At 45.5% G+C, this 72,089-nt stretch overlaps 1 protein-coding gene across 1 annotated transcript; it reads left to right on the top strand.

Moving 5' to 3' along the window:
- Positions 1-14,905: 14,905 nt before the first annotated feature.
- Positions 14,906-47,990, top strand: GHRHR (growth hormone releasing hormone receptor). Its single transcript, XM_083704284.1, has 13 exons — positions 14,906-15,330; positions 20,163-20,265; positions 23,158-23,265; positions 25,708-25,805; positions 31,639-31,736; positions 32,420-32,552; positions 35,499-35,652; positions 36,668-36,728; positions 37,738-37,807; positions 39,072-39,163; positions 40,931-41,060; positions 43,267-43,308; positions 44,836-47,990. Exons 1-13 carry the CDS (start codon positions 15,280-15,282, stop codon positions 44,959-44,961), a joined length of 1,266 nt encoding a protein of 421 aa, XP_083560410.1. The 5' UTR covers positions 14,906-15,279; the 3' UTR covers positions 44,962-47,990.
- Positions 47,991-72,089: the final 24,099 nt, after the last annotated feature.

The following is a 72,089-nucleotide window of genomic DNA, read 5'->3' as shown; positions in this document are numbered from 1 at the left end:
CGGGTGGGTAGATCTTGTGTCTTCCAGTACTTTGCGATGAGTATTCATGCTGCTGTTGTAGCATACATAAAGAATGTTCTATCCTTCTTTGGCACCAATTGGCTGACCATGCCCAGGAGAAAGGCCTCTGGTTCCGTGTTTAATCTCACATGGACATCATATATACATTGACTTCAGTCCCCTTGAGCCAACTGCAACCTCTCCACCGAACCTACCTCACAGGGTTGTTGTAAAGAAAAAAATGTGTGAGGGAGGGGATCATTTACAATACCTTCAACAGTTATATGGAAGGGGGGGGGGAATTGAGCAGTAAGATGCCTTGAGTCCCTGTCAGGGGACAAGTGGGATACAACAACAACAACAACAGAAACTGTGAGATCAGGAACATACCAGAGCAGGCATCCCCAAACTCGGTCCTCCAGCTGTTTTGGGACTACAACTCCCATCATCCCTAGCTAACAGGATCAGTGGTCAGGGATGATGGGCATTGTAGTCTCAAAACATCTGGAGGGCCAAGTTTGGGGATGCCTGTACCAGAGAGTAAATCCTATTGAACTCAATGGGACTCAGTTCCGAGTCAAGATGTTTAGGATTGCGGTGTAAGACTGCTCAGTCTTTACCCAGTTACCTGGGAGTAAGCTCCATTGAATACAGTGGAACCTCTCGGTAGTCAGTGTAAGGCTCCATTTACAAGAAAGGAATAGACACTCCATGCGTTTCCTAAAAATGACTGGCTGTTGAAGCATTGCAATTAAAGAATAAAAAGTATATTGGTGACATTTTCCTTGAAAATTATAGGAAGGGCTTCACCATTTCCTTCATTTGGTGCAGGAATGTTATTTTTCAGGAGAAACAGGACTCCGTTTTTGCACATACACCCACTCACCACTTTGAATTGTGCTCCGAGACGTGGAAGGGAGGAAAAAGGAAAACTGGGACATCCCAGGATCAAATGAGAAACCAGAATGGCTTCTATAATTCCGGGACTATCCCTGGAAAATAGGGACAATTGAAGGGTATGAATCCAGGGGAATCCAGGGCTGGCACCAGCCCTCTAAGAATTATAATAAATAAAACTGGCTTTTATTTACTCCACAACCTTGTCTTGCGTACTTGCTCCAGATTTGAGGGGGAAAGTAGGCAGTGTCTCTTGACAGAAATGCCTGGAACTTTGATATTGTTGTTCATCTCCCAAGCTGAAAACAAGATCTGTACATTTTTGCTAAGCGCCAAGTCATCACTCCCAAGTATCATTAGGAATAACGAAATGATTCAAGCCATATTAGGATTTCCTGGAGGGAGCGTTAGCCTTTTGTTTTTCTCCTTCCTCTCTCCCCCATTTTTCTTTTCTTTTGAAAAACAGAAATGGAACTCGATGGCCAGCTGGAGATTTCATGCACCGAGTTTCCAACGTAGTTCGAGTCTGGTTAATTAAGGCTTAATAAAATAAATTGCCTGGCCACAGGCTTCTATTTTCTAGGAAGAGCAATATTCATGCTTCTCCAGTTAGGGACAAATTAGCCGGAACACCAAGCTGTACTTTCATAGCACGAACCGACAAGGAGGATATGAATGGAGTCAGTGTTCCAGAAGCTTTCAAAAGCTTGTCTTGCAGAGTTCATAAAGGTAAAAGTAAAGGAACCCCTGACCATTAGGTCCAGTCGTGACCGACTCGGGTTGCGACGCTCATTTCGCTTTATCGGCCAAGGGAGCTGGTGTACAGCTTCCGGGTCATGTGGCCATAGTGACTAAGCCACTTCTGGCAAACCAGAGCAGCACACTGAAACACCATTTACCTTCCCGCCAGAGAAGGTTTATTTATCTACTTGCACTTTGATGTGCTTTTGAACTGCTAGGTTGGCAGGAGCAGGGACTGAGTAATGGGAGCTCACCCCGTTGCGGGGATTCAAACCGCCGACCTTCTGATTGGCAAGTCCTAGGCTCTGTGGTTTAACCCACAGCGCCACCCACATCCCACACAGAGTTCATATCCGAATGCAAAAGCAGGCTTCTCTCTGACACCTTATTTACACTTGTAATTTATTGAGCAATTCTTTAACTGTACAATTAGTAGGCAATGCTGTCAGGAGCAAAGGTCCGTATAGTTAAAGCCATGGTTTTCCCAGTAGTAATGTATGGAAGTGAGAGCTGGACCATAAAGAAGGCTGATCGCCAAAGAATTGATGCTTTTGAATTATGGTGCTGGAGGAGACTCTTGAGAGTCCCATGGACTGCAAGAAGATCAAACACATCCATTCTTTAGGCCACCTCATGAGAAGAGAAGACTCCCTGGAAAAGACCCTGATGTTGGGAAAGATGGAGGGCACAAGGAGAAGGGGACGACAGAGGATAAGATGGTTGGACAGTGTTCTCGAAGCGACAAACATGAGTCTGACCAGGCTGCGGGAGGCAGTGGAAGACAGGGGTGCCTGGCGTGCTCTGGTCCATGGGGTCACGAAGAGTCGGACACGACTAAACGACTAAACTACAACAACTGTCAGGAGCTCAGCCTACACTTGAGTAGGACCCTGGCAGAGACACATGCCCGACTGGCATGTTTCCTCTCTCCTGGTCGATCGTTCGGGAGGTTCAAAAGCTTTCTTCTTCCCGAACATCACAGCGACCAATGCCAACAGACACTGGCACACTTAGGCATCCACAGAGTTTGCGCAACTTGCGTGACAGACCTCAGCAACTCAGCATTTTGGCTAATCAACTTTATTTACAGATAAACACACATGGCGCACTGCAACATGGCTCCCTCTCTCTCTAGCATCAGACAGCAAAGAGAAAAAGAACAAAGGACAATAGTCCCACTTCACGGAACACAGTAATGCAAACATCCCTTCTCCGTCACTTCCCACTCTGTGGAGTCAAAACATATACCATCATGTGAAAGACAACAATCCCATGACTGCAGTCACGGAGCATGAATTCTAACAAATGCATGCATTCACGTTTGTGTGTACAGTGGTACCTTGTAGGTCGAACAGAATCCGTTCCAGAAGTCAGAATCCGTTCCAGAAGTCAGAATCCGTTCCAGAAGTCAGAATCTGATCCAGAAGTAGGAATCCATTCCAGAATGTTTGGAAACCAAGGCACAGCTGCCAATTGGCATTCATGAACTGGAACACTCAGTTCTGGGTTTGCGGCGTTTGGGAGCCAAAACGTTCGACTTGCAAGGCATTCAGGATCCAAGGTACAACTGTATTTGTTTATATATTTTATTTACTGCATCTACATCACACCTTTTTTCTCCAAGGAGCTTTTTCTCTGCATGGAGAAGGTCCCAGGTTCCATGTCTGGCATCTCCTGAGTATGACTGAGAATCGTCCGCTTCCTGATACTCTGCCAGTCAGTGCCAGCAGTACTGAGCTAGCTAGATTAATGGCCTAATTCAGTGTAGAAAGACAGCAGCCTTTGGCCCATGAGCTAGCAGATGTTGACCCCCCACTGAAAAGCACAAAAGATGAGACTCCTAAAAGTTACTGCTAGACGACATGAGCTAAACTCTGGGGATGTGTGCTTTTGACAGAAGAAGAACCCTCTAATCATGTCAGCCAGACAAACAAATATCTGGATGAATTTGTGCCCTGCAAGCTCACGCTCCATCCGTCCCCAGAATTGATCTACTGATTCCAGCTTTGTGTGCCTGGCAAAGTAGGTTGTGGCCTACAAAAGTCTTTGTGCTAAGAGTAACAGACATTAGTCTCTCAAATGAGCAGCCAGAAACATCATAGCCAGACACTGGAGAAACCTGTCAGGAGTAAGCATGGGCCAATGGTACCAAATAGTATGGGAAACAGCCTTATTAAAAAAACAACAACTATAAACTGAAACTGACACGGGGACAAATAGAAAACACCTTCACCCTGGTATGGCTCCCTTTCACAGCCCAACAAGACAACGACAGGAATCCACTAACAGCATACAAATCAATATGGTTAACCTTTCCAAGTACAATTCAAAGTGTTGGTGCTGACCTTTAAAGCCCTAAACGGCCTCGGTCCTGTATACCTGAAGGAGCGTCTCCACCCCCATCGTTCTGCCCGGACACAGAGGTCCAGTGCCGAGGGCCTTCTACCGGTTTCCTCGCTGCGAGAAGCCAAGTTACAGGGAACCAGGCAGAGGGCCTTCTCGGTGGTGACACCCTCCCACCAGATGTCAAAGAGAAAAGCAGCTACCAGACTTTTAGAAGACATCTGAAGGCAGCCCTGTTTAGGGAAGCTTTTAATGTTTGATGGATTACTGTATTTTAATATTTTGTTGGAAACCGCCCAGAGTGGCTGGGGAAGCCCAGCCAGATGGGCGGGGTATAAATTTATTATTATTATTATTATTATTATTATTATTATTATTATTATTATTATTACCTGATTCAAAACACGCACCAGGTTGTGGATTCTCCTTCCTTGGAGGTTTTTAAACAGAGGTTGGATGGCCATCTGTCATGGATGCTTTAGCTGAGACTCCCACATTGCAGGAGGTTGGACTCAACTCTTGAGGTCCCTCCAACTCTAGAATTCCATGATTCTATGATGGTATGCAGAAACATACCTATTTCCCACCCACAAACTCTTGGAAACACAGGGCATGGGATGAAGAAGAATTCTCTCTGTCTCTCTCTGTTTCTGTCTCAATCACAGCCTCTCTCATCTTGAGTGCTTTCCTTATCATACACCTTTATGATAAGGAGACCATATAACACCGGTCTTGAAAGACCTACATTGGCTCCCAGTATGTTTCTGAGCACAATTCAAAGTGTTGGTGCTGACCTTTAAAGCCCTAAACGGCCTCGGTCCAGTATACCTGAAGGAGCATCTCCACCCCCATCATCCTGCCCGGATGCTGAGGTCCAGCGCCAAGGGCCTTCTGGCGGTTCCCTCATTGAGAGAAGCAAAGCTACAGGGAACCAGGCAGAGGGCCTTCTCGGTAGTGGCGCCCGCCCTGTGGAACGCCCTCCCATCAGATGTCAAAGCGATAAACAACTACCTGACATTCAGAAGACAACTTAAGGCAGCCCTGTTCAGGGAAGTTTTTAATGTGTGATATTTTAGTGTATTTTTGGTTTTATGGAAGCCGCCCAGAGTGGCTGGGGAGGCCCAGCCAGATGGGCGGGGTATAAATAATAAATTATTATTATTATTATTATTATTATTATTATTATTATTATTATTATTATTATTTCCATCCCGCCCGCTCCCTTGTTAATGCTCCAAACACATGAATGTACACCTTTGCTCCATTCATTTGCATGGAAAAGTGAACGTAGCTAGGAAAAGCCAAGCAGGGAGCAATGTAATCACTGCACGCATCACTCAGACGCTTTTGCCTGGGAACCTGCTTTCTCAAAGATCCAGGAGGAATAATAATAATAATAATAATAATAATAATAATAATAATAATAATAATAATAATAATTTATTTATACCTCCCGCCCATCTGGCTGAGTTTCCCCAGCTACTCTGGGCAGATCCCGATCGAGTGCTAAAAATAATACAGCATTAAATATTAAAAACTTCCCTAAACAGGGCTGTCTTCAGATGTCTTTTAAAGATAAGATAGCTGCTTATTTCCTTCACATCTGAATGGAGGGCATTCCACGGGGCAGGCGCCACTACCAAGAAGGCCCTCTGCCTGGTTCCTTGTAACCTCACTTCTCGCAATGAGGGAACCGCCAGAAGGCCCTCAGAGTTGGATCTCAGTGTCCGGGCTGAACGATGGGGGTGAAGACGTTTCTTCAGGTATACAGGACTGATTGTATATTACAACCATACCTCGGCTTACAGATGCTTCAGGTTGCATTTTTTCAAGTTACGAACGCTCCAAAACCCGGAAGTACCAGAATGGGTTACTTTCGGGTTTCGGATGTCGCGCATGCGCAGAAGCACCAAATCGCAACCCACACCTGTGCAGATGCGCTGCTGCGGCTTGCAAATACTGCAGGTTGCAAACATGCATCCCGCATGGATCACATTTGCCACCCGAGTGTCCACTGTATTATTATTATTATTATTATTTATATCCCGCTCATCTGGCTGGGTTTTCCCAGCCATTCTGGGCGGCTCCCAACAGAGAACAAAAAATAGAATAAAGCCTCAAACATTAAAAACTTCCCTAAACCTCCCCCAAACAGCCTTCAGATGTCTTCAGAAAGTCAGATAGTTGTTTATTTCCTTGACATCTGATGGGAGGGTGTTGTATAGGGCAGGAGCCACTACCAAGAAGGCCCTCTGCCTGGTTCCTTGCAACCTCATTTCTCGCAGGGAGGAAACCGCCAGAAGACCCATGGAGCTGGACCTGAATGTCCGGGCTGAACGATGGGGGTGGAGATGCTCCTTTGGGTATACAGGACTGAGGCCATTTTGGGCTTTCAAGGTCAGCACCAACACTTTGAATTGTGCTCAGAAACGTACTGGGAGCCAATGTAGGTCTTTGAGGAGCGGTGTTATATGGTCTCGGAGGCCGCTCCCACTCACCAGTCTGGCTGCCCCATTCTGGGTTTTTAACATGGTGTTCTGCCACTCTAGGAGGCTGCCTGGAGTGTCTGTGCAGGGAACCAAGGCTGAAGATCACAGGCATGTTGAGTTGTTGTTGTTTAGTCATTTAGTCGTGTCCGACTCTTCATGACCCCATGGACCAGAGCACGACAGGCACTCCTGTCTTCCACTGCCTCCTGCAGTTTGGTCGAACTCATGTTGGTAGCTTCAAGAACACTGTCCAACCATCTCGTCCTCTGTCGTCATGCCCTCCATCTTTCCCAACATCAGGGTCTTTTCCAGGGAGTCTTCTCTTCTCATGAGGTGGCCAAAGTCTTGGAGCCTCAGCTTCAGGATCTGTCCTTCCAGTGAGCACTCAGGGCTGATTTCCTTCAGAATGGATAGGTTTGATCTTCTTGCAGTCCATGGGATTCTCAAGAGTCTCCTCCAGCACCAGAATTCAAAAGCATCAATTCTTCGGCGATCAGCCTTCTTTATGGTCCAGCTCTCACTTCCATACATCACTACATACATTAACTATACGGATCTTTGTTGGCAAAGTGATGTCTCTGCTTTTTAAGATGCTGTCTAGGTGCCTGTTGAGTTAAGCTGGTCTTCTGAATCATGGAACTGTGGACTTCGAAGGGAACCCAAGGATCATTCAGCGCCCTGCGATGCACATCTATCTGTCCAAGGTTCCTTGCAAATATGTCTTGGTACACACACATCCACGTGCCCAGGCAGACACATGGGCAGCGACTGCACACAAGCAGCTCTTCCCCAAAACTCAGGAGCTTTGGTTTAATTGGATGGCAGATGAGAAAGCTCAGCCTTCGCTTTCAGAAAGATGTCGGAGCTTTTGATTGAAGTTTGCTTGTTGCAGTGAATCTTAAGGAACTGTTTTGTATGCAACAACAGAACTTGGGACGGATTTCGTCCCTGGCAGCCATGGAAATGTTTCAAATTACCTGGTTAGCTGCTATTTGCTTTTTTGCTTTTCTTTTTTAAGTCCCTTCATTCACAAACAGATTAATCTATGTACTTGGCTGGCTACACTGAGGTGCGTTGATTACGTTTGTTTTTGTTATGTCCGAAGGCCAGAGGCTAAGTTGCTACAATAGCAGTGAGCTCTTCTGGTTACTGGTTTCTATGCAAAAATGTTCCTCCTGCGTGGAAGATATAAATAGGCCAGTTTAGTGTCAGCGCTGTTAATTTCCATATTGATGGGATCCATGAGCTACGGCTCCTGTAAACAATCCCATTTTCAGAGTCCATGTTCTATGCAAGCTATGCAGCTTAGTGTCAAAATCAGTTTCTTAAAAGTTTTCTTCCTCCAGGAGAGAGGCTTCAATTTTTCTGCCTAATTCTCAGGGCACTTGCAGAAGTCATTTAGAACTTCAGCCAGTGAAGCGTCTCAAGCTTACCTTGTCATGGTGAAATATGTGTTCATATTTTATTTTTTTGCATTTATTGCATTTATATTTCACCTTTTCCTCCAAGGAGATCAGGATGGTGGTTCACCCCCTCCTCATTTAATCCCCACAACAACCCCTGTGAGGTAGACAGTGAGGCAGTGACTGTTATAATTCCTGCTCCATGATTGTAGTCATGGGATTGTTGTCTTGCACATGATGGTATACGTTTTGACTCCACAGAGTGGGAAGTGACGGAGACAGGATGCTTGTGTTACTGTGTTCTGTGAAGTGGGACTATTGTCCTTTGTCTTTTTTCTCTTTGCTGTCTGATGCTAGAGAGAGAGGGAGCCATGTTGCAGTGCTCCGTGTGTGTTTATATGTAAATAAAGTAAAGGGACCCCTGACCATTAGGTCCAGTTGCGGACGACTCTGGGGTTGCGGTGCTCATCTCGCTTTATTGGCCGAGGGAGCCGGTATACAGCTTCCAGGTTATGTGGCCAGCATGACTAAGCCGTGTCTGGCGAACCAGAGCAGCGCACGGAAACGCCGTTTACCTTCCCGCCAGAGTGGTACCTATTTATCTACTTGCACTTTGACGTGCTTTCGGATTGCTAGGTTGGCAGGAGCAGGGACCAAGCAACAGGAGCTCACCCCGTTGTTGGGATTCAAACCACTGACCTTCTGATCATCAAGTCCTAGGCTCTGTGGTTTTAACCCACAGCGCCACCCACGTCCCATTCATAAATAAAGTAGATTAGCCAAAATGCTGAGTTGCTACTTCCCGGTTGGCGCCTCCGGCAATGGCTGAGCTCCTCCGATAGGGAGGAACTTACTCCGTGAAAAACAGGGTCTGACCGCCACGGCGAAGGCGGAGACCCACTGAAATCACAGGTGGAAGAAGCCTGTGAACCTGGGATTCGGCTGGCACCTTTTGCGCCTCCCCTACTCGCGGGGAAACCCTGTTTAGGGGATCCGGAGCGACGTGGGGTGAGCGGCGCGGTGCTCTGAATCGACTGCTTTTTTCACGGAGTGAAGCCGCATTGCTGTTGCTGGAGAGCGCTGACTTTTTCCTGTGGACAATTGGATTTTAAACAACTACCCATGAGTAGAACGGAAAATTGGATTTTTAAGTACCTTAATTTGGCGCCGAAGCGGGAAGGTCATAAACAGGAAGTCCGCCTTCCGCTTTTGTAAATAGACTGAAGCAAAGACGTTACAAGCTAAAGTCTTTGAAAGCTTTTGATAAAGGATTAAATCTCCATCAGTTAAAAATACAAAACCCCCCTTGGAAGCAGGTGAAGAGGGGGGAAATTTTGAACCTAGCAAGCCTGCAGGAGTGAGGGGGAAATCAAATTACCACAGCTCTGAACCTGGGAACGGCTGCCAGATGACGCTTGGGGAAAGTTTACTGACAGAACGGATTTGACAGCTAGCTAAAATAAGAGCAAGATACTGTTTCCATTGTCCTCTTCTGCATTTAAAATGGAGAAAAAGTAACTGAAAATTGAAACTATGATTATTGCCTGAGTTGTGCTTGAAAGAACTGATACAAGTGGAGACTGTTTCCCTCTAGAGGGAGCCTTTGAAATTGTTACAGGAGTGTAACTGGGAGGTCTCCAGCTGCAAGATAAAGATTCTGAGAACCAGAGATTGACCTTGGACTATTCAAAATGTTGATAGGAGAAGTTATTTTGACTGCATTATGCAAGACAAACTATTTGCTGGAAGAGATTCATAAAAAGATGGATGGCATGACTTTTAAAATGGATAATTTGGAACAGAAAGTGACTAATATGAGACAAAAAGTGAGCACCAATACAGCAATAATCCAGGACCTGGCACAGGAACCTACCTGGGCAGAACAAATGGTGGAGGAAAAGGAGAAAGTCGTTGTTTTTGAACCTAAAATAACACAAGCGGGATCCTTAGTTCTACAGAAGCAAATTGAGGACTATAAATTGAGGCCTTTTATGATTGAATCTAGAAAAAGCCAGATTTTGAGGATTGGATCCCGGCTTGGACTGAAGAAGGAAAGTTGGAAAGATCTCTCTATCCAGGGATTAATTGACTTTTGGGACTTGGACTTCGATTTGAAGGAGATTGAAGTTTTGGGGGCCTTTGGATTTGGATCTTGAAACACGTCCTGAAACACTGTATAGACCCTAGCTTCAACTATGGAAATTTGGCTGAACTGTCCAGAAGGAATAAAAGTAATGTTAGGATGGAGTTCTCTCGAGAATTGCTCTCAAGCATTAAAGAATATGATCTGCAGAAGGGACATGGAAAAGAGTTAAGAGCCTCGGACATAAGATCTCCAGGTTGATGGACTATATGGAATTGACGGAAACGACTGGCAGAATCCGAAACCAAGGAAAGGAGTTGATGGAAGAAGATTGGAAAACTTAAAGTTTATATATAGAAATATCGCAAAATTAATGAGTGATAGAAAAATGATGGATTGATATTTTATGGATTTAGCAGAAATGTTATAAGGAGTTAAACACATACAAGCATTTTAGCTTTAATGTTAAAATAAGGTTAAAAAAAACCTGCTGAGTTGCTGAGGTCTGGCATGCGAACTGCGCAGACTCTGCGGATCCCTAAGTGTGCCAATGTCTGTTGGCATCAGTTGCTGTGATGTTCGGGCAGAAGAAAGCTTTAGAAGCTCCCAAACGATCAACAAGGAGGGAGAGAACATGCCAGTCGGGCATGTGTCTCTGCCAGGGTCCTACTCGATTGTAAGATGAGCTCCTAACAGTGACTGGCCCAAGGTCAGCCAGCAAGCTTCATGGCCGAGTGGGGGATTCGAACCCGGGTCTTTAAGATCCTGCTTTGACACCCCAATCATCACACCACCACTGGCTCTCAAAAATAGGTTCTTGCCCAGAAATGGAGTAGTGTGCAAAAGAAGACCCTCTGTTTTATATTGTTGTGGTTTATTTGGAAGGAAAAACCCCACTTGGCTGTTAAATTCAAGAAGTGTTTGTCCTAGACTGTGGAAAGCCAGCACTGGCAACTGAGAATTCAGTCATCACAAAGTCTCCCAGGGTAAGGGGGCAGAGTCCAGAGATGTCTGAGGAAGCAGGAAGAAAGGCTCACAGCTGGAGGCATAGAGACATGCTTGCTCTGGGCTGAATGAATGAAGAAGGAAGATCCTTTGGGTGTGTCGAAGCTGCGAGCCCCTCCATCTTATGCTCAGGTTGTATCTATGTGTAAATAACACCATACCGTATTGGCCTGAATATAAGCCACACTTCTACCACCCATACCCCCAAATTCTGACCATGAAAAGTTAAAGTGTGGCTTACAAAAATGGGCTTTTTGTAATATCGCTGCTGAAACAGACATACAGCAAAATGGAACAACAACAACAAAAATTATTGCCGATTTGCGAGCTTGAGACTTTTGTGGAATTAATTCTAATGTCATTCATCGCTTTCCCCATATTTTACAGTGCAATGTTGATTTTTTTAAAAAAATGCATTTACACTGCTAGGAACAGGTGTTTAACCCATTTGCGGGTCCTCTCTAGTACCCGTAAGATTTTCTTCTACATTTGCCATTTATGGGTGTGAGTGCCTGTGGAATTTTAAGGAGCGGCTTATATTTGGGTATTGCCTTTCCCCCCCTCTCCCTCCCTTGAATTTTATTTTTTTTAATAATATTTTTTATTGAGTTTATGAAATACAGAAAAAAGAATAGAAAACAGATTATAAAAATAAAATAGAAAAGTTACAGATTTCTGTGTTCTTTTTTCCATCAAATCTAATGGACTTCCCCACATCCTCCCAACCCTGCATTCTCTGTAGTACAGAACATCAGCAATTTGTTACCTTCTTTCAATACTTATTGTATCCTTCATTTTATCATGTTACCTAATTTCAAATGTGTTATAACCCAAATCATGTACATTTTCATTTAAACACAATAAAGTTATTTCGTTATTCTACCTCTGACTTCTTGTGCCTTAATTTCCGTTTCATTAAGTTATCATTGCTGAAGCTAGAGTTTCCTAAAAGGTGCATCTTTTAACATTCGTACAGCTTATAATGTTTTTTCAAATAGTCCTTATTTTTTTTCCAGTCCTCCTCGATTGTTTCTTCTCCCAAGTCTCGGATTCTGCCAGTCATTTCGGCCAGTTCCATATAGTCCATCAACTGCGTGTGCCATTCCTCCAGCGTGGGTAGATCTTGTGTCTTCCAATGCTTTGCAATCAGGATCCTTGCTGCTGTAGTGGCGTACATAAAAAAAGTTCTATCTTTCTTAAGCACTCTCTGGTCCACCATGCCCAGGAGAAAGGCCTCCGGTTTCTTAGGTAAGGTAAATCTAAGTACCTTTTTTAGTTCATTATGAATCATCTCCCAAAAGGCCTTCACTTTCGGGCAGGTCCACCAGAGGTGAAAGAATGTCCCTTCCGCCTCATTACATTTCCAACATTTATTGTCAGACAGGTGATATATCTTAGCAAGCTTGACTGGGGTCATGTACCACCGGTATATCATTTTCATAATGTTTTCCTTCAAGGCACTACATGCCGTAAATTTCATTCCGGTGTTCCATAACCTTTCCCAGTCTTCAAACATAATGTTATGCCCCAAATCCTGCGCCCATTTTATCATGGCGGATTTGACTGTCTCATCCTGAGTATTCCATTTAAGCAGCAAGTTATACATTCTCGAAAGTAGTTTACTTTTTGGCTCTAGCAGTTCTGTCTCTAGTTTCGATTTTTCCACCTGGAATCCAACCTTCTTGTCCACTTTAAAAACCTCTTGAATTTGTGCATAGTGCAACCAATCTCGCACCTTGTTTTTTAATTTTTCCAAGCTCTGCAACCTCCAATTGTCTCCAATTTTTTCTTCCTCCCTTGAATTTTAAAGGTGCGGCTTATATTCAGGTGTGGCTGATATTCAGGCCAATATGGTATATCCTAAAGACACCAACTTCTCCACTGACCTTCATTCCAAGGAAACAGAACATGAGTAAGCTGGAACCCCTATGATTTTTCACTGCTTAAAGATTGGGGTACCACATAAAAATAGCCGTTGCCCTCCATGGAGTTGCCTAAAGGTAAATGTAAAGGGACCCCTGACCATCAGGTCCAGTCGTGGCTGACTCTGGGGTTGCAGCGCTCATCTCGCTTTATTGGCCGAGGGAGCCAGCCTACAGCTTCCGAGTCATGTGGTCAGCATGACTAAGCCGCTTCTGTTGAACCAGAGCAGCGCACGGAAATGCCGTTTACTTTCCCGCCGGAGTGGTACCTATTTATCTACTTGCACTTTGATGCTTTCAAACTGCTAGGTTGGCAGGAGCAGGGACCGAGCAACGGGAGCTCATCCTGTCGTGAGGATTTGAACTGCCGACCTTCTTATCGGCAAGTCCTAGGCTCTGTGGTTTAACCCACAGTGCCAGGAGTTGCCTAGTCCTCTTTTAAAGCCCTCCAGGTTGGTGGCCATTATTGATCTCCCTCTTTATTCAGTTCAGATGCATGGATTGGGGTGTGGGAAGAGGGGAAAGGATGCAATTAGAAAAATCCCCAAGGATGGAGCCCAGTTCTCCCCGTAAAATAACATGGGGGGCGGGAGGAAAGAAAACATTTCTTTTTTTCTTTTCTTTTTTATAAGATTTTTATTAAAGTTTCAAAAATTATACAAAAACAAAACAAAACCATAATACAAGCAAACAGAAAAAGAAAAAAACAAGTATAATTTCAATCCCTTATTTTCTTATAACCTACTTCCCCGACTTCCTCATACCTCCCCTCTCTGTATTCCAATTTCTATTTATTACTTCAGCAAATCCTTTCCCTTAATTTTCATTTAATTTTTTGCCTTTCTTTTCTTTTTACTTATCCATTACAGCTGAAAACCACATAATTTCTAAACCAACGTCATTCTATCATTCATTAATTTTGCAATGTTTCTTAAGATAGTCCTTAAATTTCTTCCAAACATTTCTAACTAGGGCTCACTCACTCACCTGAACGTAGCTACCTCCTACTTAGCGCGATTTAAAGCTTCCTATTCAACATTTCCTCGAATCAACTCCACTACTCATCAAAACTCACCTGCCCATTTTATGCGTAATTAAAATTAATTCATTGCCTCCAATTACTCTTCCTGCACACTCAGAGGTGGGAGGGCGCTCCCCCGCTCACCCATTGCAACCTGTGCTTTGTGACCCAGAGAATCCATCATTGTAGGGTGTTGTCATTGCTCTAAGGGCCATTGCACTTCCTAGTGTGCAGCTGCAGGCAGTGAATTGATCTTTATCTGGCCATTTCAGCCACAATAAGCCAGGTCTTTCAGCTGACAGGTGAGTGATGAACTATGGATTCTCCCTGCCATAAAGATTCTGATGACTATATGAAACTGCCTTCAGTCCCAAGCAGCATGGCCAAAATTTAGGACTGATGGGATCTCCACCCCCATCGTTCTGCCCGGACGCTGAGGTCCAGCACTGAGGGCCTTCTGGCGGTTCCCTCACTGCGAGAAGCAAAGCTACAGGGAACCAGGCAGAGGGCCTTCTCGGTAGTGGCGCCCACCCTGTGGAACGCCCTCCCATTAGATGTCAAAGCAATAAACAACTACCTGGCATTTAGAAGACATCTTAAGGCAGCCCTGTTCAGGGAAGTTTTTAATATGTGACATTTTAGTGTATTTTTGGTCTCTGTGGAAGCAGCCCAGAGTGGCTGGGGAAACCCAGGCAGATGGGTGGGGTACAAATAATAAATTATTATTATTATTATTATTATTATTATTATTATTATTATTATCTGCAGTCCAGCAACAGAACCTGTTGAATTACAGAAGTTGTTGGACTCCAACTTCCATCAGGCCCATCCAACATAGCCAATGGTCATGGATGATGGGAGTTGTAGTCCAAAGCCCGCAGTATCAGGTTAGGGAAATTTGCTTTCCTTCTCCCTTCACCCATAGCTCCAAACAATCCAGCTCCTTGCTTGGAACACCCACCTTCCCAATTAATATGTTTCCTGCATGTGCAAGTTGCATTGATTTGCATGAAAGCAGTCAACTTGAGCAGGTCTGTGCACATCTTTTGTGTTGTCGCTGTTTGCGTTGCAGTTTTGAGGGACCTGCCAGCTCCCGTTGGCAGTAATTGGCAGAGTTCTCCGAATGCACACAGGTGGAAGGCAAATCAATCGCAGCCAGGAGAGTTGCTAATAATATTGAGTCTCTCTCTCTCTCTCTCTCTCTCTCTCTCTCTCTCTCTCTCTCTCCCACTCCCCCTCCTCACTTCCACTACACATATTCACCAGTTCTGTTGGTCATTTGTGTGCTTCAGATCAGCAGCAGGCAGTAGGGAGGAGAGAGGCGAGAGGCGAGAGGGGTGCTCAGAAGTGGGGATGCCTCTCTAACTCCTGCAACATGAACTCGGGAAATATATGGATCTTCTTCCTGCTAACTCTGCCATCTCTTGTAAGTAAACAGTCCAAAAGTCTTGTTGTCGTTGTTCCCATGCATCTGTCCACTTCTGCTCGGATCAGATCCCTGTTTGATATCGTATCAATCTTTCTTTTGGCATTGATTTGACAGAAGGTGCTCAGAGAAGGGCAGAGAAAGGTGCGCTAATGGGATTTCTTTTGACTGTCGAATTGCATCGCTTACCTGCGAATGTTTCCTGTGAACGCAAACTCTGACTTAGAGAGCTCCAGTTCTGTTTCTCAGAAGCACTAAGGTTAAGAGGAATAAATGAGGAAGTTTTAGGGCTGGTTCTGATACAATGATGGGACAGAGCTTGGGAAACTTTGCGTGGGGACGTAGTGGCAACTCTGTGTGATCTGTTGGTTTGACACCTTGAGTATTGCTTAACATGTCTTGCTGAGTGGTCCCGGCATCTACGGATAGGCATGGAGATGCCCCAATCCCTGGACAGCTGCTACCAGCCAGTGTAGACAATTCAGAAAAGGGTGGATTGATGGTTTGGCCAAATTCCAGGCTGCCCTTCCAACTACCTCACCCCTTCCGGTATTCTGCTAAAGGTCACTTGTGCATTATTTGAAATATAAATCAAGTAATCGGGGAAATGGGCAATCCTGTCTACAAAATCCACCTACTCTTTCCACTGCACCATCACCGTTTCCATCTGTGGCGAAGCAAATCTGGGAGAAAGAAATTCTCCAGTCAAGTTAGCCTGCAAAAACTCCAGATACAGGTTCTCCTAATTTCAGAGTGTTCCCAAGATTTGCAGCTGTGGATAAAATAAGGATTTAAGGGGAGGGTGTGTGTGATGGTTGTGAAAATATTCGCAGTGGCAAGTTGCCATTTAAAATCCACGGCCAAAGTTTGAGGTCTGACTTCATTCAGAGTGAGCCTCAGAGCTTTATTTCGGAAGCAAAATCTGAAAGATGCCCAAGAGAGTCCCAAAGTTTCAGTTCAGCATATAAACTAAATGCTTAATTCAGGTGATGTTTTTCTCAAGTGCTGGGACGATCCATGTTTCCCCAAAAAATTGGCTCCCAGTTTGAATCTAGTGATTTTGCCTGAAGCTAGACTGAACTGAGTCCTGATAACCCATCGCCTCCAAGCCCATCTGAAGTTGTCCCACCAACCCCATCGATGAGCAAATCCGTTAAAAGGGGTGATAGCCATTGTTACCAAACACCTCCAAATCCAGAGAGGACTTTTTGAGGGTTTACGCTCCCCACCCCCCAGTTAGTCATAGTGTTGGAACCCTCTGCTCTGGCTATACAGTGGTACCTTGGTTTAAGAACAGCTTAGTTTATGGACAACTTGGATTAAGAACGCTGCAAACCAAGAAGTTGGTATTTTGGTTTGGGAACTTTGCCTTGGAAGCAGAACATGTTCTCCTTCCAAGACAGAGTGTGTTCCATTTGTAAATTGAGTCCCCCGCTGCTACGGAAAAGCACACCTTGGTTTAAGAACGCTTTGGTTTAAGAACGGATTTCCAGAATGGATTAAGTTCGTAAACCAAGGTAAAGGTACCCCTGACCGTTAGGTCCAGTCGCGGATGACTCTGGGGTTGCGATGCTCATCTTGCTCTATAGGCCAAGGGAGCTGGTGTTTGTCCGCAGACAGCTTCCGGGTCATGTGGCCAGCATGACTAAGCCTCTTCTGGCGAACCAGAGCAGAGCACGTAAACGCTGTTTACCTTCCCGCCAGAGCGGTACCTATTTATCTACTTGCACTTTGACGTGCTTTCAAACCGCTAGGTGGGCAGGAGCTGGAACCAAACAACTGGAGCTCACCCCGTCATGGGGATTTGAACAGCCGACCTTCCGATTGGCAAGCTCTTGGCTCAGTGGTTTAGACCACAGCACCACCCACGTCCCTAAACCAAGGTACCACTGTATATTATTTAAACTTAACCATGCCAAGATTAAAGAAGGGAATGTTATTACATCTACTTTGGTCCTGTGTGGTTAAATCATTCAGTTCCCCACAGCATTTCAATTAATGTGCACATTTCAATGATTGTGTACTGGCTAGAGCTTTCGGACCAGGAAGATTTAGATTCATAAATCTCACTATCTCATCTGCACTACACTTATAAAGCACTATAATCCCACTTTAAATTTTCACAGCTTCCCCAAGGAATCCTGTAGTTTGTTAAAGGTGCTGGGAGTTGTTTAGAGACCCTTTCCCCTCTCACAGAACTACAGTTCCCAGAGTTCCCTGGGAAAAGGGATCAGTTGTGAAATTCTAGGGGCACCCAAAAGGTTTAGTATAGCACAGGCCCCCCTCTTGGGAAAGTGTGTGGAGAGGGGGAGAAGCAGACTCTTTATATGTTCTTACAAAAATGAGAGGAGCGTGGCAAATAGAAGACTTGCAGTGGGTGAAGTATTTGCCATCTCCAGTCATGCATTTGGCTGGAGGCCTCTTCATTAATCAAGAAGGCTGGGAATATGAATAGTGCATGCATTAGGGAGTCATTGCCTTCTGCACTCTTTGTGACCCGAAAAAAAAATTATGATCCAGAGATCTGGAAACTTTGCTGAATATTTATCCCGCTGGTGTGGAAATGAGCTGAGTAGCATCAGCTAGGCCACCTGTCAAGTAGGTCGATTTCACCGTGTTTTGATTGTTCTGGGTCTCATTCTCTCCCGCCCCTTAACGAGAAATCAATGGGTTGTAGCAGCGAGCCATGACTAGTCAAAATAATCAGGAGCAGAGGCCAAAAGGAAAGTTTGCAGCCATGTCCTGAATCCCAGAATGCAAGGGGAAAACAACAACAACAACAACAACAATTTATTTATACCCCGCCCATCCGGCTGGGTTTACCCAGCCACTCTGGACTGCTTCCAAAAAATGATTAAAAATACAATAAAACATCAAACATTAACAACTTCCCTATAAAGGGCTGCCTTCAGATGTCTTCTAAAAGTCAGATAGTTGTTTATTTCCTTGACATCTGACAGGAGGGTGTTCCACAGGGTGGGTGCCACTACTGAGAAGGCCCTCTGCCTAGTTCCCTGTAACCTCATTTCTCACAGGGAGGGAACCACCAGAAGGCCCTCAGAGCTGGACCTCAGTGTCCGGGCAGAACGATGGGGGTGGAGACGCTCCTTCAGGTATACTGGGCCAAGGCTGTTTAGGGGTTTATGGGTCAGCACCAACACTTTGAATTGTGCTCAGAAACATACTGGGAGCCAATGTAGGTCTTTCAGGACCGGTGTTATACAGTGGTACCTCGGGTTCAGAACTTAATTAGTTCTGGAGGTCCGTTCTTAACCTGAAACTGTTCTTAACCTGAAGCACCACTTTAGCTAATGGGGCCTCCCGCTGCATGATTTCTGTTCTCATCCTGAAGCAAAGTTCTTAACCCGAGGTACTATTTTTGGGTTAGCGGAATCTGTAACCTGAAGTGTCTGTAACCCAAGGTACCACTTTATTGTCATCTGTAGATGCCCGGCACATACTGTGCATGGAAGGAGGAGAGCAGTTCCCACAGAAGCTTGGGAGAGAAGCTGCACGCCTCGTGTGAGCAGCATGTGTGTGTCTTTTGACAGCCCGCTAATCCCAGGCATGCAGGAGGGTGGAGCCGGCCGGCCGCCTCAGCTCCCGCAACAGAAAACCCTGTGGTGCTCCAATGAGCTCTGCTCTGCTCAGCAGTGACTGTCGGCTGGCCTGGCTCTTCAATCCTCGGATTCCAAATCTCTGCCCCAGACTCTCGGCCTGGCGCCCCTGAGAGCCCGGCGCCTGGGTGCTCCGCACCCCTAGTGCCTAGGGGTAATCCAGCCCTGGCAGTTGGACTAGATGAGCCTCAGATTCCCTTCCAACTCTACAATTCTATAACAGTTTCCCCCTTTTCCAAGCACCAGATACAGTGGTGCCCCGCAAGACGAATGCCTCGCAAGACGGAAAACCCGCTAGACGAAAGGGTTTTCCATTTTGAGGTGCTTCGCAAAACGAATTTCCTATGGGCTTCCTTCGCAAGACGAAAATGTCTTGCGAGTTCCTGCGGGTTTTTTCCTCTTCCCCCCCCCCCTTTTCCCAAGCCGCTAAACCGCTTAGCAGCTGATCCGCTAAGCCGCTAATGGGCTTGCTTCGCAAGAAGAAAAAACCGCAAGACGAAGAGACTCACGGAACGGATTCTTTTCGTCTTGCGAGGCACCACTGTATACCCAATGTTGAGTCATTTATTCAGTAATAACTATTACATGTCACACCGTTTTCAACAACTGAATGATGATTGACGTAGTGAACTGATGTAGGATGTGCAAGGAAGAAGAGGGGAGGAATACATCACTCAAATGTTAACAGCATCACAAACAACAAAGGCTGCAATCCTCACCCTACTTCCCTGAGAGTAAGTCCCATTGTATTCGGTAGGAGGGGCATTTGAGTAGACATGGGCACTATATATGTAAAGCACTATCATACCATTTTAAACAGCCATAGGTCCCCTCCCATAGAATCATGGGAACTGTAGTTTCCTAAGGATGCTGAGAGTTGTTAGGGGACTGTTATTTGCCTCACAGGGCTACAATGTCCAGAGTTACCGGGGAAGAGGGATTAGCCAATAGAACACTTTGGGAACTGTAGGTTTAGGAGGTGAATGGGATCTCCTAACAACTCTCACTGTCCTCTTTAACAAACTACAGTTCCCAGGTTTCTTTGCTGGGGGCAGCCATGATTATTTAAAGTGGTATCATAATGCTTTAGATGTATGGTGCAGATGGGACCTTGGTTAGGATTGTACTATAAGGAAGGGGTTTTTTGTGGGGGTGCAGAGAGGGAAAGAAGGTTAGGTTGTATCAACGAGCCTCTTATTTCTCCCCTGTTTCCAGGGTCTTGGAATGTCACAAGCAGAATGCGAAGCTTTAACAGAATGGAAGAAAAACGAGAGTGAATGCCTCAAGGAGATTCGGCAGCACATGAATGAAACAGCAGGTACCTTAGAAGAAGTGGTGTTTGGATCTCTGGAGAGGCATTGGATATCTCAAGGTTGGGAAATTTCATGCCTTGGGACCCCAGACCTCCATTCTAGCTCTTGACGCTCACCCCAAGCCATGCCCCTCACTACTTCTGCTTCACACCTTCCTTAAGTATCCTTTGTTTGGCTGAAACAACATGTCCTCAAACTCTGATCATGCCTTTCACTTGCAGGGATGGAGGGCAGAGAGGGGTGTGCAAGTAGCCTGCATGTATCTATTTTAGAAAGATGTAGTCAGCGTTAAGGGACGTGGGTGGCGCTGTGGGTTAAACCACAGAGCCTAGGGCTTGCCGATGAGAAGGTCGGCGATTCGAATCCCTGCGATGGGGTGAGCTCCCGTTGCTTGCTCCCTGCAGCTGCCAACCTAGCAGTTCGAAAGCACAGAGTGCAAGTAGATGAATAGGTACCACTCCAGCAGGAAGGTAAACGGCGTTTCCGTGTGCTGCTCTGGTTCGCCAGAAGCGGCTTAGTCATGCTGGCCACATGACCCGGAAGCTGTACGCTGGCTCCCTCGGCCAATAAAGTGATATGAGCGCCGAAACCCCAGAGTTGTCCACAACTGGATGTAATGGTCAGGGGTCCCTTTACCTAGTCAGCATTAAGGTGTTGGGTCACAGTTGTGTAGCCTGTGTTTTGCTTAGGTCCTGGAGCCTGGTGTTACCTTCATTCACTTTGCAGTTTGATTACTAACTTTCATTCAGTGTGGGAACACCCTTTAATATAGTTTGGGTGTTTCAAAGGATCCAGAAAGAGGCTGCCTAGTTACTGGTTACTGGGCCAAAACAAACAAGATGAATTTTAACAGGGAGAAATGTAAAGTATTGCACTTGGGCAAAAAAAAAAATGAGACGCACAAATACATGATGGGTGACACCTGGCTTGAGAGCAGTACATGTGAAAAGGATCTAGGAGTCTTGGTTGACCACAAACTTGACATGAGTCAACAGTGTGACGCGGCAGCTAAAAAAGCCAATGCAATTCTGGGCTGCATCAATAGGAGTATAGCATCTAGATCAAGGGAAGTAATAGTGCCACTGTATTCTGCTCTGGTCAGACCTCACCTGGAGTACTGTGTCCAGTTCTGGGCACCACAGTTCAAGAAGGACACTGACAAACTGGAACGTGTCTAGAGGAGGGCAACCAAAATGGTCAAAGGCCTGGAAACGATGCCTTATGAGGAACGGCTAAGGGAGCTGGGCATGTTTAACCTGGAGAAGAGGAGGCTAAGGGGTGATATGATAGCCATGTTCAAATATATAAAAGGATGTCACATAGAGGAGGGAGAAAGGTTGATTTCTGCTGCTCCAGAGAAGCGGACACAGAGCAATGGATCCAAACTACAAGAAAGAAGATTCCACCTAAACATTAGGAAGAACTTCCTGACAGTAAAAGCTGTTCGACAGTGGAATTTGCTGCCAAGGAGTGTTGTGGAGTCTCCTTCTTTGGAGGTCTTTAAGCAGAGGCTTGACAACCATATTCAGGAGTGCTCTGATGGTGTTTCCTGCTTGGTAGGGGGTTGGACTCGATGGCCCTTGTGGTCTCTTCCAACTGTATGATTCTTTGGTTCGGGTGAACTTTACACCAGTACATTACATCAGTCACCCAAAATGTAAAGGTAGAGCCGGGATTTCATAAGGGAAATTCCAATGTCCATATTAGAGCAAACCCTTGATTTTAGGCCAGCCAAAATGCCACAAAATAGTGCACAAGCTTCCTAGTTCTGCAGAGTTCTCCATCAGGCTAGGTATTAAAAAACCCAAACATGAGAAAAAAGGGGGGAAAGAGGAGGCCAGTATCCTGTTTTCACAGTGTGGCCAAACAGATGCTTGCTGGACTTGAGAACTCTCTCCTTATGCAGTTTCCAGCAGTATTCCAGTTGGTATACATAAGCAGAGCTGCCTCCAACCATTTAGACAAAGCAAAGCCATCCTGGCTAGTAGAAATTGATAAGCTTACCCTCTGTGAATTTATCTAAACATCTTCAAAAGCCATCCAGCTTGGTGGCCATCACTGCCTCCCGAGAGAGATCGTTCCATAGTTTAACTATTTCTATAGTTTAACTTAAAAAGGGGAAATGGAAGAAAAGGCAGCTGGAGTCACTCTATCTAATGACGTCTGCATTTGACAAGTTCTAAGAAGGAATGTGGGAGCGGCTAGTAGACGTTCAAACAGAGCATTTCATGTGCTTGCAGGTTTCACCAAAACTCTCTGGGAAGAATTTCCCTAAACCTGAAGCATCTGAAAGTGTCTCATTTGAATGGCTCTTAGCTCCTCCCACATTCCCTCTTAAAGTCATACCTCGTGTTGCGTTTGCTTCAGGTTGAGCGTTTCCAGGTTGCGTCCTGCGGCGACCCGGAAGTACCAGAAAGGGTTACTTCCGGGCTTCGCTGCTCACGCATGCACAGACGCTCAAAATGACATCCTGTGCATGCACAGAAGCGGCGAATTGCGACCCACGCATGCGCAGACGTGGGGTGCGTTCTGCTCAGATTGCGAATGGGCCTCTGTTCGCAACCAGAGGTACCACTGTATATGGACAGCTTAACTAATACCAAGAGCTTTTTCTCTCCCTCCACCCCTTGTGGTCCTGTCCCCACCGCCAACGTCTAGCCTGATAATAACTTCTGGGTCCTTGAAAGCATGCTATTTTGAGACATTTTGGTTGAGATGCCCTCCAATGGATTTAGGAATATTATAGCCATGATATTGAAGGAGCTCCAGAGGTTACAAATCAGCCTTTGGGCTCAGTTGAAGGCACTGGGATAATCCTATTTGCTTTTGTATTCCCATTTCCAAGCATGGCGAAAAGATGTGAGATTTCAAAGTGCCTTTTCCCCTCCCTTTGCAAGGTTGCAAGAGAATATGGGACCAACTCCTGTGCTGGCCGGATACCAATGCTGGACAAACGCTCACCTTTACCTGCCCCGGCATCCTTCTCCACTTCACAAAGCATCCAGGTGAGGGTGCTGTAGCTTGCCATGACCTTCGTTATGTTGATTTGTTTCTAGGCACTGTTTACAAATCAAATTTTATTAAACGGTCACAGACCAGATTAATCAGCGAAGCATAACACTGGAAAAAACAAAGGACAATTTCAATACAGATTAGGCCATAACAGCAATTTAAAATTAGACAGCATAAATAAAATTAAGTATTTGCCTTCGCCTGCATATTGACATTGGAAAGCTCTTGTTTCCTGCGCCTAATACACAGAATTTGGCCACATTGATCGTAATTTCAGGAACCTTATCTTCTACCAAGGCTCTCATACGTTGGAGTTCTGGTTCATTTTTAAGCTTTTGTAGAACTGGGGCAATAAAGGTCAGGCGTAGATCCTCGTAGTAACTACAGTGCAGCAATACATGCAGACTTGTTTCCACTTCTGATGAGCCACATGGGCAAACACGTGACTCATATGGTTTGCCCTCATATCTGCCTAGCAGCAGGGCAGAGGGCAGAACGTTAAATCTGGCCAGGGTAAAGGAGTGTCTGTACTTAGGTATTTGTAAATCAGCCAGATAATTTGCGGGTGAAAACCCTCTCCCAAAATCTCTAATTGTGGCATGTTTATCCATTTTGCCCATATGACATTGCAACTCTATGTCCCTAATGCGTTGAAGCACTTGACTTTTGGCTCTCTCTGCACTTAACCCTTTGCATATTGTTACCTGAGGGATCTTTTTCGGTAATTCCCCCCGATGTTTCCAAGAACACAGTTTCCAATGAAACTTCTGATTTTTCGCTGAAGTGACATACCGTATTTTTCACTCCATAAGACGCACCTTTTTCCTCCTCCAGTGTGGTGTAGTGGTTAAGAGCGGCAGTCACATAATCTGGGGAACCGGGTTCGTGTCTCCGCTCCTCCACATGCAGCTGCTGGGTGACCTTGGGCCAGTCACACTTCTCTGAAGTCTCTCAGCCCCACTCACCTCACAGAGTGTTTGTTGTGGGGGAGGAAGGGAAAGGAGGTTGTTAGCCGCTTTGAGACTCCTGAAGGGGAGTGAAAGGCGGGATATCAAATCCAAACTCTTCTTCTTCTTCTTCTTCCTAAAAAGTAAGGGGAAATGTCTGTTCATCTTATGGACTGAATGTGTGGTTGATCGCTGGCTCCCTTTCCGGCCCCTTGCTGCCTTGCCCAGGCCTCCATTGTTGAATGTTCTGCAGATGGCGGCTGTTTGTTCCCCCAGTGACATGTGACTGGCTGGTTAGATTATCTGTCTGGAAACTGTAGAAACGGCTCCCTTTCCTTTCCTTAAGAAGCTGCAGAACTGTGAGTTGAACCCCATAAAAACAGGATTTTTTCCCTTTGCAAAGTAAGCTCATCAACTTTGAGCTGCTCCTCAAAAAGGGGTTTTTTCCCCTTTGCAAAAGGAGCTGCACAACTTTGAGCTGATCCCCCCCAAAACAGGACTTTTCCCCTTTCCTCCTCTAAAAACTAGGTGTGTCTTATGGTCAGGTGCGTCTTATGGAGCAAAAAATACTGTAAATGGTAGGGGTGCCTCAAGTGTTGTATTGAGCAGCAGAGACCCACAGTTTGCAAGAGAACAGGACTCAGAAGAGGCCATTTAGAACTGAGAGAATCCCATCTTACATTTTTCCCTCTCGGGTTGGCTCCCATAACCCTACTGGATTCCTTCAAATCCAAATGGAAAGCTACACTGTACAAAAAGCTAAGAGGCTTGGGGTTTCCCCCACAGGCCCTGATAGCTGTCGGTTATGAGAAAGCTAGAGCAATAATACGCCAACGAATTTGGGATGTGGAACTGCAATGCCACATGAGTGAGGTGAACAAACACCCAGCAATAAAAGATAACGGGAGAGGTCTCACCTCAGCAATATATTTGTCAAAATTACAAATACCTAAATACAGACGGTCGTTTGCCCTCGCTAGATTCAACATGCTGCCATCTGCCTTATTGATTTGAGGGTAAACCATACGCGGAACGAGTCTGCCCCTGCGGCTTGATGGAGGTAGAAACAGTCTCTCATACATGGTCATTTCTATGGGGATATACGCTTGGCACTTATAATCCCTGCTATACAAAAATCTCCAAATGGGTCCGAACTTCAATGTCTAAAATCCCTGGTAGAGGACAAGGATCCAGAGATCACGCTAAGGATGGCCAAATTCTGTGCGACTGCCATAAAACTGTGCTACCATAATGACTAAGGCCTCAAATGACCGGTTTAGGTTATATTTTAGTGATTAAGATTTAACTTATATATTTTTAACTGCTGCTATATCTGTATTGTCCCTGTTATACCCAATTGCAAATTCGGATGTATCCCTATTGTGTTTTATGACTTCCTTGATATTGTATGTGAGCTGGAACTGGTCTGTGACCAAAATAATAAATTCATCTTACATTTCTGACATCTTGCCCCCTTGTTGTTCACAGGCTCAGTGAAAAGAAGCTGCACAACTCAGGGTTGGTCTGAACCATTTCCTCCCTATTCCACAGCATGTCCAGTGGAAGATGAGGTTACTCTTTATGAGGTGGGTAAAGCTGAATAAGTACCTCAGAATGATACTCTCTGGTATTTGGGAGGCAGGGGGAAGGCTAGGGGAAGGGGGCAACTTCTACAGGAGATCAATGCTTCCTGCAATTAGGCAGAGCATGATGGATGGCCAGGAATGGTGCCTCAAAAAATTGGCATTGAATTAACTCTGCAGTTCGAGTTTCTTTGCAGATAGGGGATCTCTGTGCTGGCCCTGGGGGTAACCCGTGAAACGTGGCCCAGGACCAGAACAGAATCCAGAGGTTCCACTAGGAGTCAGTCAGACAGGGCCAAGGCAGGACACAAGGCAGGAAACCAGGCAAGGGCAGGTACAGGATCTTAGGCAGGATCTAGCATACAGCAATGTTGCTCCTGCAACCTGGGGCAGGGTCTGACAGCCTTTTATCTTTGTTGGGGTAGCCGCCGGTCCTGATCCCCCGGCGACTCACCTCCCTGTTTCGCCCAAAGGCGAGCACTCCTCCTGCGAGTACTCAGGTCTCTCCTTCTCTCAGACCTCAGTCTCTGCAGCTCGGGAGACGTCAGTGGGTTAATAGACCCAGAGGCCGCCTCAGCCTCCCCTGACCCAACTGGTAGTGGAACAGCTGTAAGTGATGGCTCAGCTGGAGGTAATCCCTGCATCTGGAGCTAGGGCAGGCTCAGGCCCCTGACTCGGCCCAGCTGGTGTTTGTTGCAGGGGAACCTGTGCAGACTGGGACTCTTCAGGATCAGGCCCCAGACTTGGTTCAGATGATGCCTGAGGCAAAGGATCCAGTGCGGACTGAGTCTCCTCTGGTTCCGAGTCCGAGTCCGAGTCCCAGGCCATCACAATATCTTGGGCTGGCACACCTTTCAAGTCAGGGAAGGACTCTTCCTCCTACTATTTGGGTACCACACTTAACGTGTTTCTTTGTTGTTGTTTAGTTGTCTTAGTCATGTTCGACTCTCCGTGACCCCATGAACCAGTGCGTGCCTTGGAAACTCTCACTTTCTTCTCAAAGCTTCTCCTTATTTATGTCCATGGAGTTTTCTTGGCAAAATACTGGAGTGGTGGATCACATTTAGTCTAAACTCTCAGCTATGACCTGCCAGTCTTGGGTGGCCCTGCAAGGCATAGCTCATAGTGCCTTGGAGTTATCCAAACCCCTTCGCCATGACAAGGCAGTGATCCATGCAGGGGAACGTATTTCTTACATCCCCCCCATTTCTTCCAAGAAATTCAGAATAGGGTTTGGTGAGTGTGATCATTTCCTGTTTCTCTCCTTTCAAATCTCAGGTTCTGTTCTGCACATTTCCACACCCGTATGTGATTTATTTTCATCAAAACGGATCAGATTTTAGTGTCACTTTCTAATATACACTTTTGTTTTTCAAAACAATTTTCCATAATGTGATGGTTTTTTGTGTGTTGTATGCGTTGTGTGTGTGTTGTATTTTGTGTGTGTTGGCAGGAGAACGACATTCCAAAATTCCAAGAAAAGTAAATTTTGAAGGATGGCTGAATTTTGGTCCACATATTGCTTCTGGAAGTGTGGATTTGGTCAATTCTGGCTTAAATGTGAACTGAATTAAAATTATCCCCTAGTTCAGGGTGGTGTACGTGGTTTGACAGAGAGAGGGAAAGAGGGAAGGAGAGAGAGAGAGAGAGAGAGAGAGAGAGAGAGAGAGAAATTGGCTTAGGTTCACAGTTGAGTGTGACTCTGAAGCTCTTCCAGTGCTGTTGGACTTTAACTCCCATCATCCCTGACTACTGGGCATGCCAGCTAGGCCTGTTGAGAGCCAAAATACAAGTACATATGGAGGTCCATAAGTCCCCCTCTCCTGATCTAGCCACTACACTGCTTTGGCATTAAATTGCTACCATTCAAAAGGGGTGCTCAGTTTGGCTTCTGACTCAAGAGTCTAGAATGGCGCCATCCTGCCTTCTCCCTAACCCAGGCCTCTGGTCTAAGTCCCCAACATATTCTGAGTAGCCCTACAAGGGCTACTACTCAGCTTCAGCACCACTGGTGTCAGGGAACGGGCGGACAGCTCCCTGTTCTGCTCTGTTGTAAACATCAAAGGCCTTGCTGGTATGAACCATTCCCAGCTCTACCAGCCTCAAGTCTGTGGGAATGTTGTGGATAGTAGGAGAGGATACACTGATTAAATATTATCCTTCCTCACTCACGCTAGTGAGCTAATAGCAGAGCACATTCCCTGTACATTGCAGGAAGCTAGATGGTAGATTCGTTAGAATCTCTTGAGTTAAGCAATCCGGTCTGGCTTGTCCAGATTGGATTTGTTCCTAGTAAATTCCCCTTTAAGGTAAAGGGACCCCTGACCATTAGGTCCAGTCGCGGCCGACTCTGGGGTTGTGGCGCTCATCTTGTTTTATTGGCCGAGGGAAAAGATCAAGGATGGAGTAGCAAAAAATGAAAGGAGTAAAGACCTAGACTGTGGGCAACCTTTGCTCTATAGCAGCTTAAAAAGGTAAAGGGACCCCTGACCATTAGGTCCAGTCATGGCCGACTCTGGGGTTGCGGTGCTCATCTCGCTTTATTGGCCGAGGGAGCTGGCGTACAGCTTCCAGGGCATGTGGCCAGCATGACTAAGCCGCTTCTGGTGAACCAGAGCAGCGCATGGAAACGCCGTTTACCTTCCTGCAGGAGAGGTACCTATTTATCTACTTGCACTTGACGTGCTTTCGAACTGCTAGGTGGATGGGAGCAGGGACTGAGCAACGGGAGCTCACCCTGTCACAGGGATTCGAACTGCCGACCTTCTGATCAGCAAGCCCTAGGCTCTGTGGTTTAACCCACAGTGCCACCCACGTCCCTTAAACTTTCCCTTTCCCTTTAACTCCTTTAACTCCCTCTTTAAAACAATAATGACACAACAGTCTTCTTTTAAAAGTAATAAGAAGTTTATTTACATTCAGTTCACAGCATGACCCCTGAAGGCAGGCTTTAGTTTGTAGTTACAGAAGAGAGTGTGGCTTCGTCCCATGTGGTGAATGAGCCCATGTGCTGCTGGCTGAGAGCCAGCAGACAGCATAAGAGCACCAGGAAGAGTCAAGAGAGAGAAGGGAGAAGGGAAGATGGCTGCGTGACTGGCCCTTTTGTAGGGTCTGCCAGGGTCACGCCCACCTACCTGGTCACACACAGGGGGCGGATGCTCCAGACCAGGTGAGACAGGAAGTCCTCCTGGCTGGAGCAACACTCCCCTGTGTGTCCACTCTGGGCAAACAGGAAATGTTGTATTTGACTGCTCCAGTGATGTTACATCCCACAAAGTCTGGGCTACTTCCTTAGTTTTGTACCAGGGTTGGGAAGCTGTTGCCATCCAGATATTGCAGGTTTTCTCATCCTTGACCGTCTTCCACATGAGCTGGGGTTAGTGTGACACCTGGAGGGCCACAGGTATCCCCAGCCATGTTTTATATTTTTGTTGAACAAAACACCATACGTTTCCTGTCCTGTGGAAGACTGGTCTTCATGCTTTTTTTATATCTTTAATCTGCCAATCTCCTGCTTTTCTTTGGGCCACTCCTACACAGTTGCTCCAAACTAATAGTGGCAGAGCTCTGTTTGGAAAGGAAAGCCCTGTTGCTTAGCAACCCTCTTGGGGACCCCCTGGCGCTTGCTGATGCTGAGACGGTTGGCTCCAAGGCTTCTAAGTTATGAGCTCAGTGGTGTTCCTGCCTCCTCTGAGGTTTCGAAGACTAAAAAACTATCTCTAATAATTGGTATTTCCAAAGCAGGCTGCAGGGAGGGATGTTGAGGTTCAAAACCGTTTGGTTGTTCAGTGTAGAGCACACAATATTTCTGAAGATTTGTTGGAATCTGTACCTGAAGAATTTCAGGAGCTTATGCTTGCTTGTCCCAGATCGTTCATTTGTTTATAGCATGAGAACTGTGGGTTCTAGCCCCACGTTGGGCAAAAGATTTCTGCATTGCAGGGAGTTTGATTTGATGACCCTCATGGTCCCTTCCAACTCTACAATTCTGTGATTCTATTGTATTTGTTTTTACCATTCCACTATTTTATAATTATATGCTCTGTTCATGTGGGTTGTTGTTTTTGTGTTTTTTTTTTAACCTAGTAGTTTCAATATTTAATTGTTTGCTGGAAACCCTCCGGAGCCAAAGAGTGGGATGGCGGCAGTAAACAAACAAACAACCACAAAGGAAAGATTATCCACAGTGGTCTGAAAGGCACACTGTGTTCCCTGTTCAAAAGCGCACATCTTTTTCCAAGCAGTAGAATGGAAATCTGAATTATTGTTGTGGCTCACACGTGTTATTGTTGTCTGCCATTTGCTTATAATTGACCATTAAGCCTCAAATCTGCTTTCTATTTGCAATATTTCAATGCAACGGGAAGTGGGCAGTGTTTTGGAACAGTAGCTAAAGCCCACAGAGAATTGTTAGTTATATAAAAGCATTTATTTTCTTTTAAAAAAATACTTACAAAGTTAGCAAAAAGAAAGAGAAGGGGAAAGAAGTGTGTGTGTGTGTGTGTGAGAGAGAGAGAGAGAGAGAGAGAGAGAGAGAGAGAGAGAGAAAGAGAGAATTTACAAATAGTACTAATAATAACTGTTTAAGAATTGGTGCCTGAGTTTTCATTCTCCATCACTCCCGTTCCCCTTTCCCCTTGTGTTATCGTGTTTCTTTGGTAATTCAATTTTATTAAAGTTTTCCATAATACAATAAAATAGCGGTTACAAAAATTCAAACAAAATAAGTGCAATATGGAGTCCTCTCTTCAAAGTAATTCTCAGTTTGCTCCTCCCAGCTCTCACCTGGTATTTTTCCTTTCTCCTCCCAGCCTCTTACCCTGGGAGACCAGTGTGTCGTGTTTCTTCTGACTGTAAGCCTGTGGGCAGGGACAATCCTGCTTTAATTGGATGTATGTAAGTCACTGTGGGAACCTTCCTGGCTTAAGAGTTGAATAGAAATGCATTAAACAAATAAGAAATATCAAAACCCCACCATCAGTGGGCACAGAAGCCACCAATACTTGTAAGTAAAGGGAAAGGACCCCTGGACAGTTAAGTCCAGTCAAAGGTGATTATGGGGTTGCAGCGCTCATCTCGCTCTCAGGCCGAGGGAACTGGCGTTTGTCCACAGACACCTTTACGGGTCATGTGGTCAGCAGGACTAAACTGCTTCTGGCACAATGGAACACTGTGACGGAAACCAGAGCACACGGAAATGCTGTTTACCTTCCCGCCACAGTGGTATCTATTTATCTACTTGCTTGCTTTCAAACTGCTAGGTTGGCAAGAGCTGGGACAGAGCAATGGGAGCTCACCCTGCCGAATGGATTCGAACCACCGACCTTCTGATCAGCAAGCCCAAGAGGCTCAGTGGTTTAAACCACAGTGCCACCCTCTCCCTACCAATACATGTACCTTAAGTCAAACATATAAGTCAACATACAGCCTCCAGATGTCCAAACAGATATCCACATGAAACTGATGTTCAAATGCAGCCAGGCCAGTGAGGTTCTCAGGCCATTGCATAACAGACAATGGGGCATTTATCCTCCCAGATCATAACTGATGGTGCCCCTCTTTGCAAGAATCTGTTTGTTTGTACATTTGTTGCTCTATTGTAGGACATGTATTCAATCAACTTTAGAATATCTCAGATTCTTTCAAACCATTCTGAGACTGGGGCTGGTGGTGGCGGCTCTCTCCCCCCCCCCCTCCATGATTTAGCCATTTTTATTTTGCAGGAGATAGTTCAACGTTACCGCCAAATCCTTCTCTAGTACGGCGTCTTTCAAATGGTTCAATATTTTGTAATAAGATTCATTCCGCCGATGCCCTTGTTCTCCTTCCATTTCAGCACGCCTACCTGACAACCGTCAAAACCATCTACACTGTGGGCTATAGCATCTCCACCACCTCCCTTGCTATGGCCATCATGGTCCTCATCGCATTCAGGTATTTTCATGGGAACCTGACAGGTAGCAGGCTTTGCTGAGGGAGGGGGGGAACTACAAGAGGTATGTGAATTTAGGAGAATCCCTTCCTCCAAAGGGATTTCATTTCTGCCTGAACATTGGGCTATCTTTTATTACATCAGCTAGACTGGTGACAGCGAGTGACTGTCAGAACCATTTAACACTTAAAGAATCTACATTGGCTCCCAGTATGTTTCCGAGCAAAGTGTTGATGCTGACCTTTAAAACCCTGAATGGTCTCTGTCCCAGTATACCTGAAGGACCGTCCCCACCCCCTTGTCCAGCCCGGACACTGACGTCCAGCTCCAAGGGCCTTCTGGTGGTTTCCTCACTGCGAGAAGTGAAGTTACAGGGAACCAGGCAGAGGGCCTTCTCGGTGGTGGTGCCCGCCTTGTGGAACGCCCTCTCATCAGATGTCAAGGAGCTACACACCTTTTAGAAGACATCTGAAGGCAGCCCTGTATCAGAAAGTTTTAAATGTTCTGTGTTTTTATATGCATTGGAAGCCAGCCAGAATGTCTGGGTACAAATAATAAAATTTTGATGACGACGACAATGATTACTATTACTTAAGTTTACTAGGTAGACAAGCATAGTGTTGACACTGACAGTCTCTTAGCTTCTGCTCTCAGCCTCTTATGGTTCCATGTTCTGCTCCTGCAGGAGGCTCCGTTGCCCTAGAAACTACATCCATGTCCATCTCTTCTTCACCTTCATCCTGAAGACCATTGCCGTCTTCGTCAAGGATGAGGTTCTTTTCAAAACAGAAGATGTTGACTATTGTAGCTTTTCCACGGTAAGGTGTAAAAAAGTGTGACTTGCTTGTATCTCTGGTTTTCATCTGTGTGTGTCATGGCCACATGGGTACCAGGGCTGCTTTCTTCTGCTTGCTCCTTCTCCTAAAACACAAACTATAGCCTGGAAACCTTCTGAAGAACCTAGAAGGGGGGGGGGACACACCAACTGCCTGGCTCTAGCAGAACAAAGCTTCATGTAATCTGGTATTCTGCTTTCAGCTGGAGACAGGGTCTGTCACAGAGTGAGCCGGCAGTAAATCACACCATTCAAAGTCGGAGTTAACATTTTATTAACAAGAATACAATCTTCACAGCCTTGGCTGGGTGTGAGGCCTTAGGAGCACAGCAGCTAAAATTCATGAATCAATTGCTGAGACTGATGGTCCCTGACTCTCCACCACTTCTCTGGGTCTAACAAGACCCTGAGAGGGATGGGAGAAAAACAGCAACTCAGCACTCATTCAATGCCAAATCTATCAAATCAGAATTTTCCAAAACATTTTGTTTTTAGCTGTTTTGGTTTTTTAATCTGTAAACCAACCTGAGTCCCTGTCAGGGAAAAAGTTGTTTTTTTAAAAAGATATATATTAAGATTTTATATAATAAAACAAGTATACAACAAGACAAAAAAAAGGAAAATACATCACAAAGAAACAGAAAAGGACAATAAGAACATAAACAAGAAAAAATCCAATTTTTAACTTAATATCTATATAACCCTCTTTCTTGACTTCCTCGCATCTCCCTTTTTTGTGTTCCCCTTTACACAATCGAGTTCAGCAAATTCTAACCCTCTTTCAAACCTCATTTAAGATTATATATTTCGACCTATTATATCTCCAATTTTTCTTCTCTTTTCAAAATCAATTTTTACCTATTCTTTATAACTTAATTCCTTGTGCCAATTTGTTTAAGTTCGACATAATATTACTCTGGTCTTTCCCCCCTTTTCTTTTTTTTTTTTTTTTTTTGCATACTCCTTTTAACTATATCACTGATGCCATATTCTCTTTAAATCCAACATCATTTTAACATTCAAACATTTTACAATGTTTCTGCAAATAGTCTTTGAACTTTTTCCAATCCTCTTCCATCGACTCTTCTCCCAGGTCTCGGATCCTGTCAGGGAAAAAGTTGGAGTATAAATTTAATAATAACGATAATGATGATAAAATGCAAACCGAAACACAGCTAGTTTTCAATATTCGCACTTATCTGAATTTTGTGATGAACTTCTCCAAACATAAGAACATAAGAGCCTGGAGGATGAGGCCAGTGGTCCATTTAATCCAGCATCCTGTGCTCACCAGATGCCCGAGGAAACCCACAAACAGCCATCACCTCTTTTGGTTTCCAGCAAATTTGGAAGCTTTCTTGCCTCCAACTGCAAACAAGGTTTACAAAAATGCAAATATCAGGGGAAGTAAGGCTTTTTTTTCAGCTGGAACTCACCAGAACTCTGTTCCAGCACCTCTCAGGTTGGGCACCATTGCCGTTCTAAGAGAACAAGGGAGGCATTCATGGTGAGTTCTGGCACTTCTTTATCTAGAAAAATAGCACTGGGAGGAAGGAAACATAAAAAAGGAACTTATTCGTAAAAATAACATACAAAATGCATTATATTAGGGGAAACTGCTTGTGGAAACGTGTGCATTGATGAAAGAAAATTGCACTCTTCTTCTTCTTCTTCTTTGGTGATCCCTCGTAGCCGAGTAAGATTGTCTTCCATAAACACGGTTTTAAGAATGAGTCCGTAAGTGGCTGTGGAGGCCAATTCTGGATCCACACGTCCTTCCACAGTGGGGACATTGGTTTCCGGGTGGGAGTTGATCACGGTGTGGATTTGCCAAGCGTTCCTTCCTCTTAGCATGTTTCTCCCTTGCGTCCTGAGTTCGAGTGTCTTCCAAGCATGTGACACCTTTGGTAAAGGCTGTTCTCCAATTGGAGCGTTCACAGGCAAGTGTTTCCTAGTTGTCGGTGTTTATACTACATTTTTAAAGATTTGCCTTGATAGAGTCTCTATACCTCTTTTGTTGACCACCAGCATTACGCTTTCCATTTTTAAAGTCCAGAATAGAGTAGTTGCTTTGGAATATCATCAGGCATCCGCACAACATGACCAGTCCAACGAAGTTGATGTTGAAGAATCGAGGCTTCAACACTGGTGATCTTTGCTTCTTCTAGTACACTGGCATTAGTTTGCCTGTCTTCCCAAGTGATGTGTATTTTTTTTCCACCGTTGATGGAATCTTTTGAGGAGTTGGAGATGGCGTTTATAAGTGGTCCGTGTTTCACAAGCATACAGTAAGGTTAGGCTGACGAATCTTTTAAAAATAAAATTCACAAATTGCTGCAAAATGTGGAGAATTTGAAAAATGAGAAACGGATATGTTCCAAATCTACAAATCCTGCACATGGATGCTGTTAGAACTGGGGTGAGGAACCTGTGTCCAAATGTTGTACTCCAGCTGCCATCAGCCCCAGCAAGCACAGACAATGGCCATGGGTTATGGGAGTTGTAGTCCATAATACCTGGAGGTTTTTTCCTTTGCTTTCAGATTTGAATGAATGTTTCTACCCTCTCCATAATTTCCTTCTGAAGCTCCCCCTGAAACTCAGGGGTAGTTTGTGCAATATGGGAGCCTATAGTTTGTGCAGTCAAGGCACCTATAGAAGGGTTCTGGGTTTGTTTGGTTCTTGTTCATATTATGTCTTTTGTGTTTCTGTTTTATATTTCTATTCCGTGAACTGCCATGAGATCTCTGATGAAGGGCAGTATGCAAATTGAAGAAATAATAGTAAGAATAACAACACACACACACACACACACACCTACATACACACACACACACACACACACACACACACACACACAACCAAAAAAACCAAAGCAATGCCCTACAAATGAAGGTGTTCATTGAAGTTTCACTTTCTGTGTTCTTTAGACCGAATGCAAGATCTCGGTGGTTTTCTGTCAATATTTCACAATGGCTAACTTCATGTGGCTGCTGGTGGAAGCTCTCTACCTCAACTGCCTGCTGCTGTCGTCCTTTCCCCATGGAAGAAAATATTACTGGTGGCTCATCCTGTTTGGCTGGGGTAAGTGAGGAGGACTTGCAGCAGTGGTGGACCTCAGGCTGGCAAGCCAAATGCTGTTCTCCAAGCCACCCCAAGTCTGGCCCCTAGACGTTTCTCCAGACCACTCCCCTCACTAACTCTGCTTCACCCCCAAGTGCTTTTGCCTGGCTGGAATTTGCCCTTGAACTCTTATCCTGTGCACGCTGCACATTACCTCATAAATCCCCGGAACGCGCAGCAGCCAACAGCAGTCCTACTCCAGTGTAAAGCCTCAGATCTGGGCCCATAACCTCAATGTCAGAATCGGGGATCAAAAAGGCCAGTTGGCTTGGCCCCGGCTGGAGCGTCGCCCCTCAGCCCTACTGCTGCGGAGATCCATCAACCTCTGCTCCAACATGCAGAGCTTGCAGAGTTGGGCACACTTTACTCAGCAGTGTAAACTGCACAACAGAAGAGGCTTGAGGCTGTAGACACATACTAAACTACGCATTTATTATACATAAATCAGGGCAAAGAAAACATGGCATCTCTCCTTGCCGTCTTCTTGGAAAGAGACAGAAAACAAAAGCCATACAGAGCGGAAGTTCCTCTCACGCCAGCAATCTGTGCTGGAATGTAAACAGACATGTGACATGTAGCAATCCCATGTCTGCAGCAAAGGGTGGAATGGAATCCCAACACCAGGCACCCGAGCGGCTATCCCATGCCTGGGAGGGCACCCTCCGCACCACACTCCCCGTCAGGAGCATGTCATGCCCCCCTCGGGAGTGCGCCCACCCTGGGCAGCACGGGCATATGCACCACCGCTGTCTGGATGTTGCTAGACTACAACTCCCATCAGCCCCCAACAAGCATGGCCAGGGATGATGGGAGTTGTAGTACAGCAACATTTGGAGAGCCAAAGGTTCATCACACCTGCTCTAGAGACACAGATCAAGGATCTGTCCCCTTAACAAGTAGGTGGTTGGTTTTGGAAAATTATGTGGGTTGATTGCATCCATAAAAATCACCATGTCCTCTGTTTTCAATCCTACAGGTGTTCCAACGTTTTTTACCATACTGTGGATATTAGTCAAGGTGCATTTCGAAGACATTTCGTGAGTCATGTCCTGTGTTCAGATTCATAAAAATGAGGGCGGGGGGAAGGCACAGGAAACAAGAAAGTAATCCAGGCTTCCAGAAATACTGGCCCACCAAGCAATGGATCTATGAGCCATGCATGGTTACTCACCTTGGAGGTGCTCATCTGCTTTTTGGTGGTCAACCTGCTATTGCAAACGTTGCAAGTGGTGGCTGTTGACCTGTGTTTGGATTGTAGTGTGTGTGTGTGTCACAAGATGTGCAGGCTTAAAGTGGTCAAATTAGTGTTGGGCTGATGCTTAACACACACAAAAATCCAAAAAAATTGTCTGTGGGATCATTATTGCTCAGGTAAAGAAGAAGAAGAGTTTGGATTGGATACCCCGCTTTATCACTACCAAAAGAAGTCTCAAAGCGGCTAACATTCTCCTTTCCCTTCCTCCCCCACAACAAACACTCTGTGGGGTGAGTGGGGCTGAGAGACTTCAAAGAAGTGTGACTAGCCCAAGGTCACCCAGCAGCTGCATGTGGAGGAGCAGAGATGCGAACCCGGTTCCCCAGATTACGAGTGTACCGCTCTTAACCACCACACCACACCGGAAGTCCCTTATGGCATTTCTCGTCTCAGACCCTCCAAGTGTATCTGTCTTCCAGGGACATCCCTGATTTGGGCAAAGCAGTTTTTAAAAATACACAATAAAATGCTGGCAAATTTTGGGGGAGGACTTTTTAATCAAAAGAGATTGTAAAATGATGCAAAAATGAGACAAAGCAATTGAAGACTGCCTTGTTTAGAGGGTGCCACAGGTCAGCTGTGTTGCACATATAAGCACTGTCTTCCCACATTTCATTCCTGCCAGCATCTGTCACCTGAGGCAGCTGTCTCTGTAAAATAGTAGGACCACCCCCCACTCCACCAATACCAATGGAGAGGGAGACACAAGAGGAACGATAAATAATTCAGTCATACAATCTTCAGAAAAGATTGCACATTCATTTGCATTAACCATTGCATGTTCTTTCCAGTTGCTGGGATGCAAACCAAGGTTCTCCTTACTGGTGGCTAATCAAAGGACCCATTATCTTTTCTGTTGGGGTATGTATCCTATTTGCCTTTTTGTACACTTGAATGGGGACGCGGGTGGTGCTGTGGGTTAAACCACAGAGCCTAGGACTTGCCAATCAGAAGGTCAGTGGTTCGAATCCCCGTGATGGGGTGAGCTCCTGTTGCTCGGTCCCTGCTCCTGCCCACCTAACAGTTCGAAAGCACATCAAAGTGCAAGTAGATAAATCCCGGCGGGAAGGTAAACGGTGTTTCCGTGTGCTGCTCTAGTTCGCCAGAAGCGGTTTGGTCAGGCTGGCCACATGACCCGGAAGCTGTACTCTGGCTCCCTCGGCCAATAAAGTGAGATGAGCGCCACAACCCCAGAGTTGGCCACGACTGGACCTAATGGTCAGGGGTCCCTTTACCTTTTACCTTTACACTTGAATGGTGGGATGTTCCGGCTTTCATAACTGTGTGTGTGTGTGTGTTAAGGAGAGAGAGAGAGAGAGAGAGAGAGAGAGAGAGAGAGAGAGAGAGAGAAGTTCAAAAACTGCTAACACTTCATCCCAGTCTCTGTTGATCAAGGCCTTTTTAAATATTGCCTACAGCTTAGTCTTATCTGGTGGTTCTAGTGGTTATTTGGTTGTTGTTGTTAATGTCGTGGTTTATTGCAGAGTAAGCCAAACCTTCTCGGAAGAGGGTTTTCTGAGATTTTTTTTTTCTTTTTAACTCCCATAGAAAAAGAGTGTGCTTGTATTGGATATGAACTTTTGTATATCTTTGGGCAAGTATCAATACAGTCATACCTCGGGATGAATACGCTTCAGGTTGAGCGTTTTCAGGTTGCCCTCCGTGGTGACCTGGAAGTAACGGAACATGTTATTTCCGGGTTTCGTCGCTCGCGCATGCGCAGATGCTCAAAATGATGTCACGCGCATGCACGGAAGTGGCCAAACGCGACCCGCACAGCCGCAGATGCGCAGTCGCGTCTAAGATTCCTTTCAGGATGCGAACGGGGCTCTGGAACGGATCCTGTTCGCATCCAGAGGTACCACTGTAAATATATCTGAAAAGAAAAGAAAGAAAACGAGTGTGTTTTTCAGAATATGATTTGAATATTCTCCCCCATTCCCACAAAGCAGACCCTCAGCACTCAAGATCATTTCTCCATCCAGAACATTTTGGGGGATATATTTTAAATCTGGTGAAGGGCGGCCAATCAATCCATCAATCAATAAAAAAAAAAATATTGTCTTAACATTAACTGTGCTCTCTTCTTCCCTCTTCCCCTCTCTCCTCCCTACATCTGGGACAGGTCAACTTCATTCTTTTTATCAACATCATCAGAATCCTGCTGAAAAAACTGGACCCGGGACATATCAGTTTCAACAACTCATCTCAGTACAGGTGAATTGAGTGGAACCAGTCAGCATGAAGAAGGGCTGGCAGGCGGTATACTGTGAACATATTTTTGAGCAGAGGGCTTAGAGAAAGATCTAAGGCTCCTATGAATTTGGAATGGGGTGAAGGTAGTGGAATGTTTCTTTTTCATTCCTTAATTCTAGAACATCTGGGGTGGGGGTGTGACACATTGGGAATGATTGTTTATGTACTATTTTATTTATTTCAGGCATTAAAAAAAACAACAACCCTACTCTTTGGCTAAAAAAGCTCCTAGAATGGCATGTACATTCAGTAATGAGGCAGTGTCTGCTCCCAGGCTTGCAATCTAAGAGGCACAGCACAAAAGGAAAAAAAGGGAGGAGGAGGGGGGAGGAAAAACAAGGAAGCCAAGGCACTTAGTTCTTAGTTATAAAACTGGAGCATAAACAGTTTGAGGAGAGGAGAAGCCAAATGTTTCTAGTCTCTCGGCCAGTAGTGTGGTCCTGCTCTGGACCTCTCACTCTGCCTGAGTGGAAGAAAGCTTAGGATGGAAGGGAGTTCCTTTAGCAAATGTACAGGATTCATGGCCACAGAGTATGAGGGAATGGAGCACTGATCCACCAATCTCAGCCAGTCCCCACTGTGGCACACAAGGTCCCCGGATGTTTCACCGTCTATTGATCCCTGTGCCACCACTTTATTTTTCGCTGTCACCACCCAGGCTCTACCTGGTACAATACCGAGTCCAGTCAGGGTCAAATTGGAAGATAAACTTCTGTTTATTTATTGCAATTTAACAAGCGTGTGGTTTCATAAACTGTATTGGTCAATTACAATCATGGGGTGCCTATCCAGACCTAAAACTTCTGCTACCTGCTTTCCCTCACTAAACCACCTCTCAGATATTTACTTGTCTTCCTAGCTCCTGTTCCTGACTCAGCTTATTTCGCTACACTAACTCAACCTACCCACAGACTCTATCCCAATTCACTCCCACTCCAACCAACCACCCAACTCCCAACGAACTCCTCCCTTCGCCCCTCCCAGAGCTGGTTTTATAGTCCCTCTGACTCCACCCCCTGGGTCCTGATTGGGTAACCTGTTTAACTATTTCACCTCCAGCACTCTCATATGTTAACGTCACACCCACCTGCCTCTTTACTTACAACCAGCGCAGGAGGTGCTAATGGCTGCACCTCCTTGTTAGCTGTTATGTACTGAGTTGAATAGGATCCAAAAGGCAGCAGTCTGATTGGTCCTAGATCAATAGGATTCAGAATGCAGCAGTCTGATTGGTCCTAGAACAATAGGACCCAGAATGCAGCAGTCTGATTGGTCCACAGGAGCCACCCAATCCAGCTCCAGGTGGAAGTGAATCCGCAACCTGATTGGCCTACAGGAGAATCCCAGAATTAGCCAATCACGTGGGGCCCATTGTGTAAATAATGTATATAATGCAGACATTCTGGGGGAACTTCCATTCCTCCTCACCACTATGAGCTGAATAAAGAGCATGAAATCCACTCTCGACTACGAGTATATTTCATTAGCGCAGCCTCCCATCAACAGATAGGCAGTGGGAACAAAGCTAGGATCTGTTTGCTTGTTGTTCCATTAGCTCACATTCCACCATTTGGCAGCTCCCCACATTTCTTGCCTTGCCAGATCCAATGGGCCCTGACCATCACTTTAGATCAATTGAGATGCTGGGAGCGCCATCTTGTGCCCGTTTTTTGTAAGCCAGGGTGTCATGACCGTGTTTTTCCTCCCGATTTCTCCTCCCAAACCCAGGCGCCTCTGTAAGTCGACTCTGCTCCTCATCCCTCTGTTTGGGACACATTACATCATCTTCAATTTTCTTCCCGATTACGCCAACGTGGGGGTCCGGCTCTCCCTGGAGCTCTGCATTGGATCATTCCAGGTGAAGTATGGACTTAAGGGATTTTACAAGTATGCTTTGCCACTGTTGAGTTGTTTTTATTATTATTTATTTATTCACTTTTTCCAGTCAGTACAAACACCAAACTAAAAAGACATGTACAAGAAAAAACCATAATAACAATAATAACACAAATTGACAGCGCAAATTTAGATACAGTAATACCCCTATGCCTTGTTGTTGTTGTTTAGTCATTTAGTCTTGTCCGACTCTTCATGACCCCATGGATCTGAGAACGCCAGGCACTCCTGTCCTCCACTGCCTCCCACAGTTTGGTCAAACTCATGCTGGTAGCTTTGAGAACACTGCCCAACCATCTCATCCTCTGTCGCCCCCTTCTCCTTGTGCTCTCCATCTTTCCCAACATCAGGGTCTTTTCCAGGGAGTCTTCTCTTCTCATGAGGTGGCCAAAGTATTGGAGCCTCAGCTTCAGGATCTGTCCTTCCAGTGAGCACTCAGGGCTGATTTCCTTCAGAATGGATAGGTTTGATCTTCTTGCAGTCCATGGGACTCTCAAGAGTCTCCTCCAGCACCAGAATTCAAAAGCATCCATTCTTCGGCGATCAGCCTTCTTTATGGTCCAACTCTCACTTCCACACATCACTACTGGGAAACCATAGCTTTAACTATACGGACCTTTGTCAGCAAAGTGATGTCTCTATGCCTACTCCTTGTTTATCACCCTTCTCTCCCCCCTCTATTTCCCACTGTTATCTGCCTTGTCACTTAGATATTCGCTCCAAATTTCTTTGTATTTATCCATTCTTATTTTGCGTCGACAAGCAATTCCTTCATATGTAGCTGATCTGTCCATATTATCAATCCATATGCTCAGTTGAATCTTTTTGTGACTCTTCCAATTCATCAAAACAAGGTTTTTTTGCTTCTGATATAGCGCGAAACAACCACTTTTTTTGACCCCCTGAGATCTTCCAAGTTTCTGGAATATAATTCAGAATTAAATTCGGTTCCCCTAAATAACAGTTTCTTTTTATTACTTTTGCTATAAATATTGCTCCAGAATGGTCTGATTGTCAGGCAGTTAATCAACATATGTATTAAGTTCGCTTTTTTACTCCCACATCTCCAGCAATTATCTGCACTTGTTATTTTCTTCTAATATAATCTTGCTGGAGTCCAGTTGACTCTAAATACTATCTTCTGTTGAATAAGTCTGAGCCTTAAATCCATAGAGGCTTTTTCTATTGATTTCATACTTGTCTCCCATGTATCATTTGTTATCTGTACTCCTAGGTCTTTACTCCATCTTTGTCTTTCATATTCTAAATCGTATTTCTTCCTGTTAAGTAAAGTTTTATATAGTGCAAGTGTAGGATTTTTTGTTTTTGTTGCAGAGATTAAGTCTTGTAGCAGCATGGGTGTTTCCGATGCTGCTATAGCATCAGGGCCTGCTAATCTTAGATTTAGAAGGCTCATCTTGGTTTGTAATCACAAGTTAGCTCACTGCTGCTGCTCTCAGACTGAATTGCTCACACAATTCAGGGTATCATCTAAATCAGGGTTGAGGTACATTTGTCTCTTCGACTTCCATCAGCCCCAGCCATATTTTCTGGTAGAAGAAGAAGAAGAGTTTGGATTTGATATCCCACTTTCTCACTACTTGAAGGAATCTCAAAGTGGCTAACATTCTCCTTTCCCTTCCTCTCCCACAACAAACACTCTGTGAGGTGAATGGGGCTGAGAGACTTCAGAGAAGTGTGACTAGCCCAAGGTCACCCAGCAGCTGCATGTGGAGGAGCGGGGAAGCGAACCCGGTTCACCAGATTACGAGTCTACCACTCTTAACCACTACACCACACTGGCTCTCAATCATACCTCATGTTATATTTCCTTCATGTTACTTTTTTTTCAGATTGTGTCCCGCGGTGACCTGGAAGTACTGGAAAGGGTTACTTCCAGGTTTTGCCTCAAATTTGGTCCTCACCAAGGACACCATATTACTAAGGTCCATTCCTGTCAGGGGCATATTACATCTTAAGGGAGGGGGACCGGAGGAGGGTGTGGGAGAGGGACTGTGGTGTGGTTTTGGGGAGGAGGCATGGCCAATGGAGAATCCCAAGGACCAGATAGAGAAGTCTAGAGGAATCCAATTGGCCCACAAACCTGAGTTTCTCCAGCTGCCGGTTTAGTAATTTGATTTCTGTATTTTTTCCTCCTTGTTATACAGGGCTTCATTGTTGCTGTTCTGTACTGCTTCCTAAATCAAGAGGTAAGAAGAGCTGGGGCTGTGGACTTTGCAATATTTTGCCTTGGCTGCGTTTTCAGGGAAGTAAAGGCTTGCGATTCCCATGACCACAGCAGAAAACAAAATTGAGCGATTCAAAATCCGGCCAGGAAATCCTAAGTGCAACAAGACACAGAAGCAGAGAGTATAAACCAGGCTTCCTCAAGCTCAGCCCTCCAGATGTTTTTGGCCTATAACTCCCATGATCCCTAGCTAGCAGGACCAGTGGTCAGGGATGGTGGGAATTGTAGTCTCAAAACATCTCTAGGGCTGAGGCTGAGGAAGCCTGGTATAAACCCTTCCCTGTTCTCATCTTTGTGAGGATGTGGCCCTCTCGTGGTTACACAAATTATTGCTTCCCCCAGCCTCCAACATCAGCATGGCCATAGAATGATGTAATTGTAGAGTTGAAAGGGACCCCGGGGGTCATCTAGTCCAACCCCCTGCAATGCAGAAATCTCATCTAAAGCATCCCTGACAGATGGCCACCCAACCTCTGCTTAAAAACCTCCAAGGAAGGAGAGTCCACCACCTTCTGAAGGAGTCCCTTCCACTGTTGAATAGCTCTTTACTGTCAGAAAGTTATTCCTAATGTTTAGTCGGAATCTCCTTCCTTGTAACTTGAAGCCATTGGTTTGGGTCCTGACCTCCAGAGCAGGAGAAAACAGGATTGCTCCATCTTCCAAGTGACGGCCCTTTCAACTCTGTGATTTTGTGATTCTGTGATTCAATCAATCAATCAATCAATCAATCAAAATGACCTGATGCTATGGAAGCTTCTGCTTATTTCCTTCTATATATTTATATGCTGCTTAATATCACAATAGTCTCTAAGGTAAAGGTAAAGGGACCCCTGACCATTAGGTCCGGTCGTGACTGACTCTGGGGTTGCAGCGCTCATCTCACTTTATTGGCCGAGGGAGCAGGCATACAGCTGCCGGATCATGTGGTCAGCATGACTAAGCCACTTCTGGCGAACCAGAGCAGCGCACGGAAACACCGTTTACCTTCCTGCCAGAGCGGCACCTATTTATCTACTTGTACTTTGAGGTGCTTTCAAACTTCTAGGTTGGCAGGAGCAGGGACCGAGCAATGGGAGCTCACCCCATCGCGGGGATTCGAACCGCCGACCTTCTGATTGGCAAGTCCTAGGTTCTGTGGTTTAACCCACAGCACCACCTGTGTCCCTCAGTCTCTAAGGTAGATAGATATTAAACAGTGAAACTAAGAAAATAATAATGATGCAACACTAGAAAAATGATAAAGTCCCCCCAAATTGCCCACTGTGTTTTCTGATGCCAACAGTTGACACCTCAACTTTTGCATTTGTTGGCACTGACAAATTTCAGTCAAAGTGTAAAATAGCTAAGAATAATCCAAAGGTTTTAGGTTTATTCCTTCTGTGCTTGACATATAACAAATGTCACCGACAGAGCTTTGCACTTTTACTCTGGCTGTGTCTGAGAACTGAAATGGCAGCTTTCTCGTAATGGCAGCTCTTTGATTTTCAAGGTACAGGCGGAAATTTGTCGGAAATGGCGTGGCAACAGCTATGGATTTATGCCGATTTGGAGGAAGAGGACAAGGTGGACCGTGCCATCGAGTTCTGGCATCAAGATGACAACCTCGGTGTGTTAGGGGTGACTGATAAGGCGAAAGGAAACAGGAAGGACCAGAAGAAAGGAATGTGGAGCTTGGGAAGATGTTGTCACCCAGATTCATCACTAAGCTGAGAGTTAGTTCTCCAAACCAAGCACCTCCATCACTTAAAGATTGTGGTTTCAGCATAGAACATTATCACCTTCTCATTTCTCAGATTTTGGATCTCTTGCACCTGCCACTGAAGTGGAAATGATGGTTAAGAAATCTCCATTGTTGCTCCCCCCCTCCTCAAATTGTGGTATACAGAGCGCTGCATCTTGCTTATTTCAGCTCCTTTGTTTCGCTTTGTGGAATAGACCATGGCTCAAGCCCCTGCTTTGCAAGCAAAATTCAACCATTGGCGAGATCAGAGAGCAGATTATTGACTTGGATTTGATTTAATATTTGTATTCTGCTTTACCAGCGACAAATGTTGATCTCAGGGAGGCTCCCAATAATCACAAAAACCTTGAAAACACACAAACGTCCCAAACATTGCAATAGCTATGATATCAAGCACAGGTAAAGTTAAAGGTACTCCTGACCGTTAGGTCCAGTCGCGGATGACTCTGGGGTTGCGGCGCTCATCTCGCTTTACTGGCCGAGGGAGCCGGCGTACAGCTTCCGGGTCATGTGGCCAGCATGACTAAGCCACTTCTGGCAAAACCAGAGCTGTGCACGGAAACACCATTTACCTTCCCACCGGAGCGGTACCTATTTATCTACAACATCACCAGATTCATCCAAACAATTAATACAATTTGATAAAGCCGTAGTAACTCATGGTGTTACCAGGATACTTCCTAATCACAATATGGAAACTTACTCCAGAACAAAAAATAAAATAAAAATAGATTAGCTGTGCCCTATTGAGATGTGAAAGGGGTAGTCAAGATGCGGCTCTAGAGATGAACTACAACTCCCATCACCCCCAAGTATTGGCCCTGCTGTTTGTGGCTGATGGGAGTTGGAGTCCGCCGATTGGACACCATGTTGGCTATTCCCCAACCCTCAAATGTATGTCCTGGTTCTCCTTTATATAGGGGAAGAGGTTGCTCATCTCGTCTCATGGTCACGCCAGTCCATTTGTGGGCTGGTAGAGTCACCGCAAGCCAGGACTCTAACACAGGGATGAGGGACATGGGACCCACTAGGCCAGCGTTTCACAAACTTGGGTCTGCAGTTGCTTTGGGACTACAATTCCCATCATCCCTGACCACTCGTCTTGTTCCTGCTCCTGTACCCAGAGTGGCGCTTGTCCCAGGGGGTGTGGCACACGCCCTGGTGGTGTGCGGCGAGCGGCGCATGCCCTGGGGGGTGTCACCAATCGGGGGTCAGCATTTTGTCACCCCCCCTTTGGAATGGTACCTGGAATGGACCACCCCCACCCCCTGGAATGCCCCTGGTCTTGCTAGCTAGGGATGATGGGAGTTGTAGTCCAAAAACATCTGGAGACCCAAGTTTAGGAAGCCAGTTGCTAGATGTTGAGGGACTACAAAACCCCTCACCCCATGACCATTGGGAATGCTGCCTGGGGCTGATGGGAATTGGAGTTTGAGAACATCTAATGTCCTGTCCTGTGGACATTCCGGCAACTGGAATTCAGAGTCATTCTGCCTCCCAGCCACTAGGGTTGGTGGCCCTTGCTGATTTGCACCTCCACAAATTTGTTTCATTTTATCACCCACAAATGGTGCATTGAATTCTGGGAGGCCATTTTGGCTCAGCGTGGATTTTCGGCTCATCCCTACGAATGCTTTACTATCAGAATTGCAACAAGATTCCAGAAGCCAAATTGTGGAAATGACTTTATGGCAACAGGCCACCACATCCAGTTCGGAGGGGACATTTCAAGGACATTTCTCACAGCTTTCCATTTATCCAGTTTCAGCCTGGGTCAACATTGGCTGTTTCGCCCTCTGTGAAGTGCAGAATAAGCCGTAATCTTCAGGAGAGGACGGCTCCGTGGAATGGACTCCATGGGAATGGACTCGATGTTGCCATAGCAATGCCATCCCTTACAGTTCCCTCCAGACATCTGGAGGAGGGAACATGATCGTTAATCATAATTAGGAGGGCGTTTTGGGTTAATATGCGCAGGGAAGGTTGAGGGTTTTCAGCCGAGAGCACCTGGGGGGAAAATATACCACAAATTTAAGTGGCGGTGAGCATTAGATTTATCATGTAAATGTAAATGTCTCCTGAGGAAAGAGTTCCCCCTAGCTGAGGGCCTTATGTAATGTGCGATGTGTAAGGAACAGAATTAATTCAGAAGGCTTGTCATATGAAAACCCCCAGGCAATTAATTGAGTTTTTAAACCCAGACAACAGAAATTATCCAGCTTCAATATGATTACTTCTCTCCCCATGATGCGATAAGGCTAACAGCCTGACATTGTCTGCATTGTTTAAAACAATCCAGATTTGGAAATGTGTCGCTGAGGCTCCCGGAACACAAATTTGATGTGCATATTTGAATCGCCGCAGATATATCATCACAGACAATTTCTGCTTCTGTTTCGCCCCGCTAAATTCGTTTTGACTTCAGTGTGGTCTGGCCTCTGAGTAAGCTAGCATATGATTCAGCAGCCATGGAACCCAATCCTCTGGGTGCTATTTACCCATGAGTAAGCCCACCTCTGCTCAATGGAGCCTACTCCTGAATAAATGTGTTTAGAGTTGTAGTCTAGGATCTGTCGAACTCAAGGGGTCCTGTGAGTAAATGTGGACAGGGTTGGATATGTTTGCATCAAGAATTGATTGGAAATTGTGGGAAAGTACTCACCCTTACTTGTTAAAATATATGTCTGCCATGAAACAAAAGAAGCATACCAAATGAATTTGCTTTCACAATTTCGTGTGTGTTTGTTGCTACAAGGTGCATGTCTGAACCTGCGTATGTGTTCACCACTCGTATAGACCTGGCATCCGCTCTTGAGAGGAATGCAACATTTTGACATGCGTCCACTTAAAAAAATGTGTGTATACCTTTAAAACTTGTGCCTAATAAAGAACTTGTCACACCAGGAAGTAGAAAAGAAGTTGCTTTATTACTCAGGAATGAAAGAGCCAGAGCATATCTGTGCTGCTTTAGTCACTGGCATTGCAAATCATGGGCAGAAAAAAATATTAGAAACATCCAACTACCAGACTACCAAAAACAACTATCAGACTTTTAGATGACATCTGAAGGCAGCCCTGTTTAGGGAAGCGTTTAATGTTTAATTGTTGTTGTTGTTTAGTCGTTTAGTCGTGTCCGACTCTTCGTGACCCCATGGACCAGAGCACGCCAGGCACTCCTGTCTTCCACTGCCTCCCACAGTTTGGTCAAACTCATGCTGGTAGCTTCGAGAACACTGTCCAACCATCTCGTCCTCTGTCGTCCCCTTCGCCTTGTGCCCTCCATCTTTCCCAGCATCAGGGTCTTTTCCAGGGAGTCTTCTCTTCTCATGAGGTGGCCAAAGTATTGGAGTCTCAGCTTCAGGATCTGTCCTTCCAGCGAGCACTCAGGGCTGATTTCCTTAAGAATGGAGAGGTTTGATCTTCTTGCAGTCCATGGGACTCTCAAGAGTCTCCTCCAGCACCAGAATTCAAAAGCATCAATTCTTCGGTGATCAGCCTTCTTTATGGTCCAGCTCTCACTTCCATACATCACTACTGGGAAAACCATAGCTTTTACTATATGGACCTTTGTTGGCAAGGTGATGTCTCTACTTTTAAGATGTTGTCTAGGTTTGTCATTGCTTTTCTCCCAAGTAGCAGGTGTCTTTTAATTTTGTGGCTGCTGTCACCATCTACAGTGATCATGGAGCTCAAGAAAGTAAAATCTCTCACTGCCTCCATTTCTTTCCCTTCTATTTATCAGGAGGTAGTGGGACCAGTGGCCATGATCTTCGTTTGTTTGATGTTGAGCTTCAGACCATATTTTGCGCTCTCCTCTTTCACCCTCATTAAAAGGTTCTTTAATTCCTCCTCACTTTCTGCTGTTGGAAGCTGCCCAGAGTGGCTGGGGAAACCGAGCCAGATGGGTGGGGAATAAATTATTATTATTATTATTATTATTATTATTATTATTATTATTATTATTATTATTATTATTTATTATCCACACACCTAGGGGAAGTAGTGTAGGGATGTGCCTCAACACTCACACTAAGGGGGAAAACAGGGGAAATGTATAGGCGACGTGGATTTTTTGTCTCGTTTGTTTGAAGCCATTGTCACTGTGGCCAATGTCACAAATGAGAACATACCACGAAACTGGTAAAACTACAAAAGCGCATAGCAGTAGTCCAAGCAGGAAATAACCAGAATGTGTGCCACTCTATTGAGACAGTGTGCAGGCAGGTAGGGTCTCAGCTGGCGTACCAGTTGAAACTGGCAGACAGCTGCCCTGGACACAAAATTAACCTGCATTTCCATGGATAGCTGTGAGTCCAAAATGACTCCCAGACTGCACACCTGGTCCTTTAGGGGCACAGTTACCCCTTTCAGGACCAGGGAGTCCTCCACACCTGCCTGTTTGGTTAGGAACACCTGAAGAGCCTTCTTAGATCAGGCCAATGGTCCATTTAGTCCAACATCATATTCCCACAGTGACCAACAAGCCCGTAAGCAGGAGCCAGAGTAAAAGAGCATTGTATCCTTCTGTGGTTCCCAAGTTACAGGGAACCAGGCAGAGGGCCTTCTCAGTAGTGGCGCCCGCCCTGTGGAATGCCCTCCCACCAGATGTCAAAGAGAAAAATAACTACCAAACTTTTAGAAGACATCTGAAGGCAGCCCTGTTCAGGGAAAATTTTAATGTTTAATAGGTTATTGTATTTTAGTGTTTTGTTGGAAGCCGCCCAGAGTGGCTGGGGAAACCCAGCCAGATGTGCAGGGTATAAATAATAAATTATTATTATTATTCCCAGTAACTGATTGACAGAAGCATGTTGTTTGTGACAGAATAGGTAGAATGTAGCCTTTGAGGCTACATAAAACCTAAGCTGACACTCCCAAATTATTTTTAAATGATAATAATTTAAGATTCATTGAAAAATATTTCCAGCCCATTTTTCATTACAAAAAGAACCGCAAAGTGGGCCCCAAGCACAATAAATTCAAATCTTTATCTACAAACTGTAGATTAAGACAAACCTTAAATCAATAGTGATGTGGAAGTTAGATACAGCTGCCAGCAATTACATCAGTGAACATACAACAAATTAAGCTGAACTAAACACCGGCCATAGTTGGAAAAGGTAAAACCGCAGAATCTGCCGACATGTTCTACTGAGTTAAGTGAATTCAAGGCAGAAAGCAAAAAATATTGCCTATGGATGTTTGCATGTCATTGGATAATCTGATCTAAAGTTGCAGTAAAGAAAAACAAACAGTAACTGCGGCATTTCAGCGGAGGCAAATAATTGTATTTATATACGAATGTATTTTTAGGCTGCCTTTCAAGGTGGCTCATAATAGATAAAATACAAAAACAACCATGCAAGAAATAAGCGAAATGAAAGCACGGCAACTATTTAAAACGCAGCAAATTGACAGGAGATGAGACATTATCATTATAGCTTATTATGCCATTATAGCGAAAAGATTCAGGATGATGGCATCAGCAGCCAGTAGCAAAGTGGCGCTACTCTCCCAATACAAGATTCCTCTTTTTATATATATATAAAATTTTTATTAAGGTTTTTACATTACTAAAAATAAAGAAAAAGAAAAAAAAGAAAAAATACAAAATAAAAATTGTTAAAAACAATCAATCTTTCCATCACATTATTTTTCATTTACTTGTTTCTCGGACCTCCTCATACCTCCCTTTTTTGTATTCCAAATCAAATTATTAATTCAACTATTTCTTTCCCTCTTTACGCTACCCAAATCTTATTTTTAAATTATTACAATCATAATTTTTACTTGTATAAACCCGTTTTTTCATACTCTTTTAACCCATTACAGCTAGAAACCACTTAGTTCCAATCCAACATTATTCTAAAATTCCTTAATTTTGCAATGTTTCTGTAAATAGTCTTTGAATTTCTTCCACTCTTCCTCCACCGACTCTTCTCCCTGGTCTCGGATCCTGCCGGTCATTTCCGCCAATTCCATGTAGTCCATCACCTTCATCTGCCATTCTTCCAGGGTGGGTAGATCTTCCAGTACTTTGCGATAAGTATTCTTGCTGCTGTTGTGGCATACATAAAAAATGTTCTATCCTTCTTTAACACCGATTGGTCAACTATGCCCAGAAGAAAGGCCTCTGGTTTCTTCAGGAAGGTATATTTAAATACCTTTTTCATTTCATTATAGATCATCTCCCAGAAAGCCTTAATCCTTGGGCACATCCACCAAAGGTGAAAGAATGTGCCTTCATTTTCTCTACGTTTCCAACATTTATTATCGGGCAAATGATAAATTTTTGCAAGCTTGACTGGGGTCAGGTACCCACCTATCCAATACAAGATTCCTGTGCTGGCTTGTGTAAGAGGCACAGCATTCCTCTGAGGCAGAAATTCTGGAGACATATGAAGATAAAGCGTGGAGATGGGGAGAAGCTGGAGAATCGGAAGACCACTGGAGAACTTTACTTGGAGATCTGTGTGCTGCAGGACTTTGGCAAGTGGACTTTATACTTGCTTTGTGAGCTTTGCCTAAGCAATGGCTTTGAAAGCGAAAGCCCTCTCTGGGCTCAGAGAGAGAGAAGACGTCCTCAAGCAACTGTTTATATATAGTGTGTTTTGTGTTTGTTGTTGTTTAGTTGTTTAGTTATGTCTGACACTTTGTGACCCCATGGACCAGAGCACACCAGGCACTCCTGTCTTCCACTGCCTCCTGCAGTTTGGTCAAACTCATGCTGGTAGCTTCGAGGACGCTGTCCAACCATCTCATCCTCCGTCGTCCCCTTCTCCTTGTGCCCTCCATCTTTCCCAACATCAGGGTCTTTTCCAGGGAGTCTTCTTTTCTCATGAGGTGGCCAAAGTATTGGAGCCTCCGTTTCAGGATCTGTCCTTCCAGTGAGCACTCAGGGCTGATTTCCTTCAGAATGGATAGGTTAGACCCCAAGGTGGCTTTCACCTATGGAAGCGAAAGCATTGAAAAAACTCAATATGGAGGCCAAGTGGCCAAAATATTGGGAAATTTTAGAACAGGAAGGTGACAAATTGAAATTGCAGAGCTATGAGAAGCTTAAAGAGAAGGTGGGAGACTGGCTACACTATTTTCAAATAAGAGAGGTCTTTAACCAGGATAAAAAAAGTGGGTTTCCAGGTGAAAAAATCAAAGTTAGAGACAGAATTGTTAGAACCCAATGTTAAGATTCTATCAAGAATGTATAATTTGCTGCTGAAATGGAACACTGAGGAAGAGACTGTAAAATCGGCAATGATAAAATGGGCACAAGATATAGGTTATAACATTATGTTTGCTGATTGGGAGAAGTTGTGGACCACCAGGATTAAATTTACGGCATGTAATGCCCTAAGAGAGAATATTATGAAAATGATGTACAGGTGGTACATGACCCCAGTCAAGCTTGCAAAAATTTATCATTTGCCCGATAATAAATGCTGGAAATGTAAAGAAAACGAAGGTACATTCTTTCACCTTTGGTGGACGTGCCCAAGGATTAAGGCTTTCTGGGAGATGATCTATAATGAATTGAAGAAGGTACTTAAGTACACTTTCCCTAAGAAACCAGAGGCCTTTCTCCTGGGCATAGTCGGCCAATTGGTGTCAAAGAAAGATAGAACTTTCTTTATGTACGCTACAGCAGCAGCAAGAATACTCATCGCAAAGCATTGGAAGACACAAGACCTACCCACTCTGGAAGAATGGCAGATGCAAGTAATGGACTATATGGAAATGGCGGAAATGACTGGCAGAATCCGAGACCAGGGAGAAGAGTTGGTGGAAGAAGAATGGAGGAAATTTAAAATTTATTTACAGAAACATTGTAAAATTTTTGAATGTTGAGGACATTGAAATGAACTGAAGGGGTTCTAGCAATAAGGCAAAAAATAAGATTGGATTGATAATAGAAAAATTAATTGGATATGAATTTGCTGAACAATTTTTTAAAAGGGATACAAAAAAGGGAGGCGTGAGGAAGTCAGGAAAATAGGTGAATCAAAGATGAGAATTTAAAAAGAGGGATTTTTGTTTTTTCTTTTTGTGTATTTTTTGTGTTTTTCTTGTGTTTTTTCTTTTTCTGTATGTTGTTACTCTTAAAACTTAATAAAATATTATATATATATATAAAAAAACAGAATGGATAGGTTAGATCTTCTTGCAGTCCATGGGACTCTCAAGAGTCTCCTCCAGCACCAGAATTCAAAAGCATCCATTCTTCGGCGATCAGCCTTCTTTATGGTCCAGCTCTCACTTCCATACATCACTACTAGGAAAATTTAGGAGCTTAGAAAACTGTTTGGTCACATCTGTATTGTGTATGATGGCATTTACTAAGTCAAACAATCTCTACTGCACTTTCTTTTGCTGTGGTAAACTGAATCCCATACCCAGCAGGGACCATTCCAGACAACTCTTTGCTTTCACTGGTCCACACACATGGCTCTGTCCGTGGCCTGCTGGAGACCATCGACCAGCACAACCAAGGTGGTTTCAGCCCCATAATGGGGCCTGAATGCCAAACTGGAAGGGATCCAAATGGTCTGCATTCTCCAGGTGTGCCTGGAGTTGTTCAGCGACCACCTGCTCAATCACCTTGCCCAGGAATGGAAGATTTGAGATTGGGAGATAAATAGCCATAATGGCCAGGTCCAAAGATGGTGGGGTTTTTTAAAAAGTACAGTGGTGCCTCGCTAGACGAAAAGAATCCGTTCCGCGATTCTCTTCGTCCAGCGTTTTTTTCGTCTTGCGAAGCAAGCCCATTGACAGCTTAGCGGATTAGCACTACAGCTGTCAAGCGGCTTCCAGCGATCAGCTGTTAAGCGGCTTATCAGCGGAACAGCTGATAAGCGGCTTAGCGGCTTAAGAAAAGGGCGGAAAAAGCGGAAAAAACCCCACGGGGGGATGCAAGATTTTTTTTGTCTTGCGAAGCAACCCCATAGGGTAATTCGTTTTGTGAAGTGCCTCCAAAACGGAAAGCCCTTTCGTCTAGCGGGTTTTTCGTCTTGCGAGGCGTTCGTCTTGCGGGGCACCACTGTATTTAAAGCAGCTTAATAACCACTTCTTCAAGCAAGTCTGGGAAGACTCCCCAGCCCATGGACCCATTGCCTAATCCTGCCTGGCTCACTTTTATGAGCGATGGGCAAGGATCAAGGAGATAGGTGGTCATTTTCACTCATCCAAGCAGTCTGTCCACATCCTCAGAGCCTACGCGTTGAAACTGATCCCATACAACTTGACTAGACAGAGCTCTGGCAGTCTATGCCCTGGCCCTACTGCCATAGTGGAATCTACATTATTTGCAAAATTTATTTTTCTAAATTTATACATAAAAGTGGAGGACAGATGAAGTTGTATAATTCTATATTTGCGCAGTGTGTGGGTGAAACTTGACCGCACTAAGAAAAAGACATTTGTTAAATGTTGTCATTTAAGGTTATGTTTACACCATATGTTTAAAATATTATACTGTCATAGAATCATAGAATTGCAGAGTTGGAAAAGACGGTAGGTATCATCTGGTCCAATCCCCTGCAATGATTATGCTAATTTATACAGTCATAGCTTCCTCAGAAGAAATCTGGGAGCTGTGGTTTGTTATGGATGCTGAGAGCGGTTAGGCAATAATCATAATCATAATTTATTATTTATACCCTGCCCATCTGGCTGGGTTTCCCCAGCTACTCTGGGCAGCTCCCAATCAAATATTAAAAACACAATACATGATTAAACATTAAAAACTTCCCTAAACAGGGCTGCCTTCAGATGTCTTCTAAAAGTCAGATAGTTGTCTATTTCCTTGGCTTCTGATGGGAGGGCGTTCCACAGGGCGGGCACCACTACCGAGAAGGCCGTCTGCCTGGTTCCCTGTAACCTCACTTCTTGCAGTGAGGGAACCTTTCCCCTTCCCAGAGCTACAATTCCCAGAGTTCCCTGGAAAGACGGACTGATTGTTAAGCCACTCTGGGAATTGTAGCTCCAGGAATAAAATAGGGTTCTCCTCACAACATTCAGCACCCTTAACAAATTACAACTTCCAGAATTCTGGATGGGTCATGTTCCAGCAGACTCACCTTACATTCTTAAACTGGTGCCCTACAGATGTTTCAGACTACAACTCTCATCATATCTAGATAGCAGGACCAGTGGTCAGGGATGATGGGAGTTGTAGTCCAACAACAGCTGAGGACCCAAGTTTGGGAAACACTGGTCTAGGGCAGGCACCCCCAAACCTGGCCCTCCAGCTGTTTTGGGACTACAGTTCCCATCATCCCTGACTACTGGTCCTGTTAGCTAGGGATGATGGGAGCTGTAGTCCCAAAACAGCTGGAGGGCTGAGTTTGGGGATGCCTGATCTAGGGCATGGCCAGGAGTCAGTTGTTGCAATTCCATCAGCAAACCCCAGCATTTCCTTGAGTCTAAGATGTTAGGCAAACACTATGCATGCTATATTCAACCTACACTGGAGGGGAAAAGAATGGAATGCAAATGTAATAAAATTAAGAAATAAATAACCCCGAGGATCGTAAGCCCCTCTGGCCATCCCGAGAAATAGTGTTTAATGAACTTTGCTTTGACACGGAATAGAAATTTCTACCCCACTGCCACTTCTCCTCTGGCAAAGTATCTGTAATTGGTCTCAGACCTTTAAATTATGTGACCATTTTCATCAAATAGCCCATCTTCTCCCCCCACAAACGACTCCAGATCAAGCTTTCAAGGGCTGTGTGATTTGGATTGGAGAATAGGACTTGATTAAATGTGTTATGCTCCCCGGAATAATTGGATGGTAATTTCATTCTTGAGTGCCTCATAATAGGAACCTCGGGCACGTGAGCGCTGGACTTGGGACATGCCCTCCACCCAACGATGTAATTGTACCTCTTCAATCAAGTGGAACGGCGGACTTCAGATGACATCCAGCTTGCAGTTCTTGGAAATGTCTTCAGTCGGTGGGAGGCAAATTCTTCACAGGCAATGTTCCTTGTTGACTGTTGCATCATGCAGTTCTCGTGGTAGAGCAGGCAGAAAGTCACAGGTCCGATTCTCAGTATTTTCAGATAAATGTAGGGGAAACTCCCAGTCAGATAGACAATACTGAGGTATGTGGATTAATGGTCAGATGGCGTGAGGCAGTTTCCCATGCTTCCCATCTCCCCTGGACTCAGATACCTCCTTCTCGACCTATGGCTGTGGGGTCAGAGCCAGTGTGATATAGTGGAATGGGACATGGAAGACCAGGCTTATATAATAATATAATAATTTATTATTTACACCCCACCCATCTGGCTGGGTTTCCCCAGCCATTCTGGGCAGCTTCCAACTAAATATTAAAAACACTACAGCATCAAACATTAAAAACATCCCTAAACAGGGCCGCCTTCAGTTGTCTTTTAAAAGTCAGATAGTGGTTTATTTCCTTGACATCTGATGGGAGGATGTTCCATAGGGCAGGTGCCACTACCGAGAAGGCCCTCTGCCTGGTTCCCTGTAACCTCACTTCTTGCAGTGAGGGAACTGCCAGAAGGCCCTCTGCGCTGGACCTCAGCGTCCGGGCAGAATGATGGGGGTGGAGACGCTCCTTCAGGTATACTGGGCTGAGGCCGTTTCGGGCTTTCAAGGTCAGCACCAACACTTTGAATTGTGCTCGGAAACATACTGGGAGCCAATGAAGATCTTTCTGGACCGGTGCTATATGGTCTTGGCGGCCACTCCCAGTCACCAGTCTAGCTGCCACATTTTGGATTAATTGCAGTTTCCGAGTCATTTCCAAAGGTAGCCCACGTAGAGCGCATTGCAGTAGTCTAAGCGGGAGATAACCAGAGCATGCACCACTCTGGCAAGACAGTCTGCAGGCAGGGAGGGTCTCAGCCTGTGTACCAGATGGAGCTGGTAGACAGCTGCCCTGGACACAGAATTGACCTGCGCCTTCATGGACAGCTGTGAGTCCAAAATGACTCCCAGGCTGCGCACCTGGTCCTTCAAATCCCCCCTCAGCCACGAAGCTCACTGGGTAATCCTGGGCAGGTCCCTCACTCTCAGCCTACCTCACAGGGTTGTTGCTTTTGAGGATAAAATGGAGAGAAGTATGCATGCCGCCTTGAGCTCCTTGGAGGAAAGGCAGGATATAAATGTCGCTGGCATCCGTCTTCCCGGAGCGCATTCTCATTCTTCCATAGTCTTTCCCATTCCTCCATCTGAATATTGTGTCCCACCAGGGCAGTCATGCCTTAAACCTGTTAATAGATCAGTCTATAGCTATGGTTGTCCCAGTAGTGATGTATGGAAGTGAGAGCTGGACCATAAAGAAGGCTGATCGCTGAAGAATGGATGCTTTTGAATTCTGGTGCTGGAGGAGACTCTTGAGAGTCCCATGGACTGCAAGAAGATCAAACCTCTCCATTCTGAAGGAAATCAACCCTGAGTGCTCACTGGAAGGACAGATCCTGAAGCTGAGTGTGATGGCCCGGGATTCCGATTCAGAGGCTGAACCAGAGGAATCCCAGCCTGCACAGGAGTCCCCGCCTCCAGGGCCGGCTGAACTGGGGCAAGGCCTAGATTCTGAGGAGCCTGCACCTGTGTCAGATCCTCAGGAGCAGGCACCAGGTGAAACCATTCTGGCCCCAGAGGTGCTTGAGGACTCAGTGTCTACAGGTGAGCCTCCTCCGGGGCCCAGTAACCCTTCGGCCTCTCCTGAACTGCAGAGGCTTAGGGCAGAGAGGCGAAGAGAACTGGTTGCTCCCAGGAGGAGTGCTCGCCTTAAGGCCAAGGGAGGCGGGGCTCCTGGGGGCCGGGACCGCCCCTGGACTTAGAAGAAGATAATGGTCAGTCAGCCCAGTCCCAGGTTGCGTGAGCAACGTCGTTGTTGGCTTCAGACCTTCCAGTGTTCCTGTTCCCTGCCCGGCCTCCTGCTCCTGACCTTCCAGTGTTCCTGTTCCCTGCCCGGCCTCCTGCTCCTGACCTTCCAGTGTTCCTGTTCCCTGCCCGGCCTCCTGCTTCTGACCTTCCAGCGTTCCTGTTCCCCGCCCGGCTCCCTGTTTCGGACCTCGCCTCTTGTCTTGTGAACTCGGACTTCCGTAACGGTACCTTCCCCCCGGGACCAACACACTGAGGCTCCAATACTTTGCCCACCTCATGAGAAGAGAAGGCTCCCTGGAAAAGACCCTGATGTTGGGAAAGATGGAGGGCACAAGGAGAAGGGGACGACAGAGGATGAGATGGTTGGACGGTGTTCTCGAAGCTACCAGCATGAGTTTGACCAAACTGCGCGAGGCAGTGGAAGACAGAAGTGCCTGGCGTGCTCTGGTCCAGGGGGTCACGAATAGTCGGACACGACTAAATGACAAAACAACAACAACATATTCCTGTTTACCTGTGCTCACAAACTAACAATACTGAGCTTATATTCGTTGAATTGAATCCTGTCTTGAACGTGGATTGAACAAGCGAACAGCAGCAAACTTTGTTCCTCTTTCTGCTTTTGTCAGAATTATCCAGCATTCCTTGTTGCCTTGTGAGACCTTCTACCACACCGGTGTGCAGCAGGCGAGCTTAGGGGAAGCTGCTGGAAATGTGGCACACCACGTACGATGCTCTCCAACACCTCAGCCCACTGCCTGTGCCGTCCTCTCCAGCATCTGCCACCCGAGGCAGCTTTTCCACATAGCCTAACGGAAGGGCCGGCCCTGCTGGAGATTTCGTGCTACTGAATCTGGTCCAACTTAAAATGTTCTTCCTTCAGAAGCCATTTGTTGGTTTGGAAACAAAACCATCTGAGAACAGAGCAGCTATCCAGTCTCTCAGCCACAAGGTGGCAGGCAGTCTCTGGAAGCCGTACTGCTGGGTTTTTTCCGCTGAGATGTTTTGACTGCCTCAGCGGCTCAGTCTCCCAGCATGAGGGCAGCTTGCTGGTGAATAGCTTCTGCGGGGAGAAATTTAAAAAGAAACGGCACGAGTCAGACTCATAAATTGCTGCACGGATGGATCGAACAATAGTCCATTGGGAATCCCAGGGACCTATGAATATCAAGCTTGGGGTGTAATCTTCTTTCTGCATCTCCTCCTTTATCTCTTTTTTAAAATTGAAAAAGCCTCAAATGCTTTACTGCTGGCGGTATACCATCTCCTGTATTGTTTAAAGTCCTATTTGGCCATCCAGATGTTGCTGAACTACAACTCCCATGATTCCTGGCCATTGTCCATGCTTCTTGGGGCTTATGGGAGTTGTAGTTCAGCCATTTCTGGAGGGTCTCTCTGCATCTGCCTTTAGATCTGAGCTTATCCACACTTATACTTTGCTTCACCCTTTCCAGGCACAGATTTAAAGCTCCATGTCCAAAAGCTCTCCCCTCCCCGCCCAAGTTTCCCAGTGAAAACTTGCTCTTTAAAACCGAAGCACAACAAATAATAATAATAATATAATTTATTATTTATACCCCGCCCATCTGACTGGGTTTTCCCAGCCACTCTGGGTGGCTCCCAACAGCATATTAAAAACACAATAATACATCAAACATTTAAAACTTCCCGAAACAGGGCTGCCTTCAGATGTCTTCTAAAGGCTTCTTAATGATGGGAGGGCGTTCCACAGGGCGAGCGCCACTACCGAGAAGGCCCTCTGCCTGGTTCCCTGTAACTTTGCTTCTCACAGTGAGGGAACTGCCAGAAGGCCCCCAGAGCTGGATCTTGGTGTCTGGGCTGGATGATGGGGGTGGAGACGCTCATTCAGGTCTACTGGAACGAGGCCGTTTAGGGCTTTCAAGGTCAGCACCAACACTTTTAATTGTGCTTGGAAACATACTGGGAGCCAATGTAGCTCTTTCAAGACTGGTGTTATGTGGTCTTGGTGGCCGCTCCCAGTCAACAGTCTAGCTGCCGCATTCTGGATTAATTGCAGTTTCCGGGTCACCTTCAAAGGTAGCCCCACGTAGAGCACATTGCAGTAGTCTAAGCGGGAGAGAACCAGAGCATGCACACCTCTGGCGAGACAGTGTGCAGGCAGGTAGGGTCTCAGCCTGCATATAAGATGGATTCGAGTTTGCTCCAATTAAGCAGTAAAGAGGCAGTTTTCGCTGAGAAAGCTCTGCAGTGTAGAAAAGAATATGGACCATGCCTGGAAACTGTGAAGGAAACACAAGTGTCGATAATCCCCATTTCATTTGGGGATGAGGATGGAGAACTTAAAAAGTTAGCTGTGATTCCTGCATTTCAGGGGGTTGAATTAGATGACCCTCTGTTATGTACTGAGTTGAATAGGATCCAAAATGTAGCAGTCTGATTGGTCCTAGAACAATAGGATTCAGAATGCAGCAGTCTGATTGGTCCTAGAACAATAGGATCCAGAATGCAGCAGTCTGATTGGTCCTAGAACAATAGGATCCAGAATGCAGCAGTCTGATTGGTCCACAGGAACCACCCAATCCAGCTCCAGGTAGAAGTGAATCCGCAACCTGATTGGCCTACAGGAGAATCCCGGAATTAGCCAATCACGTGGGGCCCATTGTGTAAATAATGTATATAAAGCAGACATTTCGGGGGAACTTCCATTCCTCACTAGTATGAGCTGAATAAAGAGCATGAAATCCACACTCGACTCCGAGTATATTTCACCCTCTGGCTTCCATCCAGTTCTACAGTTGCAGACCCGCCAAGTGCCCCTATTTTCCAGGGACAGTCCCGGATTGACATCCTGGTTTCATATTCAGATGTTTTAATGTACTTTTAATCTTTTGTTGGAAGCCGCCCATAGTGGTTGCGGAAACCCAGCCAAATGGACGGGGTATGAATAACAAATTATTATTATTATTATTATTATTATTATTAGATCCCAGAATGTCCCGCTTTTCGTTAGGACATCCCTATTTCCGCTGAAGAAATGTTGGAGGGGGAAAATCTCTACAGTCATACCTCATGTTACGTTTGCTTCAGGTTGCACGTTTTCAAATTGTGTCCCGCAGTGACCTGGAAGTAGCGGAATGGGTTACTTCTGAGTTTTGCTGCTTGCACATGTGCAGATGCGCAAAATGACGTCACGTGCATGTGGAGAAGCAGAGAATCGCGACCTGCGCTTGCGCAAACATGGGTTGCATTCTTTTCAGGTTGCGAACGGGCCTCCAGAACGGATCCTGTTCGCAACCAGAGGTACCACTGTATTTGAATCAGAGAAATGTTAAAGGGTATGGAATGGGATGTCTCTACAGTGGTAACTCGGGTTACATACGCTTCAGGTTAAATACACTTCAGGTTACAGGCTCGTCTAACCCAGAAATATTACCTCGAGTTAAGAACTTTGCTTCAGGATGAGAACAGAAATCATGCAGCTGCAGCGGGAGGCCCCATTAGCCAAAGTGGTAGCTCAGGTTAAGAACAGTTTCAGGTTAAGAACAGACCTCCAGAAAGAATTAAGTACTTAACCCGAGGTACCACTGTATTTTGATCAGAGAAATGTTGGAGGGTGTGCAGCTGTGTGGCTGAAAGGCTTGGCAGATAGGGTGGGGCTTTTGGCCCCGCATATCTAGAAGGAATTCTGGGTGAGAGATGCAAAGCTGGAATCTCTTCCACGAGATATTTATTGCCTTCCTGGAAGCAAGGGAGAGGGGAGTTCTTAATGAGGGCACACCATCAAAAATCTGGAGCCTGAGCTCTCTCTCTCCAGCATGTTCTAGAATCCAGCTGGGGGAAAGAGTCAGGGCAAAGAAATCCTTTGCTTTCTGCCCATAAAATAAGGATGGCCAAGCTCGGAGTGCCGTTGTCATGGCAATCTCAATAAAAGATCTGAAATGCTTCCTACATTAAAAAGTTTTCTGCAAAAGGGGGTTCTTCTTTTTCACATGGAGAGGATTCCTTCTCTCTTTTGCAGGCAGCTTCTGGATATTAGGGAGTTGTTGAGCCACCCTGCCCATACCACCAGCTCCAAACTTGCCACCCCACCCCTGGCCCACTACAGCTCCGTCCAGGTAAACTACAGCTGTGCTGGAGATGGGTTGTGCTGGCTTTGTGGTTGTGCTGCAGTACATCAGCTGCAGATGACTGTACCACTTGAGATTGTGAGAGGATTCAAGCAACTACCAGTCGTCTACCCAGTCACTAGTCAAAACGACAGCAATACTAGGCACAGAGATAGGCATTTCACATTTCAGAAGGCTAAGATATGCCACCATGCGTGCATAGCTTAGGTTCCACTTTTCATCTTACAGTCATACTTGGGTTACAGATGCTTCATGTTGCGTTACTTCTGGGTTTCGGCGGTTGCGCATGTACAGAAGCTCTAAATCGTGCTTTGTGCATGCACAGAAGCACCGAATCACAACCCGTGTGTGCACAGATGCGCAGCTGCAGGTTGCAAATGCTGTGGGTTGTGAATGTACATCCCTCACGGACATAGCTGTCAACTTACAGATTTGAAAATAAGGGACCAGCAGCCAAAATAAGGGACCTGCAGCCTCACCTGTTCCAGGCACTCCAGTCTTCCTGTCCTCCTGCAGTCTGGTCAAACTCATGCTGGGTAGCTTCGAGAACACTGTCCAACCAACTTTGTAACCAGAGGTTCAACTGAATAGAATCTGAATCACATGCACCACAAAGCAGCACGTGCAACAAAATGGCATCCAGCATTCAAAAAACCCCTCAGCTTGCATTAACTAGCCACATACAAGGCATGCAAGCTCCACCCCCCAGTCGTTCTTAGACTCCTTATTTGGTGAGCAACACAGCCAAGCAACACAGTTGGAGCCTCCCTCCTCCCTGACCGGCAGGGGGGAGGGAGAGGAGCTGCTTCCTTTGAAATTTAAGGGACATCATTTAAGGGACATTTATCAATAAGGGACAGCAGCGGGACATCGCGCTGGAATAAGGGACTGTCCCTTCAAATAAGGGACACTTGACAGCTATGCTCACAGATCACATTCACAACCTGAGCGTCCACTGTATTTTATAATCTTTGTTTATTTAGCCTTGTATATCTCAAAGAACCCGATAAGCAACAACTCCTAAAGCAACAGATACGCAGGTCAAAACAGTCGCATCAGTATGGATATGTGTGTGTTTAAGTATTAGAATCAATTATACTATAAGTTCCAGATTTCTTTTGTGGCTGATAATGTCCCACCTTGTAGCATAGAATGTTAAGGCGTTTCTTTTCCTCGAAATACTCTAAATTTGAGAGTTATCGTTTCTGAAATGGCTAATGTGTGCATAACATCGGAGGCGCATATTATAGTGGGGGGAAGATATATGCACCAAGTATGTATCAGAGGATCACCAGATGCAACAAGTCAGGTCATATGCTATTCAGATCTAGAAATCCCAGCCCTCCCCCCATTACTTTCTCAGTCATGCACTCTTGGGTTGGGGCAACTGGCTAAAATGGTTAGAAAATGGTTCTAATTTTGGTTCCTCTGTTTTGCTTTTGCCAGGCTGATGTTGGTTAAATGTTTAGTTGGGGTTGGAGGTTATTTTAATTTGGGTATAACTGTAAACTGCTTATTATTGTTGTTAATGTTGTTATTGGTTTCGATTGATGTATTGGTTTGTTGCTTGTATAGGACATTTTGTTTTTTAATGTTTGGTGCTTTGTTCTTATACATGCTGTAAGCCCCCCAGAGTGGGTGGGATAAAAATAATAATAATATATAATAATAATAATAATAATAATAATAATAATAATAATAATAATAATAATAATATAATTAAAAATTATTATTATTATTATTATTATTATTATTATTATTATTATTAGCATCATCATCATTTATTTTGACTGAGGTCAAATCAAGCCACGGTTATGCTCTGAAGGCGCAAAATGCAACGCTCTGCCTCAAGCTAAGCAGGACTATGTTTGCAAATGGTTGCGTCTATATTATTGGTGTGTGTGCAATATAATACTCGGTAAGGCAAAATGGACAGGAAAGGTTTTCTTCCTTTTTTCCTGAACATTAGAACATTGGAAGGCAAGACGAAGGACAGTGCAGGAGGCAGTGGTGGCCACCAACATGGAGATTTTTTTAAGGAGGATTAGACAATTTCATGGAGGAGAACGCTATCAGCAGCAACTATCCACAAGGTAAAAAAAGAAAGAAAAAAGGTAAAGGACCCCTGGACAATTAAGTCCAGTCAAAGGCGACTATGGGGTTGCGGCACTCATCTCACTTTCAGGCCACTTCTGGTGCAAAGGAGCACCATGACGGAAACCAGAGCCCATGGAAACATCATTTACCTTCCCGCTGCAGCGGTACATATTTATCTACTTGCACTGGTGTGCTTTCGAACTGCTAGGTTGGCAGGAGCTGGGACAGAGCAACAGGAGCTCACCCCGTTGCCAGGATTGAAACCACTGACCTTCCAATTGGCAAGCCCAAGAGGCTCAGTGGTTTAGACCAGTGTTTTTCAACCACTGTTCCGCGGCACACTAGTGTGCCACGAGATGTTGCCTGGTGTGCCGTGGGAAAATTTGAAAAATTCGAAAGATTTTAAAATAAAGTATTTTATAATTTTTCACATTTCTGTTTACTTACTATTTCATAATAAAGTAATTATAAAATACTTTCTTTGTGTTTATTTGATTCCTATTCAAGAGAATTACTTTATATATAGTCAATATAGGCACAGAGTTAATTTTTTTAACATTTTCTAATGGTGGTGAGCCTTGTGGTTTTTTTCATGAAACAAGTGTGCCTTTGCCCAAAAAAGGTTGAAAAACACTGGTTTAGACCACAGCGCCACCCACGTCCCTGTGCCAGGAGGAGTGTGCCCCCCTAAAAACATAGCCTGGCCTGGATCTACCTTATGATCCCACTGCCTCCTTTGGTGTCCAAGTGTCCTACTTTACAGAGGATGTCCTCTGCTCACAAAGGCATCCTTTGTTTGAAAGGCTGTCTGGTATGAATCCAGTTTGTAGGTCAATAATTCTAAGTCGGAAGAGCAGGAGGGGCCCTGAAGTTACGCATCCACAGTGAGCACCCAGATTGCAGACCGAGCAGGGACTTGCGAGATCACCTCCACTATTGTGTGCTGTGCAGTGTTTAAATTATCGTGATTGTGTCTGCATTTGCACCCATTAGCGTGTTCAATTTTCGTGTTCGCATCTCCATCCTCTTTGCATGAATGCGATCCATTTCCCCTCTTTTGGAGTAATTGGGCATGTAGCTCTGTCCTCGTCGGCCGGCTGCCTTGTTACCGAAAGAGTAAATGAGGGTACTTGTTGCTCGCAGGCAGCTCTTGAGCAAAGGTGGCTGAATACCTTTCAGGTGGTTTGAGAGGTTGGAAAAATAGGAAGGGGAGAAAAGCTTTCTGCATATGAGTTGTGAATTAATTTAATTAAATAGCGCTCTCTGCAGCCGCTGAAGAGGCAGGGAGAAAAGTGAAATGAATGCCATTCCAATGCTTTCCCCTTTATTAAAAGCTACTCTCCCAACCCCACCCCACACTCCCCAAAGCTCTTAAAGCTCAGAGAGGTAAAATTAATATCCAGCCAGCAGTTAAAAGCTACTTAGTTTGCTACTGAACAACAAGGCTGGGGGTGTGGAGTGCATTCAGGAAATTAGGCCTATTAAAGGAGGCAAGAAGCGATGGGGAGAGAAAATTGGGGAAAGGAACATCAAGCCCTTCACCCCAAAATGCTTGGAGATGAGATGGTCTGTAGCATCAGGGCTTATACAGTTATAACCACTCCTCTCACCATGTGCTGTGAAGGGAGTCAGTGTTAACTAGGGCTATGCCCAAACACAGGCACACCTTGATCTGCCCCATGGCTCTGATCTGAGGGGAGGGAATTGCGTGGCGAGTTCCCGTCCCACCCCAATGGAAATAATGACACATGGCACGATTATTAAGTTTAATGGGCAAAATAAGGCCACAACTTTATTGGTTACAGATGATGAGTGGTATTGGCTTAGGCATTGGTTCTAACCAACTATATCTGACTTCAGCCCGTCCACTTGAAGTCCGGGAAGGGTTAACCACCAGTAGGGGGAGTCCTGCTGATGCGCATCAGCTAGGAACTCCCCTGGGGTCACCGATAGGGGTCGTGCCTTAGGCCCTCACCTCCCTAGGCTTCAGACAGGGCCACGCCGCCCAGAATCCTTTACTGGACTACCCTTCAATATGTGGGGCAGGTGATGGCGCTACCTCCCCTCTTCCATCTACAGAACAATACCAATGCCTAATCACTACTACCCAGAAAGTTGTGGCAATTTGCTTCGAGGTAGGCAGAAAACAAGTGGCTGGTGCCAATTTGCCCAGTGGAAAAATTCCTACCAGGCCCCTCAACGGCAACCAACCAAGGTCCATAGCAAGGTCAAGGAATGAAAACCTTATAGGCGGGAGGGGGTGGGAAAAGAAGGAACAGCTGGCAGGTGGCAAAGAGGGAGATCCCCGGCTGCGTCCTGCCTTAAATAGTGCAGGCCATGCCCCCTGAGCCAGCTGATTGGCCGGCCAGTTGGTGACACGGCCCGGAATTCCCCCAATCGCGTGGGGGCTAGGCTCCAGCTGCCGTGCAAGTGCAGGTGCCATGAAGCCCGCAAACCCACCTCCTCCGAAGGGTGGAAGTGGCTCTGCTGACCCACTCTTGCTGTACCTTGGGAACACCACTTGCCCTGAACCCAGTCCCGAATACGTATGGGGACATTGCTAATGCGGAAGTAGAGTTTTGTACAGTATAAGTATATAACTCTAGATCAGCGTTTCCCAACCATGTGCCTCCAGCTGTTTTTGAACTACAACTCCCATCATCCCTGACTAGCAAGACCAGTGGCAAGGGATGATGGGAATTGTAGTCCAAAAACAGCTGGAGGCACAAGGTTGGGAAACACTGCGTGTAGATAACCACGAGGAAGCAGGGCTAGGAGACATTGTGTCTCCTCTGGCCCTCCCGACTGAGACAAGGGATGCCTTTCCTCCCCATATATTTCCTTCTACAGTGGTACCTCAGGTTAAGAACTTAATTCATTCCAGAGGTCCATTCTTAACCTGAAACTGTTTTTAACCTGAGGTACCACTTTAGCTAATGGGGCCTTCCGCTGCCGCTGCGCTGCTGGCGAGCGATTTTCTGGTCTTCTGGCGGTTCCCTCACTGCGAGAAGCAAAGTTACAGGGAACCAGGCAGAGGGCCTTCTTGGTAGTGGCACCTGCCCTGTGGAACACCCTCCCACCAGATGTCAAAGGAAAAAAACAACTACCAGACTTTTAGGAGACATCTGAAGGCAGCCCTGTTTAGGGAAGCTATTAATATCTGAAGGACTACTGTATTTCAATATTTTGTTGGAAGCTGCCCAGAGTGGACACTGACAAACTGGAACGTGTCCAGAGGAGGGCAACCAAAATGGTCAAAGGCCTGGAAACGATGCCTTATGAGGAACGGCTAAGGGAGCTGGGCATGTTTAGCCTGGAGAAGAGGAGGTTAAGGGGTGATATGATAGCCATGTTCAAATATATAAAATGATGTCACATAGAGGAGGGAGAAAGGTTGTTTTCTGCTGCTCCAGGTGAGCGGACACGGAGCAATGGATCCAAACTACAAGAAAGAAGATTCCACCTAAATATTAGGAAGAACTTCCTGACAGTAAGAGCTGTTCGAAAGTGGAATTTGCTGCCAAGGAGTGTGGTGGAGTCTCCTTCTTTGGAGGTCTTTAAGCAGAGGCTTGACAACCATATGTCAGGAGTGCTCTGATGGTGTTTCCTGCTTGGCAGGGGGTTGGACTCGATGGCCCTTGTGGTCTCTTCCAACTCTATGATTCTATGAGATGGACAGGGTATAAATAAATTATTATTATTATTATTATTATTATTATTATTATTATTATTGCCCCAGGCACTGGCAATCCATGCTACGCTACTGGGCAGCATGCCTCTGAAAGAGGCGCAGGAGAATGCTGTTGTTTAGGTCCTGCTTGAAGACTTTCCACAGATGTGTAGTCAGCAGTTGTAGTAACAGAATGCTGACCTGGGCCAGCAAACTCTTTGTATGTTCTTAGAAGGTAGACAGAAGGTGTTTTGTCCATTCACAAGGACTGTGATTTCCCCTCCATCCACATCACCCAATTACATTGCTAGTTATGGCACTGCTCGAATCATCTCCTGATGTCAGGTCATGGAGAGAGTTGTTCCAGACACTGAACGTAGGAGAACATTTCACATGCCTTTTGTTTTTAGCTGCCCTGAGTTCCTTGCAATGCTTTATTCCACCCCGAGAGTTCGAGATTGACAACCTCTTCACTTAATTCTTCTCACCTTCCTGAACGTCATCCTGTTCCGCAAGAACTTGAATATTCAATGATTCTTCAGTTGGCAAAGCAAGACGCATGCAGAGAGCAGTATTGCTCTCATATTGATGAGATCTCTTGAGCTCACACCGAGCTTCTCAACACACCTGCGATGATTCACTCTGTACCTTAGTGTATAGGATGCAGATGCAAAAGAGAAACTGTGTGTTTTCATGACCGGAACACCCACTGGAAGTGAGCGGAAACATCAGCTGATGGAGAAACCAGATTGCAGTCAAGTTACAGGGACTGTCAAGTTGTGGGACTGTCTCTCCAGAGTATCTAGCATGTTATCTGCAATACTTATTTAGATACATCGTTTCTTCCAGTGTGCACATGTATTACAACTGATACTGAAAGTGGCCACAAAGAGATTTCTCCCCTTCAGGCAAGACATCTGAGGAATTTTGAAGGAAGTAAAAAAGAGTTTATATGAAACTAGAGAGATCTAGATGGAAGTGAGAGCTGGACCATAAAGAAGGCTGAGTGTCGAAGAATTGATGGTTGGACAGTGTTCTTGAAGCTACCAGCATGAGTTTAACCAAACTGCAGGAGGCAGTGGAAGACAGGAGTGCCTGGTGTGCTCTGGTCCATGGGATCACGAAGAGTCGGACACGACTAAATGACTAAACAACAAAAAAGAGAGATTTTGGAGGACAAGTGAAACTTTGATGCAGATGTAAAAGCTATGTGTTCAGAAACAGACACATGCATGAATGACAGGTCTAGGAATGGTTGTTATCCAATGGAGGCCCAACGGAGGCCCAACATCAGGAAGAACAGTAAGAGCTGTTGGACAGTGGAACAAACTCCCTCAGGAGGTGATGGACTCTCCTTCCTTGGAGGTTTTTAAGCAGAGGCTGGATGGCCACCTGTCATGGATGCTTTAGTTGAGATTCCTGTACTGCAGGTGTTTGGACTTGGTGACTCTCAGGTTCCCTTCCAGCTCTATAATTCTATGATTCTAATCTGGCAGCCTGTCTCTCCACAATTGTAAACCAGAGTGCCTCTGGGAAGCCCACAACCCAGACATAAGCTCATCAGCAGGACCGGATTTAGGTTTGATGAGGCCCTAAGCTACTGAAGAGCCAGCGTGGTGTAGTGGTTAAGAGTGGTAGACTCGTAATCCGGTGAACCGGGTTCGCATCTCTGTTCTTCCACATGCAACTGCTGGGTGACCTTGGGCTAGTCACACTTCTCTGAAGTCTCTCAGCCCCGCTCACCTCACAGAGTGTTTGTTGTGGGGGAGGAAGGGAAAGGAGATTGTTAGCCGCTTTGAGACTCCTTCGGGTAGTGATAAAGCGGGATATCAAATCCAAACTCTTCTTCTCTTCTACTGAAGATAATGGTGCCCTTTATGTGTCCAGCTGTCCTTTGTCAACAATGAATTGTTGCTGTTGTTTGTGTTGAAGATATGCTATAGGGTAATTTCGGACCTAATGGGTATCCAAATGGGACGCGGGTGGTGCTGTGGTCTAAACCACAGAGCCTAGGGCTTGCCAATCAGAAGGTCAGCAGTTTGAATCCCTGTGACGGGATGAGCTCCCGTTGTTTGGTCCCTGCTCCTGCCAACCTAGCAGTTCAAAAGCACGTCAAAGTGCAAGTAGATAAATAGGTACCGCTCTGGCAGGAAGGTAAATGGTGTTTCCGTGTGCTGCTCTGGTTTCACCAGAAGCGACTTAGTCATGCTGGCCACATGACCCAGAAGCTGTACACCAGCTCCCTCGGCCGATAAAGCAAGATGAATGCCGCAACCCCAGAGTCGGCCACAAATGGGCAGTGGTCCCTTTACCTTTTTAAATCCCACTGAGTGGGATTTACTTTTTTAAAATCCCACTGAGTGGTAAATGCCCTGAATCTCCCATCCTGCAACAGAAATGGATGGCCCTGAGTTCTAATCTTATGAGAGAGGGGAGAGAAATGTCTCTCTATCCATTTTCTCTACACTGTGCCTAATTGTACGGAACTTTCTCATGTTTCCAGCATTTGCTATTTTGCTGCACTCGAAAGCCCCAACTATTTGCAACCTTTTCTCATTTGGAAAATGCTCCAGCCCTCTGATACCTTCAGCTGCCCGAATTTGCTACTTTTCCTACTCTAAAACATGCTTTCGCTGATGTCCCCCCCCCCCTCCAGAAACAGAGAGAGCCATGGAGCTCAATTAAAAGATAAAACACTTGACACAGCCAGCCCCTTTCTCTTCCACACTTCGACGCCGATGCCTCTGGAATCACCCATCAGCCAGACCAACACAAAAAGAAACCGTGACCCCTGAGTCTCGGTACCCATTACCATTTTTACAGACGTCTGAGATTTTATGCAATTTCGAGGGTCTGGCATGAGCACATGGCTAAAGAGCATTGATTAATCTGGTATGGCTGTGCAGCTTAAAAAGCATTGATTAATTGCATATAATAACACTGCATATTCCGGGCTCACTAATTTGTGAGTTGTTGCTTGAAAAGTCATTTTAAAAAAAAGCAAATGGCTCTGTAGCTTTTATCAGCTTTTTCATTTATTTACTTTTAATTCCAAACCAACAGCATCAACAAAATAGTACTGAAAACAGTTGGCAGGGGGGAGGGGAGATAATTGGGGTTCTCATTAAAATCTGCTGTCTTGTTCATGCAAATGTACATCGCATTAAAACCAACATCAAGAAAAGAGGGCAGATTTATTTTGCTTCTGGTTCTTTTGGGCAGAAGCATAGTTTTGCTAGGTTACACCAAAACCTTTTCTAGTCTCCTTCCCTGCATTGTTCCACCCATGAGGCAAGGCGAGATGACTGCCTCAGGTGGCAGGATCCACTGGCGCAGCAGATCCCAATGTCAATCTTTCATCCCCCTCTTGATCCTGATGTAGATCTTCTTTCACCCCTTCTTCCCTGGCAGGGCACCATTTTTTGGGTTGGCCTCTATCAGGGAACTGCCATCAGTGCCGGAGGGAGAGAGCAAAATCCAGAGGGATTCCAGAGAGCGTCCCGGGATTGGGAGAGGCAGCCCATCTGCTGGGGAAGAGAATCAGCGTAGCACCAGTGGAGAAGGGGGGCAGATGGGGGAAGCGGTGAGGCGGTCCCATGACTCCTTGCTGGGGACCAGTGGGGAGAGTAGAGGTCCTCCGCTGCCCACGCCCTCCTTGCGCAGAAGGCTTTCGTGCAGAGAGAGTAGGAGGAGACTAGGCATCAAAGAGCTTCTTTGCTGGAAGAAGTTTAAGAAACGCCCACTGACGGATTCTGCCAGCGATTGAGACAGCCACGGGTGAGTGGCTGTCCGGACAGAAAAGGTTCACTCAGGCATTACAGCCAGGTGTTCGCACCGGCTTACGCACGGGCAACCCCTAGAACCATCACAGCCTCAGAAACAGGGCATGATTGTGACAACCTGCACTCGCTGGTGCTGTGGCTGGTATTATACAGTGGTACCTGTTAGAATTCCTGCTCTATGATTGCAGTCATGGGATTGTTGTCTATCACACGACGGTATGTGTTTTGACTCCAACAGAGTGGGAAGTGACGGAAACAGGATGTTTGTTTTACTGTGTTCTGTGAAGTGGGACTATTGTCCTCTGTTTTTTCTCTCTTTGCTGTCTGATACTAGAGAGGGAGCCATGTTGCAGTGCTGCGTGTGTGTTTATATGTAAATAAAGTAGATTAGCCAAAATGCTGAGTTGCTGAGGTCTGTTAGGCAAGCTGCAAAGACTCTGCGGATCCCTAAGTGTGCTGGTGTCGGTTGGCATCGGTCGCTGTGAT

This window comes from Podarcis gaigeae (genome assembly GCF_964106915.1).
Source record: "Podarcis gaigeae genome assembly, chromosome: 12".
NCBI classification, from domain to species: domain Eukaryota; kingdom Metazoa; phylum Chordata; class Lepidosauria; order Squamata; family Lacertidae; genus Podarcis; species Podarcis gaigeae.
The sequence above is the reverse complement of the archived record's forward strand: the minus strand, read 5'-3'. Positions and strand labels throughout refer to the sequence as shown.

Excerpts from the sequence above, each read along its gene's own strand:
- GHRHR (XM_083704284.1), top strand. The coding sequence starts at position 15,280 with ATGAACTCGGGAAATATATGGATCTTCTTCCTGCTAACTCTGCCATCT. Across the intron at positions 15,331-20,162 it reads TGCTAACTCTGCCATCTCTT|GGTCTTGGAATGTCACAAGC; the intron begins GTAAGTAAACAG and ends CCCTGTTTCCAG. Across the intron at positions 23,266-25,707 it reads CCACTTCACAAAGCATCCAG|GCTCAGTGAAAAGAAGCTGC; the intron begins GTGAGGGTGCTG and ends TGTTGTTCACAG.